At 41.9% G+C, this 72,089-nt stretch overlaps 3 protein-coding genes across 6 annotated transcripts in view; all 3 read left to right on the forward strand.

Moving 5' to 3' along the window:
- lingo4b (leucine rich repeat and Ig domain containing 4b) overlaps nt 1-4,894 on the forward strand; it is a 15,421-nt gene extending 10,527 nt beyond the window's left edge. For all 4 annotated transcript variants that reach the window (XM_020093268.2, XM_069537684.1, XM_020093267.2 and 1 more), the window contains 2 exons: nt 1,365-1,480; nt 1,575-4,894. In XM_020093268.2, the coding sequence (XP_019948827.2) occupies nt 1,587-3,398 (1,812 nt within the window). In that variant the 5' untranslated portion in view covers nt 1,365-1,480; nt 1,575-1,586 and the 3' untranslated portion in view covers nt 3,399-4,894. The remainder of the gene's footprint in view (nt 1-1,364; nt 1,481-1,574) is intronic.
- A 3,630-nt stretch (nt 4,895-8,524) lies between these two features.
- Nucleotides 8,525-36,530, forward strand: LOC109633419 (semaphorin-7A). Its single transcript, XM_020093266.2, has 14 exons — nt 8,525-8,853; nt 14,760-14,899; nt 17,642-17,704; nt 21,786-21,881; nt 22,192-22,297; nt 24,098-24,205; nt 24,568-24,707; nt 25,454-25,632; nt 25,895-26,003; nt 26,185-26,389; nt 31,646-31,761; nt 32,699-32,871; nt 33,366-33,421; nt 35,111-36,530. The coding sequence occupies exons 1-14, from the start codon at nt 8,775-8,777 to the stop codon at nt 35,455-35,457; spliced, it is 1,917 nt and encodes a 638-aa protein (XP_019948825.1). The 5' UTR covers nt 8,525-8,774; the 3' UTR covers nt 35,458-36,530.
- Nucleotides 36,531-43,233: 6,703 nt separating this feature from the next.
- tlr18 (toll-like receptor 18) lies at nt 43,234-60,468 on the forward strand. Its single transcript, XM_020093265.2, is given in 8 exon segments — nt 43,234-43,382; nt 51,253-52,242; nt 52,750-52,859; nt 52,862-53,931; nt 54,125-54,565; nt 58,447-58,538; nt 59,470-59,620; nt 60,124-60,468. Coding segments are annotated over 7 exon segments (3,033 nt in total). The 5' UTR covers nt 43,234-43,382; nt 51,253-51,262; the 3' UTR covers nt 60,313-60,468.
- The last annotated feature ends 11,621 nt before the right edge of the window (nt 60,469-72,089 follow it).

Raw genomic sequence — 72,089 nt, forward strand, 5'->3', positions numbered from 1 at the left:
GCTACTGCAGATGAATTTCAGCCAGTCTTTTAAAAGCTGGCCAGTCCTCGCCTCAGATGAGTCAGTGTCTTACAATAATTCAGAATATGCTCTCTGTTCATGCCAGTAATCAGAGGTGAGTAATCGTAACATTGGACACGAGTTTCTCACCTTGGAACAAAGATCCGAAGTTAAAATATTAAAACATCTCATTAATTCAAATATATGGATTCTTTCTGGAAACAGAATCGTGCATAAATTTAAGTGAACTTTAGAACTAAAAAGAGTTTTTTCTGTAGAAATATTCAAATTGAATAAAAATGTAAATGATAATAAATAACTGTGACTTCACACATTTGTCTTTTAGGGGTTCACTACCTGCAGCATGCGGTAGATTTCAAGTGTTTTTGCTTTATAAACTTTAAACAAACTCATGTTATTCAGAGAATCTGTACGACTCTGACTGCAGCTGCTCAGCCTAAATCCAGATGCTCGGCCCAGAGAGCAAAGCTTTCCTCTCCCCGAGGCCTCATCTGTGCTCTCAGAGGCTCGACACATGGGCCTGGACGCACTAATACTTATTTTTCTCATTTTTGGGGGGGGGGGGGGGGGGGGGGGGGTAGAAAAGACCATATGTGGACACTTCAAAGAGCATTAAGTTCTATTAATGGTTCTTTTCCAGTCTTTGGGGGATAAAATGTCCCGAGTAAAAAGTGAGATGTGTTCTTTGATAATCAGTTAAGTAGGGATTTGGTCGTCTGCGCACAGAGATGTCACTCGGTCTTATCAGCCGCGACATCTGCTTCACACTGGACTCGCTCTGATTTAAAGCATGTGCACTTTCTGTTGGGTTATCCCTCACATTCAGGAACAAAGACACACGTCAAGGAAAACCAAATGAATTTGAGACATAGAGAAAAAAATATCAAACAGAAAAGGCTCAAGAGTCTCGTTGCTCCTCTGCATGGTCACTGTTCTCTATGAGACCAGCTGCTGTAAAATTAATTATTTACACACAGGACGGGACCGTCTGTAAAAATGTATTTGTGTTGTTTTTTAATTCGCCTACTTGGCCTCCTGGTTCTGAGCTGGAACAAGTGAAAGCTGGAGCAACAATCTGAGGGATGATGGATCATATTAGCTGATATTTTATCTTAAAACTCTTTAATTTAGAACCAGAATGTCACTCGGTCATTTTCAAACAGCCCCCTCAGTTTCAAGCTGCTGTGGAAATATTGAAAACAACCTAATTCACATTGTAAAACACAGACTCACACCACACCCTCTTTTTTCGAGGCTGACTTGTTTTTCACCCTTTGTCACCGGATCCATTGTTTAAGCCAAATGTTATTAACTTGTAATTTTGTCTCTGTGTCTCTGTTCAGGAAATTCTAAAGGGCATGTTACTGACGGAACTTCCTCCAAACACAGGACTTAACTCGAGTCTGATTCCAACTTGACTGCCACTGGTTATGAAAATCTGCACACCGAGACTGAAACGGTACGTCCAGGCACAAGTTTTAAGTAAACTAAGACAAAAAATGCTTCTCAGTCAAGCTCATAACTCATCAGAACTTGTCTTTCTGTCTTTTCAGGCAGGGGGTAAGATGTTTGTGGAGTCAGTCGTCCGGTGGGGGGCGTGGAGCGTCCTGCTCCAGTTTGGACTGGGTGTAGCTGCAGGAGGTTGTCCGTCACGCTGTGTGTGTCGACCCGAGGTCAAAGAAGTGATCTGCTCTGGAAAACATTTGAATTCTGTGCCAGAGGGCTTTTCCAGCGATGCCAGGCGTTTGGATTTCTCTCACAATAAGATTAAGACAGTGGGCCGCCGCCAGTTCTCTGGCCTCCTGCAACTTCAAGAGTTGGACCTCAGCGATAACATAATCTCCATGATTGAGGTAGAGGCTTTCCAAGGCCTGCAGAATCTCAGGACGCTTCGGATTAAGAATAACCGACTCAAGATCATCCCAGTCGGGGTGTTCTCTGGCCTGTCCGGCCTGCGCCTTCTAGATTTAAGCCAGAATGAGATTCTGGTCTTCCTGGACTACACCTTCAAAGAAATGGTGAGCCTGCAAACGCTGGAGGCTGGAGAGAATGATTTAGTGTTCATCTCGCAGCGGGCGTTCGTTGGTCTACAGAATCTGCAGGAGCTCAATTTAGATCGCAGCAACCTGACGTCTATTCCCACTGAGGCATTGTCGCAGCTCCAGAGCCTGACGCGTCTTCGAATGCTGCGCCTGACCATCACGACACTTCCTAACAACGCTTTCCGACGACTCCACCGTCTGCGCAGCCTCCTGATAGCAAACTGGCCAGCCCTGGACTCTATAGCTAGCAACAGCCTGATTGGTCTCAATTTGACCTCGCTTGTCATCAGCAGCTGCAACCTCAGTGCTGTTCCTTATTCAGCGCTGCGTCACCTGGTGTACCTGCGCTTCCTGGACCTATCCTACAACCCCATCACTGTTATCCAAGGTAATCTGCTCAGTGACCTCCTGCGACTCCAGGAGTTACACCTAGCAGGGGGGAGCCTGCTACGAATAGAGCCAGGGGCCTTCAGGGGACTGGCCTACTTTCGTATGCTCAATGTGACATTCAATCAGCTTGCTACTTTAGAGGAGAGTGTCTTCCACTCTGTGGGGAACCTTCAGGTGCTGCGGTTGGATGGGAATCCCCTGTCATGTGACTGCCGCCTTCTGTGGGTAGTCCGTCGCAGATTACGCTTGAACTTTGACGGACATCAGCCAACTTGTTCCTCCCCGGATGCAGTGAGACAGCGTGAATTCAGAGACTTCTCAGAGAAGGAACTCCCGAGGCTGTTTACCTGCCGCCCTGCTCGAATCATGGACCGCAGGCCGCAGGAGGCCAGAGTGGAGGAGGGTACGACAGTTCTCTTCTCCTGCAAAGCTGACGGGGATCCGTTCCCATCCATCACCTGGATCTCCTCCCACAAGAATTTGGTTTCTGCAACAGGAAGGATCAGAGTTTTGCCCAACGGCACTCTAGAAGTGCGTTTTGCCCAAGTACAGGACAGTGGTACCTATCAGTGCCTGGCGAGCAACGCGGCCGGCAATGACAGCCTGACTGTCGGCCTCTATGTGAAGGGCCTCCCCCGTAACCGAACCATCCCTTTCTTCTCAGAGGAGGGTTGGGCGGAGCCTTCGAATCCCCAAGCTGCCAACTCCTCGGCTCAAATGGCCAAGCCGTACCCGTTCGACGCAAAGACGCTGATCATCGCCACTACCATGGGCTTCCTGTCGTTTCTCAGCTCGGTGGCCATCTGCTTCGTCTTCATGTTCTTCTGGAGCCAGAGCAAAGGACAGATCAAGCACACAGCAACTATTGACTTTGTTCCTCGATCGTCCATGGGCGGAGGAGGAGAGGGAGGTGATGGTGGCAGGTTCACCATGAAGCTTATTTAAAGCAGAGCTGAAAGGGGTCTTCACGGTGTCTGTCGGTTCTTTGCAATATGGACCCTCCCCTCCGTTGGGACCCTCAGAGACAGAGACATCTATTCGAAGGCATCAGTGCCAGTCTGTTGAGCTTCTAATTTAAGAGCTGAAAGTCTCGGTGCCCACTCGGCCGTGTTATCTAACTAATGAATATCTCATGGTCCTGGGACAGAGTGATGTCGACAGACTGTTGGCAGAGATGTGTCATGGTGGCTGAACAACCTCTGCTTTGACAGGTGGAATTTTTTATGTAGCATGTAATTATGTTTAAATTTGAACAGATTTGGGGAAATACACACAGAGTCTTTGAATTAGACACATTAAACAAATGTCTCTGCGCTGTTTAAACACATCAGGTCCACATCGTACAAGTCAAGTGAATATTGACCCTTTTGACCCCTGGGTTGCTTTTTTCACTCACCAACAGAGAATCATGTCGGAGACTGTTAATTCAGCATTGGTTGTAAGACTTTAACTTTAATATGAATATGTGACGTTAAAGCTTTTGATACTTGCAATAAATATATATGGAATAGTGTCGCCAAGTAATTTCTGATCTCAAGTTTGTGGTTACATTTTTGAAATGTGTCGAGCTTTGCATTATGTTTGATTTCCAGCTTGATTTAAATGATAATGTGAGAGGACGGATTACATATTACATACTGTACCATGATATACATAGGAATGTTCCCATTTCATGCTTAAAACTAGAATGTCACTAAGTCGACTGCATGTACTGCCACCAAGACCCAACACCCCCCCCCCCCCCCCCCCCTTATGAAACCACATTTAAGTTCATTTGATCTGGATTTTCAAATAAGTAAATATCAGTCCCCAGAACATGTCTGGTAAAGTTTATTAAGATCCATAAATTAATGCAACAGGTCCATTAAGTTTCTGTCCAGTACTTTTTGTGTGATCTTAAAAAAACAAACACTGATGAAAACACAACCTTCTTGCTGGAGAGGTGACGAGTTCATGAGGTCCAAACTGGATCACTGTCTTTGTTTTGTACTTTATCATGTGATGACGTTAGATGCTTTCTTTGTTTCAGCAGACGATGATACCATCGCTTTGTTTTTATATGAAAGAATTCACTTTTTTATTTCCTACCCACACAAATGACTGAAAAACATGTGCCTCAGTAACATTCTCACCACGGACAGAGAGAATGCTCACGGTTATCTTGTAAATATTTAGGTCAAGGGCGTTTGTGCGCGCCGGGTTTATTCTATCATTTGATCTAGTTGTGGGGATTAGTGTCACTCTGATGCACCACTCTTGTTGTGTATAAACTTCATTGTGTCAGATGTACTATGCACAAAGCGACGCTTTATCGAGCCAGGATGAGAGGATGTCAATGATGCACACACAAGCTCTGACAAGTTTGTTTGGCGCTCGCTGTCTTGTTCATAAATGACTGCTTTTTTCACTTGATGTTATTAAATGCATATATTTAAACCAGCCTGCATGTTGTGTTTGCAATGCCTTCTGTAAAATGTTTTAGGATCTCATCAGACGGGTTCAAAAGCCAAATCCAATCATTTTAGAAACAATCTCTCGGTGGATCTTCATCTGAAACGACGCTATTGTCGGGGAATTGGCAGGAGAGGGATACATTTTCTTGCATAACCACTTAATCTCCGTGTCGTGGGCCCATTGTGAGGACTTTGTCTTTCAATTTGAAACAGAAAGTGGCTTCGTTGCAAGACAACAAAGCTGCAGCTGGCAGTTTTCTGCGAGGAGAAGGATTATGTGAGCGGAGGAACGCCATCGTGGCTGTTGTCTCTCAGAACCACCTGTGTCCCTGCTGTAAAACAAACACATCTCTCATCTCCTGTTTCCCCTTCGCTGCTGATTCTCCGTTAAAAACAAATTACGACATTTGAGAGCGATAAACCAAATGTTAACCAATAAATTACCCTCACTTCACTTTAGTGCCGTTCAGAGACCGGCAGCGATCGGAGTGGATTCACCGGACGGCAAATCAGTTGCCCAGAATAACCCAGAAAGAAGAGTGGAGAAAAACTGATAATCACGTGTGAGCAGAGATTTGAACCCTGTTGGATTACCTCTGCATGTCTCAATCTGTTATATAGGTCTGTCTGGTGCTATCCTCTGTTCGCAACTCTTCACTCCCATTGGACAGAAAGCCAGGGGGGCAGATTAAAGTGGTATTTAAAAGCCACTCCCCCTCCAGTGACTGCCACCAACACAACACCGAGATGTTATCTGTTGTCAGGTTAGTTTCATGCTCCCCCGCTGGTGACGGTGACGACTACAGAGATTTATTTGACACTATTATCCACAGTGACATTCTTGAATGAGTAGATCCTCTAAATTAAAAATAAATCCTCTATATTTGAACCCATTCATACACTGCATCTATCCATTTATCTTTATCTATCACACCACACAGCCTTCAGGGGCAACTCAGGGTTCAGACAAGAAAGAAACTTGGGGAATCACCAAAGATAATAGTTGTAATAGTTTTGTTCTGATAGTTTTGTCCAAATTTCAATCCACGTCCATATCTTCAAGATAAATCATTCTGAAAGTGTCGGACCGACTGATGCTTCATGGGGCCACACACCTACTGTGTCTGTTTTTCTCTGAGCTACGATTCTCTGCGATCTCTGTGTCCTTCTCTAAATAAATGAATCACTGCCTTATCTCCGTACGACATTGAGACAACTAAACAAAAAACACGTTTGCAAAATGCAACATTCCTCATCTTGTATCTGTGTTAACCATAAAATCATGGTTATCTTGCTTTCCACTTGTTTTCATTTGATTTGTGAGCGCTGCTAAAACCACAGTTTAAAGGGATTCATTATATTAAAAAAGCATTTATCAATTTGTATAAATTATCCTTTAGTGGTTTGTGGAAAAAGAAGAAATCCACCTCACTTTGCATGATTTTTGGGTTCTGGAAATTATAAAAAGGTGAGTGTGAGGCCACATCCACACATTTAGGTTTTAAAAGGCTTCAGTGCTGCAGTGCCGTCCACACGATCCCAGAGTTTTTCAAATGCATAAAACAAAGAAAAACACCCAAGTTTGCAAAGTTAAAACTATTCAACACATTTCAAAGAATATTGGGAGAAGTATATGGAGACATGGGTCAAAACAAGAAACCATCAAATAAACTTTTTGTTTGGATCCTGACAGTATTGGATTTAATTTTATATAATTTTGTGTGTTTTTTGACATTTCCCCAGGGAATCATTCATGAGTCCAGATGTTCAAACATCAGATCTAGAGGACTGATGTCAATCAGCTTGATTGAACTTGAGGGGACTTTAATTTCAGGGCCTAGAGATGAGCTCTACTGACATTCAAGTTTTAAATTTAGATGATGATCTTTTTATTTTGCCTTCCATCTGTTTTGTTCTGTGTTTATTTATTTCTTTAATTATGGGATTCTGACATTTTACGGTCAGAAATTATTAATGAATGCATCCTGTTTCCTGATAACGCTGTTTTGAATATTCATGAATCCTCCTGGATAACTGCTTCCCAGACTTATTTTCATGTCAGCTCCTGCTTTAAAAAAAAAAAAAACTAAAGGAAGATGATTTATTCTGCTCTGGATACAAATTAAAGTTAATTCATTCACATTTCTCCTTAATCTGTGGCTTTAAAGGGCAGGAGCACGCCAGAGGCCGCTAATCAGTGCACGGAGCTGCTGAAGGTGATGGAGGAACCCTGCTGTCACCATCAGGGAGGAGAAATCATGGAGGAGCCACACTCTGAAAACTGATGCTGCTGCTGCCATCCAGTGGTGGAGATGCTCCACCCAAGTGCTGCACTTCCCAGAGAAACGTGAAAAACATGACATCACAGTGGAATGACCTCATGTTGCACGTGAAACACTTGAATCACAAAGACGCTTCATCACCATGAACACTGATGTTAAGAAAACAGAGAGTCAGGTTAACTGGTTGACCCTCTGCGTTCAAACTAACCACATACAATTTATGTAACATTGATGATAAGCGCCTGCGTCAAACTGAACCAGGTAACACGAAATCTATAGATACTGATTAAAATAGAATCTTGAAACCTGCTATACAGATATTAATAAAACATGTATATAGCACATTTAAATGAAAAATGAAAAAAGGGCAAAACATAGGAAACAAGTAATTTATGGATGACAAAGCAATAAAGCACCAATTCAGAAATAAGAGTGTTGCTGATAAGAAAAGATGAAAACCAAGATAAAACATTGTAAAATTATTAGAATAGTTGTTAAAACCGGAGTTAGGAAGAAGCACGTGAGTTTTTAAGAGAGATTTAAAAGAGGAGACGTTGATCAGACAGATCTCCTTGTTGTTCCGGGGAGCCCTGACAGAGGAGGCCCCGTCACCCCTGGTCCGCAGACTGGGGATGAATTTCTAACAAGCTGGAGGAGATGGATGAGGAGGAGTTTTTTTAAAAAAGGGGGGGATTTACCCCCCAAGTGGATGTGTTTCATGATGCTTGGAATGGACACACACACACACACACACACAAAGATGCAGTAACCATTGAGAGTGGCTCAATTTTTCAAATTTGAGTCATTTAACTTGAGACAAATGCAAACGCAGCAGAGGAGAAGTGCTGATTCATTTGTGTTCAGGCACTCAGGCCTTATTGACACATATTGATCAGAACGTAGACATGACTGCAGAGACAGCTGCTGGAGACATGTCATCGTTAGCTGCTGATGTGAGGGTTTGTGTGCGTAAACATGACATGAGATGTTCCTTCAGGCTCCGGCACCATCTCACAATTTGATGGAACATGAGTAAATGTTATGCAGCTGATGTGGTTGTTGTATAGAACTGATTAAGCCCATTTCCAAACAGGGGAGGATGCACCAGATTAAATGTGTGATGCACCAGATTAAATGTGTGATGCTCAGAATGAAAACAAGATGAGGATCGGATGAGTATCATGGTTTCAAAGGTGCAGATGCAGAAATGTGTGAAAACCAAAACGTCTCTATTAGCAACAGGTCCAGATGTGATGGTGCAATCCCACTCCTCATATGTGCGCCCCTGCTGAAGACTTCACTCTCCCCCCCCCTCCCCTTTGCCATTTGTTTCCGAGGTGGAGCCTGACACCCCCGACTCCTCCAGACTCAGCAGCCGGCGGAGCACACGGACAAGACAGGACCGGGACGCAGCATTCGGTTTGTCGGTCGGTCGGTCGGTGGCACAGATCTGGGACGCAGCGGATCGGAAGGGAGCGCACAGGCGGCTGCACGGGAAGAGAAGGGAGGATATTTTTTGGGGACGGGTTGTGAGCTGCTTCCTTCGGTTGATATAATTTCTACAACGCGACAGAGCCTGGAGGAAGATGAAGTCTCTCGTCCTGCTGTCTCTCTTCGCCGCGGTTATCGCCGGAAAGTCCCCTCGGCTGAAATTTACTGTGCACGGTAGGAAGCTGCTGTTTCCCCCCCACTGATATCATGTCATGATTCCCACACGGGTCAGTCAGCCAGATGTTTGTTCTCAAGCATGTTTGATTCCTCTGTGTGTGTTGGAGGATGGATGGATGAACGGATGGATGGATGAGCAGAGTGACAGTTTAGTCATGAGGTGATGCAGCCATTTCTTTTTTTTTTTTGATTCTTCTGATTATGAACCGATGCTGGTTTTGGGTTTTTTCTTCCACTGCTCAAACACGCACAGATAAAAACCTCGGTGAAGGAACCACTTCTGGATTCATTTCTTAAAAAACACCGCCCACCCTCCCCCACTCACCGAGTAGTAAATTACGCGCACCGACCACTCAGGCCCCCACACATGTTCACAGCATCTAACAGGATGAGCATCTGGAGGAAAACTCCTCCTGCTGCATCATGTCTGAGCCAACATCAGGATATGACCTGAACACTCTTCATTCATTGGGGAACACTTGGGGTCAATGTGGATGTGATTTGTGCAACTCGTGGCTTTTCTGTGTTTTTCTGACAACTTGACTGAAGGCTCGTGCGCTGCAAGTCTTGATCAGGACACTCGGGCTCTAATTGGCGCACGTCCCTCCATATCCCTCAGCTCCATGCGCACCGAGCGCAGTAACAGCACAGACGCTCTTTTTTTGAAAAGCAGCTCGTCCTCTGGCTGCAAGAGGAACATGGCGTCACGTTCACCGCGAGCACAGAGCTAGGCGGTGGCCTACGATCAGCCACCGAGGAGCGTCATCACCCAGATATATGACTCTGTGGAGGCGGACACATCCACCGAGGCATCCGCGTCCTTTGCGGAGCTGCAATGCGGGACGCGGCAGCTGCTTTGCACTGCAGCAGACGAGTCCCTGCTCCGGGGGAAGAGAGGGGGTCGCTTCAGGGCAACAACCGTCATAAATACACAAATACACAAATACACGTATATACAAGGAGAGGGGAGAGGGTGAAGGGGGGGGGGGGGCATGAATGGAAAATTCCAAGGCTCCTAGTTATCTATTCCACTCACGCGTTTTTACACCTCACACAGTCCTCTAATGTATTCAGCAATCAATAGTGTGTGTGTGTGTGTGTGTGTGTGTGTGTCAACTCCGTTTCTGTATCCCTCCCCCTCCCCGCAGATGAACACAGTACGAACAAGATGACGGCAAGTACGTGCGTGTCATATCAATCTAAGAGGCTGATACACAATTCCACGGTTATGGCTGCACATGCCTGTTATAGGACACACACACACACACACACACACACACACACACTATCCCTTAACTTAACATATATACAATCTTAACCTAACCTTAAAACCTGCCCTCACCTTAGTGAGTACACACACACACACACACACACACACACACACCTTATAGGAGCTGAGGCGGTTTCAGAACCACAGACAGCTCCCCGCTCCTCACTTGGTTAAGTAAACAGCGTTGCAGCCAAATCCATTCCAACTGAAGTAAATGGTGACCAGTTTTACAAACACACAAAAAATCTACAGAAAAAACCCTTAAAATTCTCCTGTGGTTTGATCCAAGTGTCTGTAAACCCCAACATTCAAATTCCACTCGAAACGAGGTCACTTACACTGTTTTAAGGCTAAATGTCTTCTGTGAACCTCCTGCCTGGAGCCCGAACGCTGGGTGAGCGGTAGCATCGCTAGTTCCGGCAGCATCGCTAGTTCCGGTAGCATCGCTAGTTCCGGTAGCATCGCTGCAGTTACTGCTGAGTGTCGCTGATGTCATCTCGTGCCCCTTGGGCGAGTGCATAGAGGCGAGGGCTTGTGTGTTCGCGTGTGAACGAGGCTCCAGAACTCAAGATGCAGTTTGATTGACTTTAAGGAGAATGATGGCAGAGATACTATGAGGTCTGTTGAGTGACATTCGATGGTATTGAGTAAACATGAGTAAAGAAAAGGAAGTTGTGAGTTCTTTACTTTTCATTCCTTCAAGGGACTGCATTAAGATTAGGATTTGGTGATAGGAAATGAAAGACTGCCGTTGGTGTCCTTCACATTTGCAGTGACATCAAAAGGCAGAGAAAGGCAAAGTGAGACTATCAGAGAAAAACCATCAGAGACAGAAAGAGAGAAATATGAGAGACATGGAAACAACAACAACAAACGAGATAGTGAGAATGAAAGTCAAGGAAATAACAGTACACCTCCGGGCAAGTTGGAAATCTGCAGCTGCATCCAAAACATTAGAACATTTTCCTAAAGTGTCGTTTATGTTTCCTCTCTCTTACGCCTGCTGCTCACCGCAGGAAATTCAAATCTAGAACCGCAGACATGTCGACCAGTGTAACCAGTTTTTATTCTTTGCAATTTACAAAACCGCCTGTGATCGTACGAGACTAAACAAATGTTGAGGTGGACGTCAGCTGGTTGCACAAACAACAGGACTCACACTGTTGCCACAACTCCATCCAGTTGATGGGTTTCTGCTCACTTCCCTAGTCTCTGTTTCTTTCATAGAACACAAATCCTGATTTTGAATCGTGAATATCAAACATACTTTGTTTTCACTTCAGCCGGTGACATTAAGATTACGTCTGTGAACCCGTCACACTACTGGAACCTTTGGCCAGATAATCAATGGGCAACACTTCCGTGATCGTTGGGAACAATTGATCGGACTCCAAATCGACCCAGTTATCCTCTCGTGTGCAGCAGTCGTTGGTCTGAGGCCCGTACGCATCAATAAAAAAACTGTTACATGAGTCTGATAAAGTTTTTTTGTCATATCCACAGTGGAGAACCTCAGGGTCCCTCAAAAACAACAACTGTGAGTGATGAATGATTTCATGTAAATAAAACAGCAGCGGACACACGACTTGCTGCTGCCAAATAAAAGACAGTTTGTTTCCTGAAGCTGGTTCTTCACTGTCCAGAATCCTTTACTCACATACAAATGAAAACTGTTCCCACAAATAACATCGGTGCTGTACTTTTCGTTAATGAGCACATTTTCTGCAATTAGGACTTAGTTTTTTTCACAGTGAAAGTGTTTCAAGGATTCCACGCTCCTCTGGGGGTGAAGGACCTCTCCGACTCATGAGTTTAATGAAGTCTCGTTTTCTTCTTTTGTGAAAACAAGCTGAAAAACAAAGCTGTTTTGCTCTTGGTTGCTGAAAAGCTGACCTTTTGAAAATTCAAGGCTTTCACCCAGCAGCAATGATTAAATGTCTTATTGTAAAGGAAACACAGGCTCAGTCACAGGGAGAGTCAGTTCACCGGCAGTTCACCGGCACTGTTGGTGATTTTCATGGGAAGGATTTCAAGACGCAGCGAGGAGGTTGATTGACTCGAGATGATGTGGTTCTTTTGGCTTCATGAGGCCGTGACCTCCAGTCCAATCCTGAGTCTGAGTTTCTCTGCTGGAAAACAGACGATTGCTCATTCAGGGATGGAGTTTCTGCCCCAAGTAAAGAAGTTTCTCTGGGTCTTGTTCACAAGTGAAAGGAAGATGGAGCGTGAGATGTACCGGTGTGTTGAAGAAGAAGCTGAGCCGCAAAACTTTATCAAATTAATGGATTTCATCATCGCAGGACAGAGTGTGATGTGAAGGTGCTCAGGAACATACTGTATATTGGTTCCTGGTTGCGTTTACATCTGTATTTTATCAGTTTGTAATCCAATGAGCCAAAATGTATTTTAATGCGACATGTAGGTATTTGACTTGTCACATCAGTCAAGTTCTCCCAACTCGTGTGGATTTTACGCCACCGGTGCTGAAGAGGCAACGTTTTCTCTGCAGCTTTTGTTCCTGACTTTCTTTGAGCTCCGTGTTCGCGTGTCTACCAGAAGATGAACCTTTTCTCCGTCGCTGAATCAACAGAAGCTTTCTCAGGCTGTGAAGATCTGCCAAAGCAAATATTCATATCAATCTCTCAGTGGGCTCTGCAGCTGCAGATGATTCCTCTTTACATGGTCACGCAGCAAAGTGAAGATACTGTATATCAGGTTTTACCTCAGACATCAGCCTTTTGCTGCTTTTCCTTGTGCATCCCCTGATCCTTGTGAAGTATTAGTTTCATCAATTAGATTCAAGCCAATAACAGAGGCCCCTGTTTCCATAGAAACTTAGCTGGTTGGGTAGCAACCTGTATCAGTGATCATCACTTCATCCCGGCTCGCCGTCAGACTGGATGTCTTTTTTATATCAGGTATGAGGAGAAAATCATTACAAACGTAATCGTGACCATGTAATCACGTCTGGTCATTATTTGTTTATGAAACATCAAGTGAGAACAGCATCATTAGTTTTCAGAAAATGATTTTAAACATTATTATCATCTGTTGCCAGAAACACAAATAGGTTGGTTTGATTAAATCATTCATTTATTTATTTTTACTATTACATTTTTGTGTTTGTAATTTTTATGCATTTATCTCTTACGTGGCCTTTTGAATAAAAAGAAATCTGGCCTTTTCTATATCTCTGCATAATAATCTTGGTTTCTATATAAAAGTAAAAACTTTCTGCTTTTACAGTTTCTGCTGATCATTATTGAAAGCGTCAGTATTTAAGTTAGAAGGTCAGAGTAAATGAAAGATTTTATGTCAACATAAAAAACTACAAAATCCTTCAGTTGTAGCCTCAAATCTGTGACGCATTTTATTCTAGAAAAGAGAAGCAGAGCAAAGTTAGAGATACTTTAAAAAGTGCCAAATGAAGAAAGTTCATCATTATTGTTAGTACTATTTTATTTTACTATAAAAAATACTTTTCTGAAATGGCACTGGAGGAAATAGTGACCCAATGTAAGAAAAAGATAACAGCCCCATTAAAAAGCTTGAAACTTAGATGAATTTAGTTTTTGGAAGATTTTTTTTTCCAACTCTTGAAGTTCATGTTCTGACATTTGATTCTATTTTAAATACTGGCACAGTTGCAGTGTAGGTAAGTGTGACTCTGACTGGACGGCTGATTCAGAGATGCTCAAATGTACATGTGAGTCGTCTGGAGGCGTCCGCAGCGTCTGTGATGGGATTTGCACATCACATGATCTAAGTGACATTCAGTGATATTTATGTTCTCACCAGACGCCCTTTCTTTCGACCACTCAAGCCAGATCCTAAATGCAGGCGCAGTTGTTGTGTAGGTTTATTCTAAAACAACAAAGGTCAGTAGCGTCAGAGCAGGAGCTTTGGTGAATGGACTCCTCCAGCTTAAGCTCCTGTATCGACGGCAGAGTAAATGTAAAAGGAGACTCTGTCCCATCGGAGGCTTCGGGACTTTGAAGATGCGTCATCTTTTTCAAATGACTTTTACCTTCATGCATTGATCTTTGGTTGTTGTGTCTCCAACTTATGAATCTTTTTAGACTATTGAGTATTTATAAACTGCTTTTTGACTGTGATTTGAAAATTGCTGGATATATTCTTCTTACTTCTCCTTCTTAATTATTTACAGACACATGTCGGTTCAAACACTTCATCACCACAGGATATATTTTTCAGTGCACAAATACAAACATTACTGCTTGGAGGTGATGTTTTCACCTGCATTTGTTTGTCTGTTGTTTGGCACAGTTATGCAAAAACAACTGGACAGATTACCATGAAATCTGGTGGAAGGATGAGATGTGGGTCAAGGAAGATCCCATTCAATTTTAGTTGTTTCAACATTGCGAGATGGGACGTTTATCTACATTTGTAAAGATTTTCCATATAGTTATATGTAAATGTTGATGAAAAGAATTAAACATATTTAGGGGGAACCGATTTCCATAAAATTGGGGCATGACTGACGGAAGAACCCACTGTTTTTAACATGGCAAGATAGTCTGACCACCCTCCTTGTTCTAAAATTGATAAAGAGTGAACTCAAGCAAAGTTTTTTGATTATTCCTCTAATACATTTAATTCTAACCCACAGAGCCTTCCAGGTTCCACTTCAACAAACCTGAGAACTACATCAGCATGTACCATCCGGAGGGAAGTGACACGCTGTACGTGGGCGGCCAGGCGATGATCTACGTGCTGACGTTCAGTGACAGAGGGGTCCGCGACCTGCAGGTACGCTTTACTTTTAACAGGAGTGGATGACTTTCAGCTTCAGTGGGATGTTCCAAGGGACTGAATCCCTCAGCTGCAGACGCTCCTTTTTTAAAAATTGGAAACCGCTCTGCTGCTGTCAAGAGAAGCCACCAACCACAAACTAAACGCTGCCAAGTTTTCAAGTCGGCCCACTTCAAAAACCACTTCGGCAGCTAATCAATGTCTGGAAAGGCTGAAGAATTATGCTGCTTTGTAAAATAGGCAGCAGAGAGCAGAAGGTTGAAGAGACAAGTCTCTAACCAGAATTAAATGCACATCACAGGGTCACCAACTCTTCTGGTTTCACTTCTGTCAAACCTCCATGGGAAGTTTTTGATAGAGATCTCCCTCACTGTCCTGCAGCAGCTGTTGAGGTGGGTTAACACGCTCCTTTGCGTATACGCAATGTGATTCTTAGCAAAACCCTGGCAGCCAGGCGGAGTAACTCAAACTCCCTGTGTGGGTTTGCAGATCCTCGACCATTTATTCCAGGTTTATAATCATAATATTGGCAGAGAATATTTTCCCAAACAAATTCTTTAAAATACAGCTAAAGTGGGTGATGAGATTTGTTTATTTGTGGTTAGTATAAACCATCTTCCTCTGAGATCATGCATTTCTGCCAATATTACTCTTATTTCTTTCAAATGGTTTATATGCAACATGATTTACTTTGGGCGGCCCGCTCCTATTTGCCAGATCTGTGGAACAAGTAAGCCACAACAATTCCACATGTCAAATAAAGTGGCCTGACTTTCACTATTTACCACATTTTAATACTTTAGGGTCACATCCAGATTACACCTTGTCCAGAGCACTGCATGTTTGCCAAAAAATTTTGTTTTGGGTTATTTGGGCCACATTTGCTAAAGTGGGCAACTTCACATCCATTTTGTTCATGCAGCAGGAAGTGCTGCATCATTCCCTGAAGTGGCTCACACCTGGATGCTACAGTGAGGACATACAGAGAGAGTTTGGGGGTAGAAACGCTGCTTCTTCGCATTGAAAGAATCCAGTTGAGGTGGTTCAGGCATCTGATTTGATTCCTCTTACATCTGGAACACCCCAGCTCTAAATGTATCTCTGTATCCAATCAGGCGTAAGTGGGGGATGTCTAGACGCCACCACGACCCAACTTCAGATAGATGGAACAAAATGAATGGAAGGATGTTGTCCTTGTCTGATTATGAGAAAAATATAAATGGAAAACCTGTGCGGGTCCAAAATGAGATATGATTTGCCGTGTGCTCAAATCTTAGATAACTCACTCCATTAAAAAATAAACTAAAAAATGAAGCCTCTTTCTGCTGCTGGGTGGGATGACAACAAACATAGCCCCCCCACCCCCGTTGTGAGGGCGAAGCCGTGAATCAGAGGACGCGGTGAGATGATGACACGACCGCCCGGCTGCTGACCCTCGTTACAGCTGAGATCCAGTGAGGAGGCCGGGTCATGCATACATTAATGAAGCTGCAGCCTTTTCTCTCTGTGAGGAGGGAAAACATCATTCACTGAGCTAATGATGTCAACACAGGCTCAGGGTTACACAGCGTGTGGTCCACAGTGTCAGCACTGACTCACCGAACAACTTAAAGACACAGTGAACCTGCCGTCTCACTCAAATTACACCTGTATGGCTCATTATTTGAAAAGATTGCAGGTTTGGATTTCTCTTACGACAGGTGGGAAAATAGTGATGGGTGATGTGTTTGGCATCATTGAGACTATTTTAATGTTTAATGGTGTGTTTGGGATATCTTGTCAGGTTGGTATTTCAAGTGCAGGATTGTTTAAAGAAGAAAATCAACAATTTTCAACGCATCAGTGTCAACATCAGAGAAAGAGCTTCGTTTTTGACATTCAACAATTGTAGCTTAAGTTTTGTCGGGAGTGTCTCTCGTTGGAACGGGTCTATGTTGTCTCGCTAGGAGTGGCGACTGCAGCAGACATTAGTGTAAGCTTTTGTCCTGGTGTTGATATGAGCCTTGTTCAACATATAAATGTATTTTTTTAAATAAATGTGATATTTAAACCATCATTAATGTATTTCTTAAAAAAAAAAAATTTAGTTTACAGCTCAAAAAAACACATTTAAGTGTGCAGGTCTCTTTTAGCTGTTATGCAGCTGAGCCTCTGACCGAACAGTGTGGAGGATCTGAAAGCAGCGGAACATCGTTTATTAGAAGTGGCAGCATCCTACATCCATCTGTATCCTTTCAAACCTTGATCACAGTCAGAATATGATGGATGTATAAGATGATGTGATAACAGTGGATTTAGTCTTTCAATCACAAGGTGTACGTGTCAGTGCCAACTGAAGTGGAAAACTTCTGCCGTGAGGAAACACAAATGTTAGCGTTGCTTGTAAATTGTTATTCTGGTTGGTTAAACAGATGCTGGGCTGAATTTAATACTCACTGCTCAAGATGCTTAACTGAGCTTAGTTGAGAGTAGAGACATTTGTGATGAACTGACGTCCGTGGAAAAAAAACCACTGAACGATCAGAGCAGTTGGGAGCTTGACCCATATTTTACATGGACGTCCAGCAGTGTAACATACATACATAGAAATATTTAATGACAAACTGAGTGAATGCAGGAATCACAGAATGGTGTTGGCTGAGAGGACGGATGGTTTTCTGTGTTTCAGCAGGGTCACTGTTTTCATGCTGAACTGTGTGAGAGAGCTTGGCACGAACTAAACCGTTCTTCCTCCCACAGATCCCAGCGGCATCTGATCAGACTGCGATCGACACCTGCAAGGCAAAGGCTGCGCCACTCGAGGTAGAAGCATATCTTCACTGTCAGCACCTCCATCAGTGGTGCAAAGCATTAACCTCCTCCTCATCATCATCATCATCATCATCATCATCGTGTCCCACATTATCACCATCATCTGCAGTAAATTCAATGAAGCTGCACCAAATTCCACAGAATCATAGATGTCAGTCCTCTAAACATGTCTGATGTTCAGATACAGATGGTTCAATACCATCTTCCCGTCCTGATCCTGATTCCTGAACCTTCTCTGGACATTGAGATAGTGACTTATCTTAAGTTCCTGGATTGTTCACCTGAACAATGAACTGATCATTCACTTTATAAGAGGAGTTAGAGCTGACAGCATGTGCTGAGGAGACTGACGTGTTTTGGACTGCAGGGGGCGCTCCTGAAGATGGATTAGGAGGTTGAGCTCGGTTCTGGATTCTCCCATGACCCAGTGGAGGGACGGAGGAGAATGATGGTGAAGCTCTGATGGAGAGCCAGTCCCACACCTTGTTCTTTCTCTGTGTCCCATACCTCCACTAAATTTAGTGGAAATCTGTTCTGCAGTTTTTACGTAGTCCTGGTGACACAACCTCGTTGGCGGAGGTAACAAATAAAAACATACAAAATGCTAATGAATGCAGATGAGATAGAATTCCACAGGGGACAGCTTTATCTTGAAACAAACAAACCGTACATTATCCAGACGAGTGAGCTGTTGATAATTTCAATGAATAATTCCACGAGGTTCCTCAGAGAGGATTTAACAACTGAGTGTTTCAATTGTCAGAGGTTGATGAATAATCTTAACAAGAGCAGCTTAATACTAATTTAAACAAAATAAAGAAATTCAAATGAAAGAAAACGTTTGGGCCTTTGTAGGATAATCTGACGTCTTGGAATTTAAAGGCTTCACTTTAAATCCCCAAAACCATTATTATAATTTACACCGATGAATAATTTCCTCATCAACTTTGATGCAGTTGTGTAATGACAAGGAATTAACTGCATCACTCAGACTAATTTTACATTATACTCAGGGTCAAATTTTGCATTTGCTTGATAGCAAAAAAGAAGAAGGATAAATAACTTTCAATTTTCCACTTTACAACTTTAAATACAAGCTGACAGCCTGTTGATATGAGGATTAAGTAATATTTAAGTTTTTGGAATCCAAGTATATACATGAAAACAAAGAATTGTCTTCATGAAATCAGGTTTAGTTGTTTATAACAAAGTCAAGTCAGGGCTCTGAGCTAATTCATGCTAACTATGCTAAAAACTGATCGGAATGGTGCAACAACATTTTGGCTGACACAAGATATAAAAAAAGAAGTTGCTCTCTCGAACTCATCCTGGGTTTAGGTCTGCAGCTGCATGTGCCAGGGGGCGATGTGCCTCTATAGGGAAAGCAGGCAATTATCTGGGGCCCTGGAGCAAAGAATGGGCCCCTGAGATTCCACTGAATGATTCCATGAGTCAACAGCAACAACAATTCTGTGAGAACCCTCTTAAAATCTACATCATTTTGTTTCGAATCCACTCCAGGTACTTTTTTTCCAGGGGCCCCCAAAGTCATTTTAATGCTAGAAGACATTTTCCTCTTTGATTTGATGGAGTGGAATGATTTACATATCACAGAAGTTTCTGCATAGTGGGCGCTCTTCTTTGTTAAATATTGAGTCAACTGACTGATGATTTGAATCAGCGCTGGTGTTCCCTGCAGACATCAGTCATGCAGTAATTCACCAAGCAGTGAATATCAAGGTCCAAATGCAATTTCGGGACTGGAGTCTTCATTAGGGTGTAAAGTTTTAAGGGCCTATATTCTGAAGTGTTTTCAATGTCACTCTACGACTCGTTTTAATTCAGTAGATGCCTCGTTATTGCTTGATAGCCTGCTTCTGCATGACCCTCATCTTTTGAACAGTTGCAAGGATTCATTATTTCCTTGAATCTGAAATTTGCCTTCTATAGAACCGGCTTGTGTGTAAACTTCTTTTAAGAGAAGTGGGATATGACAGCTTTAAAAAGAAGAAGAGAAAAGACTGCTTATGTCAGTGAGAATCCCGTTATCTGATTTGGCCCACCACCTCAGTGTGGTCAACCATGTCTAAGCTGAAAGCCATCAGAGTTGTGTGCATGTGTGTTACTGTGGTTATGAAACAGTAAAGACGACAGTTTCTTCCCTGCACAAACGACGCTGAAGATTCCAGAGAGTCTGGCAGCAGCAGATGGTGCAAAATGAGAACGAAGCAGTAAATCTTCCCCAGTAAAGCAAATTCCACTTGGAAGGAGAATGAAGGACATGAGGCAGCGCCCTTCAGTGATAGACAGACAGATACACTCTGTGAGCTGGAGACAGGAGGTTAACAGTAGGAAGCAGAGACCACCTGATCCGACAGACTGACTGTATTTCCAACTATCCCCAAGGCCTCAGTGTTGGGTAACTGTCTGTTCACCTCAGCTCGAGCTGGTTCAGAGCAGGCAAAGCTTTGCACCAACTCGATTACACCAGCGGCAAATGCAAAAGATAAATCTTACTTTAAAACTACAATTCCTCATCCTAAATCACCATCATGGTTTTAGTTTGAGATCAGCGACGGAGAAATTTGACGAGACACTGATTTTACAAAGCAGTTACATTCCTACGGAGCAGGGCACCACACAGCCGATGTGAACAGTTACATAACGTCTCAGGAGATGTAAATATAAATATGTATATATATCACCTGAGGATTCTGCAAAGGAATGTGACCTCGATGCTAACACATTTAAAAACCTCGCTTTTGCTAACATGTGCTGTGCAGCTACGGTGGTCAGGGTGAGGTTTGGTGTTGGGTGATTAAAATGGTGAAAATAAATACAGAACTGCAAAGTGGAACAAAGTCCGGTGAAACTCAGATGTTCTACATGCCCATCCTCAGTGTTACCACTGGAAGAGGAAGTAGGAATTGGAAGGTGTACAGATGTGAGCGCTTCCCTTCCCTCAGAGCACTACACTGAGCAGGCGCACCATGGTAGGACACGTTGGTGCAAGAAGGATCCACCCATCGGATTATTCGACGCTTGGAAATGAAAGGACACATTTGAAGTTGCCTCTGAAATGGGACGGACTCATTCGACAAATGCAGCCTCTAAACGATGTAACCCCTAAATTGAGACACGGCTGTGGATGTAATTCTTATTGATTCTGGGTTGGTAATTTATTCAGCACTGTTCTTCAGAAGCCCCGAGAGCTTCTCGATAGAAAATGTTCGCCTAAAAACCCAACTTAACCCTAATTCTACTCATTAAGCTCTTCATGCAGCGTCGACAGGTTTTGCAAAGATGTCCAAACTAAAAGTTTTGCTCAAAACAACAAGTATACGAAGAAAGAACATGCAAACAGAATAAATAGGACTATCCTGCCCACCTTCCCTCCTACATATCCACCCACACACTTACACAAGCTCTGGTGCTGCTTTTTGGCTTTAGTGATGTATTCAGTTTTCGCTTCCATCAAGATTCATGATTTGATTGCTTTCTTTAAAGCACTTTGTAGGTTTGTGTTAAAGGTGCACTTTCAACATGAGCACTGCTCCTACCTGCACCCAGGATTTACCCTTAAGGTTGTACTTAGTATTCATTTTCATGCTCCACTCAGTAATGTCCGGGGGAAAGCAGTCTGGGCTCAATGAATAACGAATGTATATTAAGTATTACAGTGCTGAGCCTCGTCTGTGCTGTCTGCCAATACTTTTCACTGCATTTTCTCAAATCTCTCTCCTCTCTGAACAATCCTGCTTTTCACTCAGTGTTTTTTTGTGTGTGTTGTATCTCGTTTTGTTTCTTTATCCCTCTATTCCACCTTGGTTTTCTCAATCCCTGGGTCTTGGCTTTGTCTCGTCTCTCCCTTTGTGCAGTCTCGTCCTCTCTAATCGCTCCTCCACACACCCTCCATTTTTTCCCTCCTCTTTTGCCTCTCTGTCTCTCTGCATCTTTAATCCCTCTCCCAATCTGTGTGGAGTTTTCTGCAACCCACCCCTCCTGTTTCTCCTTCATTTTCTGCCTTTGTCCCTCTGGTTTTGTCTCACTCGTGTTCTCTTTTGTCTCGCAGCTGGAGTGTGATAATTTCATCACAGTCATTCAGAAAGTAAATGACACATTCATCGCATGTGGAACGAATGCCGGGAGCCCGAGGTGCTGGATGCTGGTAAGAGATTCTTAAGATCAGCTCCTTGAAACGCTGCCTCGTGTTGGACTGCAAACAATCCACTTTTCTCGTGTGCTGCTGTGGCTGCTTCACCTCAAGCCTGAACAATCTCAAGTTTAATTGCTCTTTGTGTTTATTTATTTATTTATTTGCTAACTTTCTTCTCACGGTTATTTGAAGTTATTGTTCACACAGTAATGAAGTCGTGCCCCTGGTGACGAGTCGAAATGAAAAAAAACACCTTGTAATATGTGTTATGCATAAAGACGCTTGTAATAAACCGGATTCTTAACGTCTCTCCCCTCTGCAGGTAAATGACTCTGTGCTGACTGATGTCCAGGGCAACGGGCAGATAGCGTCCGCCGCTGACATCTCACCGCCCTACCCGTCCCAGAGGTCCATCAGCCTGCCTGCAGGTGAATAATACGCCAGCAAAAGTGCATAGCTGTAATTTTCTGAGAGGAAATAGATGTACGATTAGAATCACCACATTCTTCATGATTTAATGTCAGTGAAGGAAAAGAACTTTGATATCATCGAGGCCGTCTGTGTTGAAAAGCTTTTAACCTTGTTAACATCAACGTTCTGCAAAACAACATGGTGCAGCCCAGACAGGATTTCATGTCGGAACAAACCCACCTTCAACTCAGAATATTACCTTTGCTCATTTGTGTCAGGAGCAGCCGAGCGACACTCGTGAGCCTCGAGTTCCCAGGAGCCATCTGTTCTGATCACTCTCTATTCATAACTTGCAAATGAGTCAGTGGTGTTATCTAAAGTACTTCACAACACTAAAGAGCCAGTCCTCCACGTGATAGATGTTTCAGCAGATTTTAATTAATCATGTACAGTATGTGCTCTACCTTCAACAAGACCTCAAACCTCGTCTCTTATGTCTCTTTTTGTATTTGAGTGATTGTAGAAAAACTTAACACAGAGCCTCTTTAATGTAAGTCACCACCAACGTCATCTCCGACCCCCCCCACCAGAAACAGAGGAACCATCAGAAACAGATCCAACAGACAAGTTAATGACTTTATCCTCCAGCTTTTGCTGATCATACATGTGCACCAGAGATTCACACCAACCCCGCTGCCAAATGCACAAAAGTCAGCCATCTGTCTTTCACGTGAAAAAAAGCAGGGAAACGTTGCTAAAATACCCATGATGCAACTGTTGGCACAAACAAAAATAATTCAGGGAGAAGGTTACAGAGTTTTGAATCCAAAAGGGAAAAGCGAGGGTGGAAGGTCTGTGAAATGTTTTTTTTTTTTTTTTTTTACGAGGCCACAGAAAAACAAAGTCCTATAAAGCAACGTTATGTAACTTTACTATATGTCTCAGACAAGTCAATATCTGGCCACATTTCAACATCCACATATCACTGAGATGCCATAAGAGTCCGGTTGTTTCCTGCTCTTTTAAGATTTCTATAGGTTTTCTCTCAGTAGAATATCTTTTACAATTTCAAGCAAACTTGATGTGTATGTTTTGCCACATCAACACGAGCTCCATATGTTTGGGTTTTGATGTGAGACCTCTCCTAATTGTGTGATTATGGAGCAGGTTCAGGGTCTCATCAACCAAACAAACATGTTTCAAATTAAACTAACCTTTCAGTCGTCACGGTGCACGATGAGGGACGGACGGTGTTTGTTGAAGCACCTAATGCAGGTGGATTGTTAGTAGAGACGCTCGGAAATAGAAAGGCGAGAGGTTAGCTTGAGCTGCAGGATGCTTTTGCAAGACGGGGATAGATTCCCAAGGCAAGGAGCCGCCCGCTCAGTCGAATAGAGGAGTATTCTAATAACAATCAGCGCTAATTAAGATTGTAATGCCACGAATTCAAACGGTTCCTCTCTGCATCGCTGCGGAGAAAGAGCTCTAATAGTGTTGTAAGATTGTGGTGATTGGTGGCTACTCATTGATGCAGTCAGCTATTCAGCCTTGATGTCTTCTTTGCTCTTGCCCTCCTTTTCCTCGGCTTCTTTTTTATTCCTTCTGCTCCCTCCTGGGCCAAAGGCAGAATCACTCTCCCTCTTTCTGTTTAATGTTCTCTCTGTGTCCTCCTCTCCTCCATCTTCAGTCAGCCCTGCTCTGTGTCACCCCAATCTCTATGCCTCTCCCTCTGAACCTTGTTCCCATCCATCACGCTCACTGTTTGCCTTTCTCTTTTCCTGCCCACTGTTCACCCTCCTCTTCTATTCTCCTCTCAGATGGGAGTCTGTATTCCGCGATGTCGTCGGTGGGAGGTCACGCCGGCTCAATCCGGCGAACGTTTGGCTCCCAGAAGCTCCTGAAGACGGAGAACATTTGGCTGCTGAGTGAGTAGGAGGACGGGAGTCATGCAGAGAGCAGGTTTAGACTAATGAATATGGAGATGGTGGGTGATACTCGATTTACACTTAGAGTAAATCACCATCATAGGGAGCGGTGCATTCACCGTCATGGTTTTTACCGTCATATTATTTACAGCTTGTAAAATGTAAATCAGAAATTTGATCAGCCATTTTCTTTTTTTATTGATGTGATCTCACAATATCCTATTTATATTCAGTTTAATATTCACAGTACTTATGATGAATGATACGTACATGGACTGCGATCATTGAATGAGATTATAGTAGAAGATAAAATGAAAACACGGACAGTATCTCACTGGATCTGTTTGTATCTCATCGTACAGATCCTCAGTTTGCTGGTGCCGCCATCATTCCGTCTGTGCTGAAGGACAAGGAGGAGATCTACTTCTTCTTCAGTGAGCTCAACAAGACAGCCAGAGTGGACGAGGAACCGTACCGAGCTCGCATCGGTCGAATCTGCACGGTAGAAATCCCACTTTAATCCGATTGTCGAAATGTGGTTGAATCCAAGTCTTGAATTAAAGTTGGTAGTTTAAATGTTGCTTCTACTCCTGCAAACTCTCCTGACTCCTCTTGAGCTGTGCATCAAAGGCAACTTGCTGAGACAGTTTCATCGGAGTCATTTTCAGAGGCCTGGAGGTTTTGTTCGAGCGCGATGCCTCAAAAGATAAATCAGCTGCTCTTTAGTGAATTGCTAATGAGAAGAACCAAAAGATCGGATGCTTCAAAGTTTGAACAAATCCCCAATATTCTGCCAGAGGATGAAACATATACAACAACTGCCGCCCATGTCGGCTGCAATTCAAACCAAGTTTGATGAAAACCCGTCGGTGCATTTTCAAGTTTTTAAGCACATCTCTCTGCTTTGATGCGTCACATTTTAGAAGCTTTAGAAGTTGTTGTAATCAGACTCAAGTCACTGCCGTTGGGCGGAGCCAGTAGTTTTTATGTCTAGTTCATGCTTTATGCTAAGCTAAGATGACCAGTTCAGGTTTTTGTGGTGTGTGTGGTTCAGAATTGCTGGAGTTAATGTACTCGACAGAGGTACTTTTTTAAATAATAATAGTTTTATTAATAAGTACTGCTCTAAGGAATGGAGGGGGAGTCCTGGTATCCAGTGTTGTTTCATTTCTGTGGCCACAAACTAAAGCTCAAAATGAGCGACCTGGCTACACTGCACGTTGTGAAGTTGTTGTGTGTTTTCTCCAGGTGGACGAAGGAGGCATTAAAGCTCTGCTGGCTGACTCGTGGACCACCTTCATGAAGGCTCGGATGATGTGCGGCGCAGGCAACACTCAGCAGCAGTACAACAACTTGAAGCAGGCTGTGGTGCTGACGGCCCAGGACAAGAGGGCCGGGGTCTTGTACGGCCTGTTCTCCAATGCATGGTGAGCTGGAGCCTCTGTCAGGTTTAATCAGATTCAAACTCAAGAATAAAACATGCAGCCAAAACGTTCAGTGGGAGACTAAACTGAGTTGTTCTGTTTGAACACATAACAAAAAAGCAGGGAAACTAGAATGAGGGGATTGTAAATCTGTCTGTTTTTAGGGCCCAGAGTCGACCTGTAATTTGTAACCGTTACCCTCGTGTCCCTCTCATTCACTTCCCCTGCTTTCATTGTGGATTTAATCACTGTTGTCATTGTTCAGGGGCAGAAAAGTGATCTGTGCCTACTCCATTGAAGATATTGACCAGGCCTTCTACACAAGCAAACTGAAGGGCTACAGCAGTTCATTCATTGGCAGTCGCCCTGGAATGGTGAGAAAAATCCTGAAAGACTTTCAGTTTTTATTTATCACAGCAAAAACCAACATGACATTGCATGACTCAGCGTTTGTTTCAGAAGCGAGTGCTATTTTTAAAGAAGTTTGAAAAAATAAGCAATTTTGAGCTTTGTCCGAGGGCGTTGTTTTTATTTAAGTCTCACTTCTCTTCTCAGTGTGTCCGCAAAAACGCGACAGCAGGTCACAATGACATCAAGAACCTGGGGATCATCAGATATCACCCAGAAATCGAGGACGTCATCCGGCCCGTCGGCGTGGCTCCACTGGACCTGCCCACCGATGACCAGATCACATACACTGTGGCGGACATCGTCCTGGCGGTCAACGACGAGCACTACAGCGTCCTGTACCTGGGAACAGGTGAGTGCCTGTACATGTTTGTGTTCACCCAACAGCTGTTGGGATGTCAACCTGTTTCCTGTGCTCAACACGAGACTTTGCAAGAACATGGACAGAACCATAGCAGCCGTCACTCTAACCTTCCAACTCCCCTGCAGCAAAGTTGTTCCGAGGTCCAAGCAATTAAATTTTAATCACCAAAATATATTGTGGCCATAATTGCAACAAGACTTCACTAAATAATTTAAATTAGCAAAACTAATAAAATTCAGAACAAGTCAAACGGCTGGAACAAACAATAAATTCTTAATTTAAGCACTGAAAAGCAGAAAATGAGGAAAGACGGACACACGGTCAAAATGAGTTTTGCTCAAAACCCATTTAAATGATGCCTGACTTTCACAGAACTGTTTGGATTTGATCAAAGCAGCAATACTGAGGAGCTGCTGGTGCACACAGCAGTTACTCCAAAAATTGCCTTGTGCCTCAGGGAGATTACTATGGCAACCATCGCAAGTCATAGGGTGGAGAGACACTCATACGAGCATGAGGTCCACCGACAGACGAGCGGGGGTCATCTCTCCGAGCACAACTCTTCACCAGGGCTGTGGATATGTGCCTGTCACTCATCAGGCCTTTTCTGGGTTGTGTCTGTTTTTAGCGCAGGAGAAAAAACAATGTGGTGTTGAAAGCGATGGCCTCTCGCTGTGGGCTTTGCTAACTGTGTCATTAATAGAGGGAGAGGATGAAGAGTGGTGAACGGCCACAGGTCTCTAGTGGTCTAAAAAGAAACTGGAGCAGTTTGAGTTGAAGTTGTCTTCAGGCCGGAGGAACAGGTTGCACTGGAGATGTGGCTGTTCCCCCGTTTTATTTTATTTAAACATGGTGCAGCATTAAAAAAAAAAAACATGTGTCGGCCATTAGTCCTCAATATTTCGGCTCCTGATTTATGAAGAGAAACATACTGAGCAACTCACGTCTCTTTTCCAGCCTCATCACCTTCACTCGAGGACACCGACTATAAATATTCACGAGCTTTTAACAACTCAAGCTCATCAATCTGTGTAATTAATTTCAAAGATGCTCACGTATCTCTGCAAATGATGGAGAGACGCCGCCTTCTCAAAATAATCCAATCTTCAGTGAGTGAAGCTCACAGATAAGACAGCTCATCTGGATGGATAGTTGCATTAGAACAGTTTAAACCAATCAGAGGAGCAGGAGCAGATCCAGCTCCTGACCAGAGATGGTGGCTGAGTCCAAAATCACCCACTCACTCACTCTAACGTGACCACTGCTCAGAAAACTATACAGTGAGCTCATCGGGAAATTAAGAATAGGCTTTCCGACGTTACTCGTGCATTTCCTCTGCACCGGGAATGATGTCGTTGTCTCAAGATAATGACGAACAACAACAAAAATCCCCCCTGTTAATTTTTATGTTTATTTTACACTTAATTATACTTTAAAGTAAGTATACCGAATGATCTTTAAATGTAGAAATACACTTCTCAGGTTTGTGTTGTGACGCTCTGCCCTCGCTCCTCTCGACAGAGCCGGTGAAATCGAAGCAGATGCATTTTGGGTAGTCCTGGGACATTAGTCTCTCCCGAGCGATGGGTATGCCAATAAATATCTTTCAGCTCAGAGACCACACTGTAAATCTTTGCGCAGAAAACAGCAATGGCTAATATTTTTTCGGTTGCCCTGGAGGGTCAGTATCATTCTGAGCGCTCGAATAATAAATAAATATATGAAGAGGATGAGCTCCCTCTGTTGAGGATTAGTAACAGCTTGCATTCATGCCTAATCTATTAAGTGCACTTTAAATTAACGCCGGTGTCTTTGTCCTGTTGGTTTTCTATATTTGAGACACAACATTGTGCAACGTCACACAAACTACTTCACGCTCGTCAGCAACAATCGGCAGAAAAATCTGTTAAAGCTAAATATCTGCTTCCCCCATCAGATCTCCTTTTGTGTTGGTAGGAAATGTTTGTTGTTTTTCCAATTACAAATTACACTTTGTCTGCTAAACACTTATCTCGAGCAGAGTGACGAGACTATTGGGTGATACGCACCTCGATGGCGGCTGTGGTGAAGGTAGAGAACATTACTCATCATTTCAACTCATCTAATTCTCCTGGCTCACAGACACAGATCTTGTTTATTTCAGTCACAGTCGTCTGACAGAATGATGAACTGTATTTGGAGGCTGGATGAACTCAACTTCACGGTGTTGACCTAGAACAAACTGACAGGGTGAAGTCCTAATTAGCTTAATAGCTTTGCCATGTACCAGGGGGGGATAAAGTGGGATTTAGCAGGTGGGGAACCCTGAGACCCAGCAGCTCAGAATGCTCCTTTAAGCTGTGTAAACAGAACAGTTTCTAACCTGTCAAACTAGTTTTGGTTGAACTTCCACTGTGAGACAGAACGCTGCAGGACTTGACAAAATTAATTTCTCTGTCTCTTGATCACCAGCCAGACAATAACACTGCAGAATACATGCATATAATATCCATCCTCTTCAATATGTGTCATGTTGAAAACAAGGCAGACAACGGTATTCACTGTGAGCCGTGAGAAAACTGCTCTATAACTCATAACACACATAGTTGTGCAGAGATTTTACATCGGATTCTCACACAGAGACCATGTTTCCCCTCGTAATACATATTGAAATGTTTATATATTGTTAGAATTTAAATATTAGCTTAGTCACACAAGGTTAAAGTCATATCTTCAGATAATGGGGATCATGTTAGTTTGCAGTTGCAGGATTAGATATCAAAGTATTGGACAAACTGTAGTTTTGAGCTGATGTCGTCAAAAAACTTTGCTGACTCTATTTTAAAGTCAAGCTACGGTGATCATGAATATATGTGAAGCAAACGTTGTGCCAAACCATCCTGTACATTTTGAGATATTTCACTTGATTAATACAAATTTTGATCTGCTGGTTGCACAAGATGAAAAGTTATAGATCACAATAATTATTTGGCTTCATTTTTTGAGAACCATGAATGTGTGAGCAAAGCTTCATAAAGTAATATAAGATAACGTCAAGAAAACACAAATAAATCCTTTCCTCAATCAAACATTTGTGTTGTGTTCGTAATACAATGAAAGAATATGATGTTTGATGACTCAGTCTGTAGTATTTGGTTTTTGGAAGAAGAAATGAAAAGCTTTGGCCAAACTGCTCCTCAGTCCTCCGGTGCTTTTTTTTACTTAGTTGGCCAAGAAGTGTCAAGTTGAACAGACAGTGCCGGGCACATTTTAAAATATATTGGATTCAGAAGCGCCAAGACGTCTGAGTGTGATCATGTTGAGTCAGGGCCCTAAAGATTTACTCAAAAAGCAGCAAGGAGGTATGAAGGGCTGTGAACCTTCGGAGTGTTGTAAATGGAACAAAAGATGGAGCAGCAGTGAAAAATGCGTTTATTCACTGACACATTGACCATCGGACGGCGTGGAGCTGCTCGGACCTTTTCAGTCATGAAGGCAAAGCAGCAGAAAGCCCCCCTCAGGGACGGAAGAAATGTCAGAGCGCTCGTTCAAAGCCGACTTTATGTTAAAGATCAGAAGTTATATCCTTTTTCAGACACTGAGACATTCGAGGTGACAGAAGCTTAAAGGTTAGAGAGGCAGAGCGAGATGGTGCCCAGCTGAGAAAAAAGACCCAGGAACGTGAAATGCTTTCGCTCTTCGTTAATGTTGACGTTGCCCCGTGGAGAAAAATGAAAAACAAGATTTGGGAATTTAAATCTTTTGCACAAGGTTAAAGGTTGTTGACCTTCTGTGCAAAAAGCTTTTAGCCAATGTGCATAAGAAGGTAAAAAGCAAACGTGTTTATTTTGAAAGATTATGAACACGGAGGATAAATAAACTATTAACAGATTTACTCAGGAGACGCTACGTGAGTTCTGCGTCGTCACCTCTCTCTATCTTTGTGCTGATGAACTCGTGATTTAAGAGCTGAAAATAGCTGTAGACAGGATCAAACAATCACATGAGAATAAACTGGATAAATGGGGAACGTTATCTTTGACTGCAGAGAGAAAAACATTTGAAGTTTATGGGGAAAAAAAGAGACGAGGCTTTTTCAGGACAATAGAAGTCTACTTGACAGCAAGAGCCTTCCAACCTAATTACAAATGAGAAAGATCCTCGTGGAGGGAGCAGGAAGTGAAGGTGCCAGATTAAAAGATATCACTGTCATCACATTCTCACAGCGAGGGGAAGTTAAACCGTCTTGGATGTGACAAGAAAACCAAACAAGTTAGAACGTCTTTCTTCGGGGAGCCATTCAATCTCTCAGGTCATTGTTTGGAGAGAGAGTACTCAGGAGTCAGATCACTGGATGGAGAGCGACAAGCGAAGGTAGAAAAACGTTTCACCTACTTAAAAACAAAAGAGGAATTCAGGCGAGAGCAAGTGAAAACATGGAGACAGCCATCAAGTTGATTATTGCACAAAACCAAAAGGTGGACGACATGGCAGCTCTGCCGGTTGGTAAATCTATTAAACACAAATAAAGCATTGGTGCATATTCCCCAGATACTTTTAGTGCAAACCAGCTGACGAGCATTAGACCAGGAACCTCTGAGGCCCCGGATGTTTTCCGGCCCCAGAGCAGTTGTCTTCTTCGCTTAGTTAGTAAGATTTAATACTGCACTTAAAATATTTGACCTAGTTTATTGAAAATCGCTTTTTCCGTTATGTCAAACAGCACTCATCTGCTGTTGCTATGGAAATGATCTCAGCTGGAGGACAAAGTAAAAGTTCCAAGACGCTGAATTCTTCATTAGTTCAGAGCAAAGATTCAGCTCTGAAGTTCTGAAATTGAACCAGGATTGACCCAGAATCCCTGAAGGTTGTTGATTTCCACAGCTGAACATGAAGTCCTGCAGGTCTCACCATCCTCACCCCCCCCCCCACCCCCAGCTCCCTGTGTTGGATTCATCAGTTCTGTGGTTTTGGCTCCTTCCACTGAGGTTAAACAAAGGCCACTTGTAGTATTTTGTCTTTGCAGAGCAGCTCTACCTTCACAGATGCATGTTCAAAAAAAATCTCCACAGCTCCAGTTTTCTGTTCTTCCTCCGGGCCTCGAGAGTGGAAACTGTCCAAGTCAGAAATTATGAATTCATGAAAACACTAGAACGTACAAATGTTGACCTTTATGACTCAGAGGAAGTGGTTTTATGAGTGTGTGCACTTCCAGTTTAGACCTGGGATTCATCCCTTACAGCGTCTCCTCCTTTGTTTCCACAGAACAAGGCAAAGTTCTGAAAGTTCTCCACTCCAGCGAGGGGGTCTTCATCATATCTCAGTACTCCCTGTTCCACAACGAGGGCCCTGTTTTAAACATGGCCATCGACGCCCAGAAGGTAAGAGGAATAATGTGGTGGAGGGGGATTTCAGTTACATCCTGGCTTTCATGCTAAATATTAGATTAGGGTTTAAACAAGGCTGAGAAAGGCTGCGGGTGTGTACAGAAGATTCATCTGACTGTAGTTTGCTGTAGAGGCCAGACTGCATCACAGTCAGGGAGGAAGTGAGGGTTCGTTTAGCACAGTCAGTTTTATTCTTAAAACAAATTTCATCCTTGGTTTGATGTGAAGCTGTGGTTTAATTTCATTAAACACCGCAATGCAAGATTAAGTGTAAGAAATGAATAATTGTCCGATTCAATAAAAAGACTGCGGCAAAGAGGAATGTCCTTCACACAGGTTTAAAAGAGGCAGAGCTGCAGTTCTCCTGAACGCTGCTTCTCCAGGTGTCAGTCCGACTGTGGGGACGGAGATCAGACTCGTCCCAGAGGACCTGAGGAGTCTGGATGGTTCAACGTAGCAGCAGATCATAAAATATATTTTGACCCCAATTCAGTGCTTTGAAAATCAAATGCAGCACTTAATGTCATTTGACAGACTTATACGTTGAGTTGTAAAGATCTGAAAACTAGAGAAAGATATTGAATTCCACTTTCTCCTTAATATATATATATATATATATATATATCCCAAAAATTGCCAAGTTTTCATTTTCAAAGATAAATGGCTCAGGTTTTCTCGACCTGGTGCTCATGAATGAACAAGGTTATTGAAAACCTCAGTTTCCATTACTGACACTCTTCTTTATAAGATACTAAATTCCTTTCCGTCATAGCTCTAACTAAGGGTTTTTAAAAACTGCTGCTGAACGGTCCACAGCTCTGTGAGGAAACCTTCATTAAAGTGATCAATAATAACACAGCACAGGTTGATTTATTCCAGTAATACTGAGCCCAAGCCGCACATCCTATATGTTGCATCTCTTCCTCCTCAGGGACATCTGTATGTCGGTACAGCGATGGAGGTCCAGCGACTGCCGCTGGCTGACTGCCGTCGCTATGGCGACACATGCAGGGAGTGCATCCTTTCTCGGGATCCGTATTGCGGCTGGGACAAGGCCAGGAGGAAGTGCATCGCCATCCCGCCTGGATACAACGTCACGACTGGGTATGATTAGATATGATGTCACCACTGCAGAGCTATTGGCTGTTTCTTTTTTCTCCCTCTCCGTGGGCTGACGAGAGAGTAGAGGGCATAGTAATTTCTAAAAGTCAGTATCAGTAGCATCAGTTCTGCAATTACAGAAACAAAGCTTTATGCCCTGAGTGAAAATCACCGGCCCTGAGGTGATGAAACTTGCTTTAACGCCAAAGGAACTGCTGTTGCAAGAAAAGCGTCGCGATCAACACAATCACCAAAGATGAATGTGTGATTGTATATTTCTCAGTTAGTTCATTTGCTCTGACATCAACAACTTTGCATTTCCAATTTAAAGAAAGAAAATGAAAATGTGCAGCAATAAGCCTCTGATTCTCTGCGTAATGATTCGTGTCTGCATGTTTTCATTTGCGAGTAACAGCAGGTGGACTCGGAGGCTCATAAGTCGTTTAGTGAAAACTATTCACTGCTGCTAATTGATCCGCTCTATTCTTTTCCAACAGGGCACTCATTCAGAATCTGGACGATTCCAACTCGTCGGTTTGCGGGGAAGCTGCTGGTGAGGCCTTATCTGCTCTCTCCCACTCTCTGTATCTTAATTAAAACCAAAATAGGAACCTTTCTGAGGAGCCACAGTAAAAAAGATGATTATCATATAATTGAGCAGGGTTCAACAAGCCGCAGGGAGAGAATTCTTTCGTAATGTCACGGCTCGCCCTGTTTCAAAGCTCAAAACCCAGTTACAACCTCAGCTAATCATGACAACTACTCCCCTCTGAAGAGACGCCTTTATCTGCTTCAGTGAACAACGCATTTGTGTTGGTGGTGACACAACAACTTTCAGTCTTTTTCCCCAGAAGGTAGCATTAAATTGATTTATTGGTCTTATTGAGACGTTTTCAGACTTGAAATCTGGAAAATTGGAAATTTTCTGGAGTTCGTCTTTCACGTGTGAAGAAAACGCAGCAGGAGATCGAGAGAGTCATTCACAACAGGATAATCTCCGGGACATTCAGGCGGGGGTTAGAGCTGCAGGAGGGAGGAACGTGACGTGTAAATTCTGCTCTCAAAATCTCAATGTTGTTTACAGCATATCCACACCGGCGTTGGGCCTCAGCACCAAAAGCTCTTGGATCTAATTACCTCTTCTGCACCAGAATCAGTGTGTAGGCAGGTTATTGAAACACAGATAAAGGCAGTTAATCATTTCCCACTGACAGTGAAGCCCCCTCTGTGCATCATATTCTCCCTGTAAACTAAGGAGCTCTTACATTGCTGTGTGTTAGCACGATCATATATTTGTTTCTTTATCACATGACAGGAAGTGATAGTTTTTGTAGGTGTTTACCTGCGAGCAAACAAAGCCGGCTCAAACGTGATTGGTCAACCTAGAAACTGAATCATGTTTTAAAAGTCAAAGCTCCACCTGCCTGCCATGGTTAGTCGAGCGTGGTAAAATGATAAAACAGGCCACAGGGGATTTATTTTTATTTTTCTGTGTCATCATTTTGGGGAAGTCGGGAACAAGAGGAGGCTTGTTCGCTGTGTTTTGTTTTCAGGTTCGCAGTTGACAGACCAATTATTTTCTTCTCAGTTTGTTACGTCAACACGAGTAAACAATTATTTGTCATAACAAGATGGCAAAAAGAATGGCTGTTTACTTGTGACTGAAGTTTTTAAATCACAAGGAGACAATGTGTGATGTCAAGGCTGCAAAGAAATATTCTTGTGATGAGTATGAAAGAGATTGTTAAAGTTAATTAAACTGCGTCGACATCTTTTCATTCCAGTTTTTTTCCCCCTCATCATTGGAGGTGGTAATATGCTTCAACGCTGAATAATCACTAATTTTCAGTTGATGAAAGAACCATAAACCCATTAAACATAATGAATACTTGGGGGTCAGTGATCCAAAGTCCCTGAGGTAGTTAGCTGCTTTTTAATCCAGCCCTGGAAAAGATCTAAAAAAACTGTTGTTCTGAAATACAATTAAATAAAATCACGTTTGGGTTATTAGAGGGTCCACAGAGACATAAGCATTTAATGTATACAATGCTACAAATTAATAGTGCAAAGCAGTAACTTGGTCATCACCACCAATTGACTCTGTTGTTGCTGCATAGAAATGCAACAGGGTCCGCTCAGCATCATCTGGAACCTGACTCCAATCCAACCAGACCTCTTTACAGTGTTGTGAAACTGGTTTTCCTCTTCCTGGACAATAAACTAACAAACTCGTCTCTTGCAGCTCTGAAGCAGCGTCGGACTTCACCCAGAGAAGTGGTGGTCCAGTCCAACACTTCTGTCTTTCTCCCCTGCCCTGTGCGCTCCTTCCACGCCACCTACCGCTGGGAGAAGGACAACTGCATTAAGAACTACCCCTGCCTCTTCTCCGGGGACTTCTGCGTCCTGGGGCCCACCTTCAGCACGCCCCTCAAGGAGGGTGTCTTTCGATGCATGGCCACAGAGGACGGATTCAAGGTGGAGGTGATCTCCGTCAAGCTGGTGAACGACGGCAGGCTCCTGGCCGCCTCCCTGGCCTCCACCTTGGGGCCGTCACTCCTGCTGGCCATGGCCGCCCTGTGGCTCCATTAACTGCAGCTAATGCTAATGCTAACTACTCATCCTTACTGGCTCCCAATGACAGGAAAGACAGGGAGCCACTGTTAGGAGGTTAGGTTCGCAGAGCATTGAACTACATGATTGGGTTGTCCGTGCCAATTTCAATTTTTAGAACGAGTCCAGCAAAATGCGAGTTCTGGATTCAGTGATGTATTTTTAGCATAAAGCAGCAGTTATTCAATCTGGAGTGAGTAGGAGTTACTGTCCACGAACTTGATTCAATCATAATTAGGTGCTTTGCAAACCTTTCCTCTCTGACTCAAAAACAAACATATCCTATGAGTTGGGCAAAAAAGAAAAACAAACCAATACCAGGCCAATTGTTTTTATCATTTCTCTACTTATTTTGAAATTGACTTGATTGTGCTTATTTGTGAATATGTAAACCTTTAATACCACTCTCTTACATCCCATCATTCATCTTGTTAAACTTAATAGCTAATTAGTACTTAGTAAAATGTCTGGTATTGAGATTTAAAAAGCCTTAACACTTCTGGGACATAAACTCCTAAGCACAATTTTGCAGTCGAGGCAGAATACTGCAGACTCGGATGCACTTGGCGCTATAATTAGTGCAGCTGAGTCCGACAACATCACTGGGAGGAAGTGTCAGCTTTTTGACAGGAAGTAGGCGGATGGGCAAGAGCTCATTCTCGAACATCACTGTGTCTCAGCAACTCCTCCTCAGGCGAGGCAGTTTCTTGCATATTTTTTATCAGATGGTATCAGACGTCGTTGTTGCGCCTTGTTCACAGCTTTGTCCATTTTTCTTTTTATACGCTATCGTGTCGCCTCCTCCCCAGATCAGAGCAGAACTGACGCTCTTACACCAGATGTGAACAAAGCATCACCCTCATATTCTTTGGGAATAAACTTATTGTCTTCAAGTGAGAAGCAGAACGCCCTCTGAATCAATTTTTAAAAACATGAAACCATTAAACAATCAAATTCATGTCTGTCAACCCACATGAAAAGTTTAATTATTTTCTGTTTGGTGATTCATCGTTGAGTCAAAAGTCAAACAGCAAAAAAAAAAAAAAAAAGAAGAAAGATCAGGTTTTGTGAAACAATCTGCTGCAAACGACATCCAATTCCTGTAAACCTGACTGTGCATGAAGATGTGAACAAGGTGCCGCGCTAAAGCCAACTCACATTATCATACACGTTGCATTTCATAGATTACTGAGAGAAAAAAAAAAGGCTTGTGATTAGATCTGTGAAGTATGTTCTGTATTTTATTGCTCTGCAGATGCTGATTTTCTACCATTGCTGCCTATGTACGTGACAATTTGTGTTGATGGTTTGGGTTTTTATGCCATAGTTAGAATGTGATATGTAACCATTGACTGCTTCGCCTCTTTCCCCAGGGACATCAGTGGATGAGAAAACTGTTATTTTTTCATTCTTGAATCTCGATGCTGTAAAAATACTTCGCTGATGTGCAGCAGCAACCACAACCAGCGGCGTGAACACTCGGCTTTAGGCTCAAACGTCAAACATCAAAACACATCTGCAACTTCTTCTAACCCCCGCGTCTGAGCACGCTGAGCATTTTACAGATAAATTCAAGCTGAATGTAAACAGAAAGGAGTCCTGAATGTAGCTGCACTTCAATTCAGCGGTGAAATGACAAAACCTACAGCGAACCCTCTGCATACTGATCAGCTGAGTGGAGGAGGAGGCCTGAGCGCTGATGAATTATGCAGCGGATTAGCATGTTCCTCCAGAGCTTTGAGAATTACCAGTCTGTAATGTTACATAAACCTGGACGTGCTGAGCCTTCCACAGTGGCAGAAATGTCATTAATAGCTAATTAGTGGCTCCTCATGCGCCGTATTAAAGAATTTATTTTACATGGTCAGGGGTGAGAGCGGCGAGCGTGTTCTCAGCTGTGAAAATCTCCAGCCAGTGTCGCACTGCTCGCTAGGCTCAGTTGCGTGTTGCTGCTCGGGGACCTGCTCGCTTTCTGCACCGATGTGGGCTTAGGACCGTGCCAAAACAAAAGCTATGTCGCGCCACTTAACGTTTATTTACAAAGATCCTTCATTAGCTCCCCTGCACAATATTTTGTGCCACCTCAACCCTCGGCCACCCCCCCACAAACAAAAGCTCACAAACACAAACCGACTGCAGGTCCAACATGCATATTAATCTTCTTTGTGTCTCTGTGTCGCCGCCAGGGTGGTAAATTAACACCAGCCTCCTGCCAGGTGCTGGTAAACCTTCAGCACAGGCTCCGTTGTGCCAGAGACCTTTGACAGGAAACTAACTCAACAGACACAGATTTGCTGCCAGACATTTTCCTCTATAACCTCCTTTATACTGAAACTGCTGCGTATGTGTTGTCATTTAACTCCGAAAGCTGTGATCAGAGGAAGAGAAGCCTTTTACTTCCCTATTAGGTCAAATAACATGGCGTCACAATCTTCTTGTTTTGTTTTTATACACACACAGTCACACATATGCAAAAGTCAAAGTTTGTATCTCTGTTTGTGTATGTGTGAGCGTGCTGTAAAAAAGCAAGAGTCTGAAGAAGAATTAAAAACCTCTCATAGCAGTGGATGGTCGGTGGATAACCTAAATGTGACTTTGAGATTGTCGACCATCGACCACGTCTAATTTGCTGCGTTATTTTCACTGTGAACGTCATCTGTCTCCATCCGCAACAGAAGTAGTTTTAGTTCCCTGAACAAAATTGTGTTGTTTAAGAATTAGGACTTGTACCATTTAGTGTAATTGTGGTGGAGGAAATACTCCAATACTGAACTAATTCTACAATCAAATCCTGAGTTCAAATCTTAAGTCAATCACAGAAACATAAATCAGAATATACTATGTTGATTAAAGTAAATTATGAGTTTTTGTTTTCTTGCCGTTATAGTGGCAGTGAATGAAGGGGAGACAGGACACTGGGTCAAAGAGCCGGGGCCGTCCAAGCACCATAACCATTCAGGTTTCCCAACTATGAAAAAAATGTATAATTTCGATATTTCAGCTTTTAAAAAGAATAATGTCCATCAAGAACCATAAACCTATCTATCCATGTAAGCTTGCATGCAATTGTACGTTTTTATCTTTTGTAATGTTCCTCTGCTCACGTGGAGCTCTGGTCCCCAGGCAGGAGGAATTAGCCTCTATCCCCGTCCTCAGCTCAACAGGGCTTCGCTTTAACAGCCCCAGTTTTACAGCGAATGCGTGGGATTAAGATATTCAGCATTTACCAACACTTGAAAACCACATCTCCACTGTGTTGCAGTCCTCGCTTTGATGTGGATATCCACACAGCTGCTTTATCCAGATCCAGTTATCGCTAGCTCACATCCGACATCGTCAGCCACTCCGATAACGGCTTATCTCCTTCAAAGCGAGCTCTTTATTTTCCTTCAGGAAACCATCTGTGCTAAATGACGAAGTGGAGCGGGTCGCTGTTTTGTTTGCTCTGGGGTTTTTGAGTGTCAAGTACTGTACATGATGTGTGCCCTCAACTCTGTGTCTTGATATATCTGATTTTAAAAAGTAACATGCCAAACTATTATTATGATCATCATCAAAGGAAAAAAAGAGAGATTTATATTGGTGCCATTGCCAGTCTTATGCCATCTCATTACATGTATTTTTAAATAACAAATATCTATAGTGCAATAGATATTCATGTAACAAATCCATATTGACATGTGTTTCCCTTAAAACATGTGCGGTGAAAATTAATAAAATATAACTATAAAGGAAGAACGTCTCGTCTTTATTTGAAAACAATGAAATTGAAATCCCTTAATGTTCATATTTCTATAGATAGATAGATACTACAACACTTTCATGTATTTGAAATGGTTATTGGTTATTTTAAGTACTCCATTAAATAGACCTTTTTGTTACAAATGACATCTGGTAATGTTTTGTAAACTTTAAGGGTTTTTAAATAAAAAAAAATACCTTTAAAAATCAATTAATATGAATAACAATCCTTAATTTGACCCATTTTCATATTTTATGTTAAATATTGACTTTATATATTATCAATTGCACCTGAAACCAACAAAAATGGTGATTCTCATAGATGCACAGTATGAACGTCTGTGAATGGGTGATTGTCATGAGTGTCATCAAGACGATAAGATCTATATAAACAATGACACTTCTTAAATAATTTGAAATGTTGAAAAATGGTTGGCGTCCCTCGTAAATTAAGGAATTGTTTTTAAAGATAATCAAGAATTTTCGAACACTGGACAAAATAATAATTATCGTAAATGGCCACAATCTCAGAATTTCATTTCGTTAAAACCCAGTGACCGCAACAGAAAAGGGAAGATGCCACACGTGAGTCAAAGAAAAAGTTTTATTTCAGCAGAAAATTGCCATTTAATTAAACTGTGGGTGTGGAGGCCAAAAAAGAGAAGACAATGGAGAAGATCTGAACTGTGACTCCCCGAGTGGAAAAAGCCAAACCCCCAAATCAACTCAATAATCCTGTTCAATAAAATCCACTGACATGAGCCATAAATCAAGTGGCTGCTTTTTATTGCTTAACTCAGCCTGAACGTCAGTTTGAATTTTAAGGTCGCTTCAATCATTGTGAGTCTCGAGCCAGAGTTCCACCACTGAGCACGTCTGTGACACCGGTGTCCGAACTGTCTGCTCCAGTAATCAGAGAAGATGTAACACAAGCCTGCAGCCAAAAGAACAGGGAAACCAGCAGCCTCCGATTAATGAAAGTTTTATGAGTGTTTGGACCAACCCGTCTAAACCGGAGGCAAAACACCACATCACAGCAAAAGTTTGATCTTTTGTTTTATAATGTATATGCTAATTTGAACAAGGAAACATTTCAGCTCTTGGCTATAGTTCCTCAACTTTAAGAAAGGAGGGGGAGAAAGTACAAACACGAACAGGAGCTGCATCACAGAGCGTTAGAGGGTGTGAGGTGTTACTGTGGAGGCAGCACCAAACACTGAGACACAGAAGCCAGCGGTGTTTCCTGTGTGTGGCTTAAATAGGTGACACACTCAGACACAGCTGCCGTCAATCAGCATCTGAATCACAGCTCCCCTTACCACCCACACACACACACACACACACACACACACACACACACACAATCCCAATCAGTGTCAAATAGGGTGAAGGTGCATCAGTGTGAGGAGTGTGATACAGATTTACACCATCATCAGGTCAATTTGTTTTCATCCATTAGTTTGGTTTGTAGCTAAAAGTCTGAAGAAATGTGCATTCCCATCAGCCCCAGCTCTACTTTGTGTTTCGAGCTTATTAGTAAATGAAGTCATGTTAATGGAACATGCAGAGATTACACCTGATCAATATCAGGATAATATTAACATTGTCATAGTGATTCCATGGAAGGAACATTTTAAGAAGTTATTTTATTGCCAAGCAGAAAAAAACTACATTTTACTGATCATGTTATTAAAGCAGAAAAACATTAAATTGAATTTCTTTTCTAAGCGTCCATTTGAGACAAAATATTTCAGATCTTCATAATATTGCACAGGCGGAAGAAGACTTTGCTTTATCAGTCGTCCTGGTCCAAAATAAAATCAATCCAAAGTGAGGAAAGCTAGATATTGTTTCTCTGGAGTGTGAAGGGATAAGTCCAATGTCTTCTCTGAATTAAAAGGTAAAAAGCTTTGGGGCATCCAGTCATATATGTTTTTCAGACATAACTTCAGTTCAATTAGTTTCATCTGGCTTCATAGATCCATATCTGGGTGTCATCTGCGTCACAATGGGAATTAATGTGGTGCTTTCTGATAATGTTTCCCAGAGGAAGTGTATATTATGTGAAAGGTATCGGACCCAGTGCAGAACCTTGTGGAACTCCACGGCTAACATTTGTGGGAAAGGACAAATGACTGTCAACTTAAACAACATGTCCATGATAAGGTCATTTGTTGGATTCACAATTTATTTTCATAGTTTTAAGAGATGTGTTTTCAATCGTTTTATAAATACATTTCCTTTATCAAAACTCCCAACTTGTCATTGAATAATCAGAATCGTTCACCCCTGAGGATCAACCTTTCCTCCAGCACCGGGACAAACCTTACAAACCATCAGAACCCTTTTTTTTTTTTTGTCACTAGATTTACCTTGTTCACCTGTAAAGAAAAACATTTCCTCCCTCTGAAAAAAACCTGATCTGTTGCTCAAACAACACCACACCTTCACTTCCTGAACCCAAGAACAAAGAAGTTCTTTCATCACAGCAAATGTTTTAATTTAAGCTGCAGCCTCATTGTTTCCAAATGGTTCCATTCAAACCGACTAGTGTTTTATGGCTGAAATGAGGAACACATTAGCACAGGCAGCTGTCAAATTAAAATAATACTTCATCAACAACACACACACAAAAACACACACACACACACACACACACACACACACAAACACACACACACAAACACAAGCAGTTCAAGTGTCAATCATCTCTGTTGGAAGGAACAAGTCACAGAAATAGCTTCTAATCAGCACCCAGAAAATCAATTCAACTTTCCATTGCATTTCTTTCCAGATATCACATTTATCAACAGTTAAAAGAAAAGGTAGTTAAACAGTAATTACAGAACTAAAAATTAAACCATTTTTATTGCATTAAAATGTAAATTATTACCCACGGACACAGTTTAGCATTTACATTCCCAGGTTTTCAGATATCCATCTCCTGGGCAGCTGGAGGCTTCAGAACTATTTCCTACCAAAGCTCACAGATGCATGGAGGCACAGGTGAAGCTTGTAGATAGACAGTAAGGTTAGGCCATAATTTCTCATATCTCTTAATGCACACATGACACTCAGGTCTCCGATGCCGTGATTGGTCCACATGGGTTTATTTATGATTTATTCCCAAATCAATGATAGCAAATCTAAAGGCTGAAAAAACAGTTGTTGCGGTTTTGGTTGATTTAAAACGTTAAAATACAAACAAAAATATTGTTCCTGAAAAAGTTTACTGTAAACAAGTTTTGTAAAAGCTCCTGAGATGTATCAGAGTCTAGCTTTGTGTGCGTTCATGTCGGAATAAACGGAAACATCTGTTTCCTGACATGGAAAATCTGAGCAAAATTGGCACAAAGAACTGCTGGTCACAATTTTATATACTTTATATATGCAGACATTTTGAGCAAGTTATAAACTATTTATCTGCCTGTCACACCTGATGATTTTACTTTGTGCTCTTATTGTTATGCAAATCTTCTAAAGTGGTTACAGGGATGTTATTTAAAATCATAAATACAACACATTTTGTTTACAGCGTCCATGTTTTTCCCACATTCACACTTTAAAGCACATTACTTTGAGATGCTTCCTTGGCTTTTGCTTCTCATTCATTCTACTCAGTAATATATTTTATTTTAGTTTATAGTTTTTATTTTAGGTGTGTATTTTATTTAAATACTTTAGTTTATCTTATTTTATATGTTTTATATAATATTTTTTGCTGTTGTTGTTTTCAAATATTTTTGAGCATGGCTAGAAGGGAGCTAATAGAAGGGAGATAATTTAAATTTGCCCGTCTGTGTTGGTGGCAGAAAAACATATCTCAAAATCCTGGACAAATAAAACCAATAAAAGGTATACGGCACGAAAAAATACAATAAAAAATACAACATCATCAGATTAACAGGAAACGTGGAGTTTGAGAGGACAATAGAAAATCAAATCCTCCTGACTCAACATTCCTGAGTGAGAGAGTGAGAGGGTGAGAGAGGGAGATGGGGGAGGGAGGAAGAGACAGTGTTGCCACAGGCAAAATCATGCAGGGTTGCGTCACTTACATTGACTGGATATAAAGACAGAGCGTCTCTAATGCAGCACAAGGTAAAAATGTGTAGTGAAGTCAAACTGAGGAAGAGGAGCAGAGTCTGACCTGCGGTGCAACGGTGAGTTCATCTCTCTGTTTCACACTGTTTCTTAATGGACACATTCAAAAATACAGTGGACGAGAAAAAGCAGAAGTGAGGGGAAAAGACTCACAATGTCCTGAACTAACAAAAACTACTGAGTGTGGAGTCTGATTAGTTAAATGGAAACAGCCTGTGGGTCTGAAAGTCTGATAGTTTCCTCTCTGATTGGTTGCTTTCAAGGAGGTGCAGCCCATATATATGTGTTTGAATGTGGTTTGTCTCAGTGGCTGCCTGGTGAAGGTCCAGGACAGAAACATTGAGCACTAAATGAATTTATGTTTGTTATTCCTCTTCTCTCACCTGCACGTTTCTTTGAGACAACAAGTGATGTGACACTTTTCACTGTGTAATCTCATGAATCGGGTGTAAATAATGATTGGGACTTATTATCAGGAGCATCAGGGTTTCATACTGTGACAAGTCAAATTGTTTGCTGAGCTCTGACAGGTCCCAGATAAGAAACAGTGTCAGGGACAGATTTTAAAAGATTGATTCTGTATATCTCAGCTCGTCAGGCGGTGAGATGATGATGATGATGGGATGAAGATAAAGGACAGAAAATAAAACATATTTCTGAAGCATGCAACAAAAGAACTATACACCAACAGTGATATGTACATGAACTACATTTATTGTATGTCCTTGGGGGTGAGGGGATCGTTATCTCAGTTTCTAACTTGAAGTATTTTATCCAGTTGTCAATCAACAGAGCCTCAGGTTCCAGAGTTGTAGCTTCTTGTTCCCACATGTCACCAGCAGATCCACCTTCAGGGTTTCACTCTCACAGTTAAACACATGTTCACTAAAGTCTGAAGAGTCAGAGGCAGGACCTGGATTTATGACTTGTTTTGTTTGTGCTGCCTCCAATAATCTGAGTGACTTTATTAAAACCTGTTCGAGAGGGAAACAAAGATGAAACTGCAGCAGCACTTTGTCTCTGTCTCATTGCCTTGCTGTGTTCTTTTGGTTTGACCTAAAGACAACAGGGCGTCGCTGTGCTCCTCTGATTGTCCCTGCGTCCGAGTTGTTAAAGTCGTTGTTCTGACTTTAGTACTGGTGTGTGCATGTGCTTTGAAGTCAGAATGTCAAAAACCATGAATGCAGTAAATAAAATGTGTTGTGTTAATGTCTTAAGAGCATTTAAACAAAACCTCAGCCCACGGTTTGCACAGTAAAAAAAAGAGCAGGTGTGACAGATATAAAACTATAATTTAGAACATGTATGTCATAAAAACATCATGTGGTGTTGGTGCATGTTAAAGATGGATGTGCAATTTGCAAGTGACAAAGGTTCACATTAAAAGTTGCTATTTGGAGCTGATTGTTAAATTATGGTAATTGTTTTTTTAAGTGAGGATATTGGCAACTCATGCACCAAAACTTGAATCCTTATTAGTTATTATTCTGACTTGAGGTGGCCGTCATGTGAGTTTTCCCAGTCGTGAACTAATTTCTGATAATTCAAACAACACTAACACTTTGAGGTTTTTCTTCCCAGGCAGAGTTTGTTAGAAGGATCGATTCAGTGTTTGATGATGATGATGATGATAGTAATAATAAAAAGAAGAAACTAACAAGGCTTATCCTCTAAGATATTATCTCCTGAGGTGAGGAGCCGGTGTAATTGTTGGACACCTGTGAAGCTCAATGTTCGCTGAGCTGATGTGATGCAGCTGTTAGTGTCTCTGCTGCCTGATTGATATGTGGATGATTCACAGGCCTAAAAACAAACCAGCTTCATCGAGAGCCAACAGTTTTGTTTGGAGACTGAATCTCTGTTGCTGTTTCGCTCTCAAATGTTTTAAACAGTTTGATTCTCATTCTTTACTGGCTCCTGATAATGTTGTGATTTAAGTTGAGAAAGAAAACTCTGCTTTTCAACCTTCCCTTGAAGCGAGTGACTGACAGTGAGGCCAAACCAAAACAACTAATTACTTATTCTACTTGAAACTGATTTGTGTCTTTTGTCCTTGCAGTGTCATTCGCTCAGGTGGTGGTTGTTCACAACTTAAAGCCTGTTGCTCAATTGTGTTTTTTACAACATAAACTGATCTGGCTGCAATTCCAATGCAGTTCTCACTGAGCCTTCATAGACTGTGACTGCTTAAATGAAAACCAAGTGGCTTTAAGTCCAGCAAGTCTCCTGGGAATTTGAGAAATGCTTGTGAAATATTATCTGATGTGATTTTTTTGTGTTTACGGACGCGACAGTCAGAGCAACCTTTAAACTATAGTTACATTTTCAACCCGTTATCACAGCAGCTTGTGACAAGTTAGAAAGTATTGATTGGTGTTCTTTCACATTAACTACTTGTTTTTTTGTGACAGTAAATTTTTAACTTCTGACTGTTACAATAATGCAGTTTTTATCGATTAAATCAAAGTTAATGAAAGTTAGTGGTTAATCTGGTTTAATAAATAACTTTTTGACTTTCAGACGTGTTTATTCAGATTTGACCGAAAGCACAAAGCGACTGGCTGCACACTCCACTCTCTGGTGTCACAGGTGATTCATACATCTGATATCCAGCCCGAACACCTCGATGTGACTCCACCGCTGTTTTAAAAAAACAACACTTCATTCAGGGAATGTTTCCAGTTGAAAGTCATGAGGAAACTTCTGTGAACATGTCTGGACTCATCTCATTATTGTGATTCTGCTCACTCACATTAAAAACGCTCTTGAGCTCGGTTCATCTGACATTTATATAGAAGAAATTTCTTTCTGGACAAAGCAAGTCGTCCACCTTCATGTATTCACATAGTATTCACACGTAGTTGTCCCTCCCCTTGGCTATGACAATAAGAACATACCAGAAGCACCACACCTCAGTCCTCAGGCTACTGATAATAATTGTTTTGTGTTGGATGAAAGAAAACAATCATCACATCAGAAACAACTCTGATGCCATCTACGTCATGTACTCCCGTCATAAATACTAACACCAGCACAGGACACGTATGTCGTAATCCAGCCGCTTGCATGGTCGACCTTTTCAGCTGTGAGTCACAGAAAAACAACTTGGCCGCACTTCTCCAGGTGTAACTCATTCATGGATTATTCATTAATTGGCTTTGACACTTAGCACAGATCAGGACAGTGTGCTGAGCATTGTTCGCTTCCTAAGGTCTCGTCTGCACCAAAACTCAGGCCAGACCAGTATGTGGCAATAAAGTCTGTCAATGTTCCAACAAATACCAGTGAAGAATGTTATTCAAGGTAAACGCCCGTGAGTTCTGGTAATGTGCTTCAGTCATGCTAAATGTAGCTGCTCATTGTAATTGGAGGTAGCAGTGAAGAACAAATGTAGAGGAACAGGTATTATTGTTGTTGGTTCATTACACAATAGTGTTACAGTGGACATGTGTGAAAGAAATTGTGGTTTTGTCGTTTTACATTGTTTTTGAAAATTGACACTTTGGCATTTGTTAAAATTTCCATTTTAGTGACTTTAAAAGCAGTTTACGTGTGGATGAGATGAAAAACTGCATTAGTGTCGACCACAATGGTAAATATTTGCATTTTTAGGTTTTAGCAATGACTCAGCACCTCAACCATTTTCCCCTCAAACCTTATTTGAGTTATTCCATGATAACCCATTTATCCTCTTATTTTATATCCTGAAACTGCTTTGAAGTAAATTTGTGTGTCCCTCTAAAATAAACCTCATGGGATATTTTGACTTCTCCGTTGCTGCTGGAAAAGCAGAGGTGGAACTAATAACGTTACACGACGGCTCTGAGCCAGCATGTGCAATACAAGAGCCCTGAGACTGAAACACCTAAACAGGATTTAAGGTGGTGATGTCATTAGTTCCACTTGTTTCATGTGTCTAATGTCTGTAATGAAGAAAATCATCAATTCCTGAAGCCATAATAAATCATGACGAATCCCCCTGGGCTATGAAACCTTCAGAAGTCACACACGACGGATAACAACAAGTGATCATTCATTTTATGACACTTCATGTTATGACAAATCAGAATGACGATAAAAATCGTTGATAATGTTTGAGAGGAGGCTAATTTTTAATCTTGGTTACCAGGTGGACGCAGACACATAAAATACTTTTACAGCTCCCTCATAAAATTGCAATTTTCTGTTTTGACTGGTCCATCTCATCTCTGCTCTTTACTTTAAAGCACAATTTATATTTTACACTGATGAACGTGTTATCAAATATAAGCATTAATCATGAGTTAAACACGTCTGCTGCCACATTCATCTGTTTGCCTCCAACCATTGACTGCTGCGTAAATATCAGACACAGTTATTGAGCTCTCAGTTTTCTGGATGACGCCATTCCTGACATATTAGAGAGATATCAGAGTTTAATCAATGACAGAGCCGGTTGTTTCCGTGACGTCCTGGTTTGCTGATTGACTTCAGCATCTCACTGTGAAGCCAAGATTACAACATGCAGAGTTGTGTCGAGTTGCTGGAGAGCAAACAGTAGCAGCGAGACGCAGCCTCTCTTAGAGGCTGAAGTTACGGATGGATCATCCAGACATGTGAATATTTAAGTTTAGGTCAGTGTCCGTCGTAAACCTGTTTTTTATGTTATCTTGTCCTGTGTTGATACTTCAGAATTATTCCTTCTACAATAAACTGTCACTGTAATTGTTTGTGTGCAGAGTGAAGTTAAACAACTTTTTGTTCATCCTACCTGGTTTATCTGCACTGACGAATTTATAGTCAAAACTAAATTTGCTTTATTACTGTTCACATGTGTATATATATAAATTATATATCTGTGTGAATGATTTACTGAACTGCTGTTATTTATTTATGAATAACATGTCCACTATTTCAGAGTCTGTTTCAAAACAAAAGCACCATAATTCCACCTTGTAGAGCATTATAGCAAAACAAATGTTGTGCTATTGACTTGTTGAGAAAAGCGAAAATGACTCTGCAACTCCCATAAATGTCTGTCAGTCTGAATATTGTGAAATAACAACAATCAGATTATCAAAATAATCTGCGGGGGCAGATATTACTTGCAGGGAAGTCATTATCCACAAACCGCCAGTTTTCATCCACTTATGTTATTTGTCTGAGGAGGATGTGGAAGAACACTAAATGGATGTGTTCGATTTCACATCATTACTGAGAAATGAGTTTGGCTTGTCAGGCAAGGTTTGACACTTCCTGTCAAATATGGCTAAACTCGATTCTTCTAACATCTCCCTGACTGAGCTACTTTATATTTGCTCCATGTCCAAATATCAAACACTCCGGGAACTTTCTTTCCAGTGATGTTAATTGAGAGAACAATGAACAATCTTTGGTTCTTGAACATCACAGCTTCTTATAGTTGAGGTTTGTGTGTCACTAGTGATTTGTATTAGCTGCTGCCACTGAAACATGGTAGGAGAGTTTATCTCTCAGGTGCAGAAACAGTGAATATTGTTCTTTTACGTGTGCTGTCGGGATTTCCCGCTTGTCTTTCCAGTTTCCTACAAGAACCTGGCAGTGAGCCAACCGGAACGTCATTGAACGCCATGGACCGGGAAGTAGGCCATGTGTGTTTTATGTGTAGGTTGTTTAGATTGTACGACCTGTTAAACCCGTTTACCTGAGTGTGTGTTGACACTAAGCAACACAGCATGTCTGAAGCCAAACTAATGAACCCAAAAATGCAATAGGGAGAAGCTGACAGCATATTTGTGCACATTCCTTCCACCTATAAGGCTGCACACAACCAACCTGTGTAAACACTGTTTGACCATGAAAGTCTTTCCTGACACAGATACTCTGAAGGATAATGTCAAACCAGCTGGATGGATGTGGTGAGTCAGGAACACCGTTTGCCTTGACACAAATTTTCTGTTTAGCTCAGAGCACAGATCAAATATAAAGATGAACGACGCCTTTCAACTCCCTCCCACTATCCAGCGCTGAAATATCCACGATACGAACGTTGCCATCTTGTACAATTAGAGCCTGAGGAGATATCACTTTCTGCATCCCAGAAGAGAAATTACAGTGTTCCCGAGGCAACTAAAAACACACAACTCTCAAACCATGCATATGATCAACAAAACACAACCTGGGGGAGGTACCAAGTCAAGTTTGTGTGCAGACTTAAACAGTTCCTGCCAAATAAATAAATAGAATAAATCAAAATTTGTACCAGATCCTTTTCATACACTGTCAGGTGAATAAAATAAAGCACCGCTCATTAAGCCCTTAAAATTATGATGTGCAAATGTAAAGGTGGTGCAATCATAGCACTGAGCGTGTGTGTGTGTGTGTACCTGCCTTTTAATGCAGAACAAATCTTTGGTTTAAAACGTTCACTTAATATAAGGATGGACAATACCTCTCCACATCCTGCCATCTTGCATACGTTGTGTCATTTACAACCAGTCTGCACAGTGTTGATCAAGGTTCTATAAGCAAGTAAATAAACAAGTATCCTCAACTGATGTCATTAGATTTGGTTTATTGGAGCCACAGTCTGACCTGCAGGGAACCTACAAGTAAACTTGAAACTAAATTTGCACTTATTTTATGTGCATAAGACAATTGACTGACATTTTAGAAAAGTCTGAGTCAGTTCCCAAACCTTGTTATTGTCAAGTTCTAACAAAACTTTTTGCAACAGCGTCTTTTTACCGCAGGAGTTTAACTGAGTCAATATTATCGATGTCCATCTAATCTCTAGTGTCAATGAGCAGCTGCTCACTGTTGACCAGCCGAGATAGACCGGGAGTGTTTATGGTTTCTCCGTCACGTTATGTCGCGAGGAAGGAAGACTGAGGCGACGCAGTCAACACAGGATGACAATAATTCACCTAAACAATATTTGATTTACTGTCTTATCTAGAGAGCCAATGAACTGACTCACTTGATTTTATCATTCATACTCTAATTTTGTAACAGTTCCAGGAGGAGGACACCTTCAACAACACATCTCACACCTCCTGACTGGAAGAACAGTCACCATCTTCTAAAGTTAGATGAACATGAACATCCTTTAATTTCAAGTAAATTAGGAACTGTGGATTTGTATCACCCATGTCAGCACAGACGTAAATGTTTATTCAAATCACGTCTTGTCTGGACGAGATAAGACGAACACTGTTTGTTGAGTGGTTGTAAAGTTTGACGGCTCCTCACGTGAATGTGGAGCCTTGGGCCATTTAAATAAAGGAGAGGAGAGGGATTTGAAAGAGTCAGAGTTTACAGTGTAGCAGGAAACTGGGTGAGTGCAGTCTCGTGAGTGTTTTCGTATCATGGGGGACCAATGAATTCTGTTTTATATGGATCTGATATGTTTTCCTCAGCAGATTAGCTAAGGGTCACATAATGTGTGTGTGTGGCCTGATTATTTTATTGGTATTTAATATTTAATTTTGTGTCTTCAACAGTCCACATCTGAAAAGTCACAATTGTAATGTAATTGTTTCAAGTGTTTGGCTGTGTTGCAGAATTTTTTGCTAATGTACTGGGTGGGTCACAGACAGATTATACTTAATGTATACTTATATTTAAATGTGTAATAGCTGCAATAATAACAACAAACATGTATGAAAATGTGGAATAGAAAAAGGAAAAGACAGGAAAGAAGATGAGAGCAGGACAGAATCAAGGGAAGACAAAACCAAAAACAGCTCCTGTTGTATTTGTGCTTCATTATAATTCAAATGAAAATGATGGTGCATCACTGTTGAGATTCATGTAATACACTGCTGCATTAGGAAATAGGATACAGTACTTTTAAAGAGTACCAAATTGTACTTTTACTCATGTTTTGAAATCTTCCTCCACCACGTTATAAATGCTGTTTACTAAATAAGATGCTCAAACCTGATTTATCCTGTGCTTGTTTGATTACAGGTCTGTCACAATGATGTGGAGGTTAATACATTTCAGCGTTCTCCTCATCGGAGCCCTCGCGTCCCCAACTCCGTCTTCACCCCCGACCACTGAGGACGGACCCTGTCGCATCTACAACTCCGGCCGCTCTGCAGACTGTGTGGGGAGGCAGCTCGCCACTGTGCCCTGGGGACAGTTTCCCTCCACACTTGAAGACGTTGATCTCTCCTACAATAAACTTCAAGCTGTCCTTGCTGACGACTTCCTCCGGCTCCCTCTGCTGCGCATCCTTCAGCTGCAGTTCAATAACATTTCACACATTGACATTGATGCCTTTAAAAACAACCCACTGCTGGAGAGTCTTAACATCTTCAATAACTCGCTGGAGGAAATCCCTGCCAGCGCTCTGACACCCCTCTCCAACCTGAATCAGCTGTACATGTCCAATAATCTGTATAAACATGCCACTCTGGCTGAGAGCTTCTCCAAATTTGTCAAACTCCAGGTTCTGTCGATGGGGGGCCCCCTGGTGATGGGTCTGAAGAAAGCAGATTTTTTGCCACTGAAGAACATCAGTTTACAAGGTTTTGCAATCAAATGTTCCTCCAACCTCAGCTACTATGAGCCTGGGAGTCTAGAAGTCATTCAGACGAGGCAGATGGGTTTCGATATGGCCATAGATCAGCAGCCGAACGCTCTCGTTCACATGTTGCGTGACATAGCCAACAAGACATTCAGCGTCATCCAGTTCCGCAATCTCTTCGAGTTCATGTACTACATGGAGGAGGAGGACATCTTCAAGGGTTTAAAAGACATTACAGCATATCAGCTAATCTTCCACAGGGGTAAATTCAACGAGCACCTCCTGAGGATGGCTTTAATAAACTTACAAGTCACCCCGATCAAACGATTGACGCTTCAGTACATCGATTTCGCCCGTTCACCCACATTCATTGACACAGGAGCAAGTTCTTCGATCACAAACCTGGTGCTAGATGAATTGGATCTTTGGTGAGTCTTTTCCCATCGTTTTAAGTCAACTTTGTCACTTCTGCGTGATCAGGGGATGAAACCACAATATCGAGGTCCTGCCTATGTTCTTGACCACATCTCACCCCGTATCATTGAGAAACGAATTAAAACCAAACTTCAACATACATCATTGTGATTAGAACGATTTAGAAATTACATGTACTAAGCCTCTATTTTGATCCATGTCCCATCCACTAACCTGGAGGAGGCAGGTTTTATGACTTATGCTGCAGCCATTCTCCAAGAATTCACAATCATAAGCAGAGTGTCTTGACATTGAACAAGAACCTTTTTTTTTCAGCGGGTACTCCACTGATTGGGGTCGGGTTAATTGGTTAGTTTGAGCATCTAAATTAACCAGAGGAGTAAATTTCAGTGCATCCCTCCAGATATAAATTGGGATTACCTGTCCCTGTGACCCTTGGTTATGGAGAATGAGTATTTGAATTTTAATTTGCAGACATTCTAACAATCTGTTTCTTGTAGGTATATCAGCAATCCCGATGTGCTGCGATTTGACTGGCGCTTTACCTGGTTCAACAAGATTAAGAAACTATCTATTCAGTATGTGAACTTCAACTTTGTGCCCTGCGACGCCTTGTGGAGATGGAAGGTGTGGAGTTACTGGACATCTCCAATAATCGACTGCAGAGTGATTACATCTTCAACCAGCGCTGTGACAACAGGGGGAACATGCCAAATCTTCACACCTTCAATTTGAGCACCAACGAACTGACGAGCTTAAGCAAACTGTCAGCACTAACAAGGGACTTCCAGCGGCTGCAGGTGTTGGACGTGAGCAACAACAAACTAGGATCTGTTGAACCCAGTCGTAACTGCGTTTGGCAGCGAAATATCACTCGATTCATCGCTCACCACAACAAGTTCGTCGTTGAGGCCCTCGAATGTCTGCCCACCTCAGTGTACTACTTGGACCTGTGCCACTGCGACCTGGACCAGTTGGACATGATGTTCTTTGATAGAGCAACCAACCTGAAAGAGCTCCTGCTGAGTGGGAACAAAATCAAGTTCATCCCATCTACATGGAGAAGTCCGCAACTGCAGTTCCTAGCATTGGACGGGAATTCGTTTGGCCTCATCAGTAAGGCATCTTTCCAGGGCATGCCTCAGCTGTCTAGCTTGAGGGCAGGAAATAATCCTTACCACTGCACCTGTGAGCTTCATGCTTTCATCCAGGATACAATATCACGAGGAAAGGTCAACCTCACTGACTGGCCTTGGAACTACAGGTGCTACCACCCGGAGGCCTTCCTCAACACAGTCGTGTCCAAATACTTACCAAGTCAAGTGGCCTGTGACATCAGACTCGTCATCATCATCTGTGTGGCGACCACTGCAGCGGTGATCTTGCTGTTGATTCTGATGTGCTATATTTTCGATCTTCCCTGGTACACAAAAGCCACGTATCAGATCATCCGAGCCAAATACAGAGCTCACAAGGAAAAGGCAGCAGGGAAAATGGGCACTTTTACGTATCATGCCTTCATTTCCTACAGTCACTCTGATGCAGACTGGGTGAGGGACCAGCTGTTGCCCTGTTTGGAAAACAATAGAAACCCCTATCGTCTGTGCATTCATGAGAGGGACTTCATGCCGGGAAGGTGGATCATCGATAACATCATTGAGAACATTGAAAACAGTCGAAAGGTACAAATGTGTGGTTTTTTAATTGTCTTGCGCACAACACTCTCTTGTATACAGAGAACTGCACAACCATATTTTTGGCAAATGAATTCAAAATAAAGTTTGAAGGAAAGCAAACATTAACTGGTTTACACAGAAAGATGTTTCTCAATCCATGCTTTAATTTCTTTTCCTTTTCTCCTCTTTCCATCCTCAGTCAATATTCGTCCTCTCCCGGCACTTTGTAAACAGTGACTGGTGCAACTACGAGCTGTACTTTGCCCAGCAGAGGGCCATGGGAAAGACCTTCAGTGATGTCATCCTCGTGGTTAAGGAACCCATTGATCCCAGCTCCTTGCCCAGCAAGTACTGCAGGCTGAAGAAGATGCTGAGCACCAAGACGTACCTGGAGTGGCCCCAGCAGGTCAACCAGCAGCCGTTTTTCTGGGAGCAGCTGAGGAGCGTTCTGGGAAAGCCATCAATAACCGGAGAGGGGCGACAAAGCATCAAAAGCAGAACTTCAACTGTTTCTGTGATTGGGTGCCCTCAAGAGGACGGTGGGGCAGTGGTAGTGAAATGTAATCAAGAAGAAATCAACATCATGGAAAAAAATAATAACAATCTGGCAAATCAGAAACAAATACCGGTAGTGGCATTTTGACGAAATGGTTAAAAACTTCTTGGGTATTGTGTCTGTAAAGGTCTAAACTCGAGTTACCTTTAACAGCGAGGTGGGAGCAAAACCCAAGGTCTCATTAAAGATGACGAAGAATAATCTGTCATGTTACCCGTCCAGTGCTGAGCGGATGCCCTGTGAGCATCCGATGCCGGGCGCACCGTTGACAGGCGCTGAAAGGCCACAAACTCGACGGCTCGGGTGAAATTGCCCATGTCGCACTCTGGATAACAAGCAAGGTGCCAGAACGATGTGGTGACAGGTGTGTGAAGGCGATGGTCCTCTCTTGCATTCCTGGCTCTCAGAGGGACGAGATCATAATTTGTTCCAACTCTGAGGTAATGCAGGCCATGTACTAGAAATATTCTGTCTGGATACAGTGTGTTCTGGGGAGACTGGACCAATAATTAACGTATCTGGGAACATAACAGTCAGAATCACTATTTCATCAGATTATTGGATCCAGCAGCTTCTTCTGAGTTCAAAGTGGAGAGAACTTTGGAACTTGTAATTCTCCAGGACTCATTTGCATCATCTCTTTGACTATGTGCTAATTAAGTCATAATCTTGAAGTAGCTCTCCTCTGTCGGCCTTTGAGTGTTTGAGTGGCGGCTCCTGCATTCATCGAGTACGTGCATTTCTGCATTAACTTGATCTGATTGTGCCTTTTGTCCTTGTCCTGTTCAGTCCCAGCTTCAATAGGCAGAGTGGAGATCATACCACTGCCAGGGCCCCATATTTAAATTCACTCAATTTCACACACTCATAGATATCACACTCGCTAAACCTGTCAGATTGTTTTTACACCTATGATCCATTTCATAGAACAGATCTATCTTACAATAAATGACAAGGATTTAAAAAAAAAAAAAAAAAACCTGGATCTGCCCCGTTATCCAGATCAGCTCCATAATTGTGATTCTCTTGATTCAGGTCCCGACCAGCACAACAAATTCACAACAATATCAGATAAGAGCTGTGCAGTTAACATTTAAAACATTAACGATGATGAGGAGCTAAAGCTGGACTCTCGAGCACCAATGAGTGAACAAGCAACTTTTAAAAAGAGCAGAAATACTTTAATTATCTCAAACTTACTAAATAACACCAGACTGTCTTGAATCTCTAAATTCAATGGCTCATGTTTTCCCTGTAACACAAGACAACCAGCAGGTTGTGAAGAAAGAAGCTGTGAGATTCTAAAATAAGAAATCATGAAGAGACTGTTTGCCAGATGACAATAATACAAGTCTGTGGCCATTTTACAGGATTTAAGGAAACACAGTTTACTTTTATAAATAATTTCAGTTTATGATTGAAATGTTCTGTGATGATATATTGTAAAATCTAAAAAATGTTTTACAGAGGCTTTGAACTTGGGCCTTCATGATTATTTTTCAAACAGTTATTTTCTAAATGACTTCTTCCTTTCAGTATCAGTGAATTGTTTTTTCTGTGTGTGGCACATTTGTGTGGTTATTTGCAGAATTTACAAGCGACCTGTAGATGACACCCTTGAACTTCTGAAGTTGTCGTCACCAGTTTACTAAGGGAAAGAGAGATGTTACAAATAAGCTTAAATTATTACAACACCAGAAAAATAGAGAGTCCCAGATGTTTTTCTGCAGCACAAGGCAAAAGGCAGCAGACGTAAAATACACTATTTTGAGTATTTTGCATAAAATTATTCATTCATTTGTCAAATGTTGCTGTTTTTGATGCAGATTTTTATATTTCCAGAATTTCTTCATTCATAAAATGCTCGTAAAATGCTGGACATTCATAATTCGATGCAATATTGATGTATTTCTGTGTAACTTAATAAAAAATATATTCCTGCCTTTTAAAGTGCGTTTGACTCCCATCCCTCAGCAGCTCTCTGCAGGGATCAGAGACCGTCGTCATGGTTTCCCTCTAAAAAGAGATGAGGCGCTCTCATGCACATGTCACAATTTGTCAAGTCAAAGAAAATATTTTGTCAAAGAAAATATTTTGTCTTCAAACAGGAATTCATGAAACCAAGAAAAGAAAATCTGTCTCTGATGTGAGGACGTGTCAGGCTGCCATTAATAATAAATTCCAAAGTTGAATTCAGGAACATTTACTCAATCACGAAACGTGGGAAATTAATTCACCATGTGCTTGAGATGTAGGTTTAATCTGATGCGGACCAGTTTACAGACTTCAGATCAGTTTTAACATGGTTTGATAGCAAATTCATTTAGTTTTACAGTCGTTCAGAATCATGCATCAATAAAACCTTCATATTCTTCACATGGGGACACTGATGCAAATGAATCCTGATCATTTGCATCAGTGAACATTACATTTGACTGGCGTGCACCTGATTTGCATTCGTCATTGCATCATTCAGGCATAATCGTTGCAAATGACGCTGCAGTAAATAAACCCACTGATGAGCACCAGTGAGTCTTAGAGGCAGCTCAGAGGTCAGAGCTGTACGATAAGAAAAAAAGATCTTTGTATGACTCTGCAGGCAAACGTCACTCAAGTGTATGAGTGTGTACATGAAGCAGGGTTCAGAGCTCAGAATCTGTTTTTGGGTTTAAACCTGTCGAGTTCTTCACCTGCAGTTGATTTTGACCTAAAATGACCAAATCACAAACGTGGCTTGTTGCTGTGATCGTTTCAGCCGTAATATGTCAAACAAAAGCAAAGAAAATCTTGACAGCTTCCATTTCAGCTCTGAAGGTTATAGATTGTCCTCACAAAATAAAGTCGCCTGTGACAAATATTATCGCGTACTCAGCTTGACAGCTTGTTTAACCTTTAACCTCAATGACAAAGCAACTTCAGCACATGGTCCATTTAACAGCTGTTTCATTTAAAGCACACGTCACTGAACTTGAAGGAAGCACAGACATGTTGTGCTTTTAAGGAGCTTGAGAAAAAATGTCCGTTCAAACAACTACACTTCCATGACAGCTGGGAAACTGCAGAGGAAAATCATGTAATACAACCAACAGCCCCAGAACAGAGACTACATGGACCTTTAAAGAGAGAGGTTGTCTTTATTAATTATTGATGTTGAAAAAAAATAAGCGTATTCAAATTCTGCTCTTGTATATTGATTGAAAAAATGTATGATAATAAAAACTTTATTTGAATAGCACCTTCACAAAGTTTTTCACAAAGAAGACGAATACAAACTAGAATATAAAACATCAAAGCAAACAAGCAAATTAACAAATGGTTTAAATTAAAGATGAAAGAAACAAATAGTTGCTGAAATTTCTAAGAGATTAAAAATAGACGGTGAAGATTGAGGTCTGATTTCCTCAGCTTAACTATTCCTAATGGGCCCTGACAGCACATGTCCTGTAATAATAACAAAAATAAACTTCTATCACACAATTCATGAATAAAATGTAACACACATTGCTGCACTTTTATTAAAAAAATAAAGATAAAATGAAACAGAAGAAAACACTGATTAGATGTAAAAACAAAAAAAAAACATTTATTTTTAAACACATTTGGTATATTTTGTATTTACGAAACCGTCGGTTTGGATTTAAATTCAACTTAAAGTTGATGTTTCACCGCTTCAGTTTGAAAGAGTCGTTTTCCAACCCATACATTTATGAGGTGATAAAATATTTGTATAAAATAATTTGAGTGACTCCTCAGTTTCTGCAGGGCTCAGATAAACATGTCACAGTTAAACGGTCATTATCTGTTTCATTGTGTTTCCTGCTTTGACAGAGTAAACGTTCCCTGTTCTTGCCTTACATGGCCGCTCAGGCGGACCTGCAGCAGCACTCTCCAGAGGGGGGCGTCACTCTGACTGATCTGCACACAGGTGAGAGGAGCGCATATAAGTGATGAGATGTGAGCTGGAGCCACTTCCACCTGCAGCCGTCAGCGTCACTGTCCAGGTGAGTTCCTGCTGTTTGTCTTCGTCTGCTGCTTCCACAGTGAGAATAACAACAGAGTGTGTGTTTTATTTTATCATTTCCACTTTGAGTGGCGTCTGCAGTCTGTCGCTCGTCTCTGCTGCAGTTAATTAAAACCAGATTTGCATTTGACATTCAAAGGGCCTTTAATTAGCTCCCAGAAATAAATTATTAGCAGCAATCACGGAGACTAATTAAGGTAATGTGGCTCGGCATCATTCAGCGGTGATGCACAGGCTCATTACCAGACTGCAGCAGTTCTCTGCATCACTGTATGAAATATGAACTTCTCAAGGGGCATCACTTAATGTAACATAATGCAGGACATAATCTGAATCCACTCCATGTGCACGCTGCCCCGCAGGAGGTCGGTGCCTTTGTCCTCCACCGGTTCATGGAGGCCGCAGCAGCAGCAGCAGCTTCTCAGGTGTCTGATGGTGTAAGGTTAAGATATTCAGACAGTTTTAACTCCTCCACCTGAGTTCAGCACAGACGTGAGCAGGTTTCAGTAAAGCTAAACAACGACGCTCTGAGGATGTGGTTACATTTGGTTAATTTATGAAAAGAAAGGGGCAGAAATGTTCCTTTGCTTTCCAGCTTTTTCCTACATTCTCATGAGACTTTTTTTAAGCTCAGTTATTTATAGTGTTGCTGCTGCTTCACATCAGTCGGCTGATTGACGACTGATCTCCAACATGACGAAACAGAATATGAAATCTGAGAAGAACGTGCTCATGTATTCACCACTTATTTAAAGCACAGTTTCTAACTGCACATCACAAGTGCAAATGAGACATTTTTACCTGTTGGTGTCTTTTATTTTTCTTATTTTGTAACTTTTTTTACTTGAAACTTTTGATTAAAGAGTTTGTTGGTTCATTGACTGTGAACATGGAGAACGTTTCCTCTTTCACCTTCTCTGTATGAAAACTCTTGACTTGAGTCTTGATTTGTCTCATCCCACTGCAGGACTGAAAAAATGAGTCACAACCTGCAAGAAGCGATGACCTGCCTCATCGGAGTGTTCCACTCGTACTCCGGACGAGAAGGCGACAAGTACAAGCTGAATAACAAAGAACTGAAGACCCTGTTCCAGGATCAACTCTCAGAATTACTGGCTGTGAGTATCTTTCCTACATGTAATCGGATGTTTGGAACTTCAGAGTACTTGCAGTGTTACCTAAGAATGCTGCTATTGACTCAGGAAATAACTTATTCATCTCTTTATTAAGCTCACAACATTTCTTTTGTTAGGATGGTGAACATTTTTTGTGAATGTTAAGGTTCTGCAAACGTTAACGTTTGTGGTAAAAGCAGCTCCTCTGAAATCTGAAGCTCCGGCCAGTGTTTGCCTCAAATTTGCATGATGCACGCCTAAAGCAGCTTCTCCTAACTAAGCCAGGAAAAGTGAGAGTGGAGACAGAAATGTCCTACATGCACTGGAAGCGGTAAACTAATCACATCAGAGCAGAGTGGCCTTAAAGAGACGGAAGCTAAAACCAAATGTTTGAGACAGAGGCTGAAAAGAGGACCTACCTTTTTATATTTTCAAGGCTTAGACCATGCAGGGAAATCACCACTAGGATTTGATCTTATGAAACAAATTGCTCTTTGTGTTTACAGGACAGCAAGGACCCCATGGTGGTGGACAAGATTATGAAGGAACTGGATGCTAACCAGGACGGTGAAGTGGACTTCCAGGAGTTTGTGGTTCTGGTCGCTGCTCTGACCGTCGCCTGCAACGACTTCTTTGTCGACTACCAGAGGAGCGGCAACAGAGGGAAGCAGCAGTCCTGCCCCAAGAGAAACTGATTTCATTTCAAATAAAATCAATAAACTTGTCTTCACACAGTTCAAAAGCTATAACAATGTTTTCACAGAACCTTGTTAAAGATTCATCACTGTTAATTGACATTTTTCATTTTCCCTTAAAACATATTCTGACATAATAAAGGATTTCATCCTGTCGTCACATCGTCTGTTATTTTCAGAAACAAGGTTAATATTTTCAAACATTTTGGAGACACTTCCTCCTTCTCCCACTCCTCCACCTCCTCCAATCATGGAGGAGCAGACCAAAAATGAATGTGAATCATATTGACTGTAATGAATCTTAGTGAAACACACAGCTCAGGTCCAGACTCTGTTTAAATGCCTTGTAGTGCAAAGTTACAGGATGTTTCTGGCAACCATGACTAGAGGCTGGATTTTCTAAATCAAAGCCATTAGATTGTTACGCCATGTTCCCAGGGATCCCACACAGAGGACGGTTATCTTTAAAATAACAACTCTCACAACTGTACTCGTCTCTTCAGCGGTTGATCCCTCTCCATGTTGGATGAACGCAGGTGATCCAGTGGATGCAGCCCAGAAGATAAACCAAGGTTTACGTGTATTTTTCCAGTAGCTCCACATGAAGCCGTCTTGCTTCATGGCTGTAGCGTTTGTATCAGGGATACTTTGGCTTAATTTCTAACTGTGGGAGGACGTGAATAATAAATGTCGTCCATGTTTATTTACAGTCTAAAGGCGATTTGGGCCCCAACACATTATTATCATGACTAAGTCGTCCTTCTTCTTCTTCAGTGATGTAGCAGCAGCTCGTCCGACAGACGCTCTGGTGTCAGGACTCTGCCGCTGTGAAGACGGACTGTAACATGCAAAACAGTGATAAGCTTCATTGGTACAAGATGGAGAGATGAGTCCACACAGAGCCAAGGGTCATGACGACCAAGCAGCAGCTTTATAACCACACATCAATAGCGCCATCAAGTGTCTGCAGGTGGCACATGCAGGCAGAAGACGTCATACTCACAGTAATGGTGTTGATATTTTCATGCGTGGGGATTCAACAGTTTTGACTTCAAAACTTTTCCAAAAAATCCTGTTTGATTGATTTATGAGCCAGTTTGTTGCAGGTTTCAGTAAAAACATTACTAAGCTGGATATGTGACAATGACATCATGTAAATTATAGATAATTAAAGATTAAACAAATGTTTAGATTTACGGGGGGGAATAAAGGAGAATAATAACCTGTACTATAAAAGAGTAGATACACGTCAGATGATTCATTTAAAGCCTTTGAATGTTGTTAAAAACATTTATTATGTTTCATCAGGAGGAATAACTCAAAAACCATCGACTCCTCTGTGAGCAACTGACCGAGAATCTGAAAACGAAACAATGTCGATAAAGTGAGAAGGTTAAAAATGATCTGAAATTGCTTCCTGCTTGAAAATACCACAATGTCCAACATGTAAAGAAATCACACTGAAGTGAAAGACTCTAAAGAAACTCAAGAGAAAAAACTGGACAATGACTCAAAGCAGAGCTCAAAATCCACCATGAACAACTTTAGTCACCTGAACATCACTGAAAACATATTTTTTAACGTGTTCATGGGTCAGGACGTCTATATCAAGTATTTGCCCATTAATATTAGGTCAGATTCAAAGTCAACTAAATTAAAATGAAAGGTACATTCATATTTGAATGGACAGTTGCTGTGTGAGTTGTATTTATTCTTTTTCACGCCTAAAAACTACTTATTATGGTCAAAACATTTGTGATCGACTAAAAGGCTTTAATTGGGACCTGCAGTGCACCAAGTGACCAACAGGTGGAGGCACAGACTTCATAGACACGCCACTTCCTGTGAGCTGTACTGTTTCAGGTGAGTGTGGCTCATAGAATAAAATTTATTTTTTTGTTTTTACTCTGATGGACTCATGTCATGTTGATGAAGTTGATAAACATACTGATGATTTTAACAACTTTAATTTTAAATGTTTCTATTGTTACAATTTTATTTTATAAGTCAAACTGACTGGGACATTTGGTATTTGTGTTTACAAAGTAACAAATGAAGTCATTTATATAGCACATTAAAAACAACAGGAGCTTTGCAAACATGGCAAAGGGAAAACAACTAAAGAATAAAGAAAAAACAAGAGAAAATACAATAAAAGACAAACAAGAGAAAAGAACAGAATTTAAGAAGAAGCCGGAAGACAAGAGAAAGCATAAAAAGAGAAAATAAAAGTGGACCTAAATTAGAACCTTGAGGGACACCGCAACTGATTGGAGCAGATGATGAAGAGCAGTTGATTGAGGTGAAGAGAATCTGTCGAGCAAAACTCAAATGACACAAAGATGGGGTTTTCAGTATGAACCTTTAACAGAGCTCACTCTCTGCTGCGCTCTTAACTAATCCTTTTAACATTTTTTGGATTTAAGTTGTGAAAATGATTGTATTTCTGTGTTTTTCGATAAATCTATATCTATTCCATAAATCTACTGAAAGTGTTGTCAGGCGTCTCACCCCCTCCTCCCCCTGTTTGTTTCACGTGTCATTAAAATCAGACATGGCTGGTATCATGCACAGTCCCAGTAAAACGTTATGGGGCCACATGTAACGGTCTGTTTACGACTGAGGTGGACAGCAAATGTTCTGTATGGATCTGATTAACAGTGAGAGTCACAGAGAAATTCAATATCCTGACCTCATGTTTGCAGAGGTTGGAAAGTGTTTACGCACACATGCATGATTATGAGCCTGTGGTCTCCGACATCGCAGTGCAATAAAGTCATATATGTGTGAAACCAACCACGAGGCTCAGACCAGGGTTGTAAACATTAACTATATAAACAACCAATTCTGTTCATTCTGGTGCAGGTGATGCTCTTTGTGCAAAGAGTCGAAATGTGTCTGGAAAACGTGACGACCAAAGTAAAGAAACAACAGATATTGAATAAAAGTCTCTGTTACGGTCACAGGAAAACTCACCTCATCGTGATGTTCGAACGTTGTTAACTCAAACTAAATAGACTGTAATAATGTCGAGTGTCCATTTACAAACACCTTCTTTTCCACATGTTTGTTTACATGAAGCTCATGTAGGAGGTCAGAGTGAGCGTTTGCATGGTTACTGATCCAGTTAGACATTAACAGACGGGTCGGGTCATCTTGTATTACCATCCTCCTTTTATTTGAAATGAAGTAAAACCTTAATCTGTGGTTTTAATGACTCTGTTTCTTTTCATTTCCCTCTTGTCGTCCCACTGGAGCTGATCACTGTTCTAATACCAGCACAGCGCTGGGCTGCAGGTCGTTATTTTTCTCATCGGGTTTAAAACTTTCACTTGATCCAGAACAAACCCACTGAATGAAAAAATACAAGAACATGAACAGAACAAAACCAGAAATTCATAATTCAATAATCGTAATATTTATACAGCAGCGACATCAGATCTTTGGATTTGTTGGAGTTATTTGCTTGAACCTTCTCACACAGAAAATGGCTCCTGTGGATCATGTGTTCTCATCAACCTGAAGCGACGGTAGAAACTGCGGCGCCTCAGCTCTGCTCCTTGTTATCAGACGATACTTAAAGTTTACTGCCCGGGCTGAAAGAGAGTTATCAGTGCATCCTCGCTGTTTGCATAGTTTCTCCTGTGAAAGATGGACCTGGACAAGCAGCGATAGGACCAGGGTCAATGTTTACCTCTCACCTTTCTTATCGAGCTGGGAGTTTGCCCTCCGCCAAGACAGAGAGCCCCTCGCCTCTCCCCTCAGTGTTTCCTCTCGTCCCTTAACGGCGGCTCCAGCGGTTGTGCAACAGGCCGGTTACGAAACCAACCAAGTGAGAGCCAAGACCATGAAACCACAACACGAAGGGCGACGCTACGTTTGACGCCACACCAGGTGGAGGGCAGCGCCTGTGGAAGAATGTGCATTATGAACTTGAAAGATTGAGTATTATGTTGTCCACCATTAACCTTTCACACTGAGGTAAACCCTAATCCTTAATGTAATGAGTATTGACTAATTGTTTCTTATCTTCCTCTGAGTTCAACCTCCGTCCTATTCCACCTTCTTTTTCCTTTCACAGCACGTTGAGTTGTTCAAACCTTGAAATCCACAATGTTACAGATTACGTGTTATAGTATTTCTCCATGGTATCAGCATGGTTAACAGCAGATGATGGGAATATAACAGTCCACACATTGTTGCGTAATGCGTGGCCTCAAAAACCAACAGGATATGAATAAAGTCTAGATGGTTTCTTGTCATGCATGATTCCTGAGTAGTAAGAAATTTACACAGAATACTTGGTTTCTTTTCCGAGTTAGGAAACTGTTTCCCGACACATTTCCGAGGGGACACAGCTTCAGACAACCTGTCATCGCCATGACCCCGGCCTGATACCACCCGACAGGTCAGAGGTCATGATCAGCCACCCAGCGACCTCAGAGCCGTCTGTCCTTCATCACGAATGTGTGAAGAGGAGTTGGTGGTCTGCTGTTTGCCCTGGCTCCTCAGATAGCGTCTTTAAGCGATTGTTTTGGTTTAAGAACTCCATGTTTCTTTCAGTCTCAGCAAACAGCTGTTTTTAGTGAGAAAGCTTTGATGGGACGTGAGTAGAGCATTTAGCGGCCATTTATTTTTACCTTCTGTGTATTGTGTACGTTGAGGAAAAGATAAAGGAGATGTTGAGAATAATGTTGAGACTGTGTTCTTTACTGAGTGAGATTCTACTCTCATGCTGTTGTGGTCAGTTTCTGAGTCCTGGACAAATTGGCTTCTTTACTTTGTTGGATAAAACAACACAGGATGAGAGAAGAAGGTTTCCATCAGGAAACAGAGAAAACATTTACAGTTTATTAAATGTGTCCATTTCCATTTTTAAAATGCTGAAGATTCCTCATCCTGTGGCGTAACACTCCAGTTCTTCGGTGACTCTGCTCCATCACGTTCTTACGAAACACAGCAACATGTTTCTTTACGTCAGAGGCGTATGACTCTGTGTGCATGTATGTATATGTGTATGCGTGTCCTGAGCAGCAGTCAGGACAAAGGCATGTCGTCCCACAGCAGACAGAGAGTCTGCAGGCGGAGCGAAACACACGATAAATTATGTCGACTAATAGCTCATCAAACTGTCACACTGAGGGCAGGCGATGCAGAAACCCAGAGAGAAACTGATACAGAACCCAGACGCTTGTGCACAGAATCATTTTAGTTTAAATGGATGCAGCTTCATACTCTTAAATGCTTCAACTCCCAGTTTGAACCCGAGCACAAATGATGACTCAACTGTAAGAAAACAGAAATGTGTTGACGAGAGTGTGTGTTTGTTCAGTGACCAGTAACGACTTCACATTTTCAAACATGGCTGAAAGCTTTTTATCCGAAAGAGAAAAGAATCTGTCTTCCTTCTGTAAATGAACAAATGTTTTACCTTGTGTAAAATATTCTCTGAGAACAAACAGTGAACTTGTTAGCAGCAGCTCCACCCTGTTAGTTCACACGTTTCACTGCCGGCCAGAGCTGCTGCTGCTGCTGCTGCTGCTGCACGTCCGTCCATCATCTGTGAGGTCAGAGCGACTCCAGCCTCAAAACTATAACCTTCTCTCCACAGCCCAGGTTTTTATTTATTACCTCATGTTTGTTCGTCCGTCTGCAGGATCATTTAAAAACTCCTGAACAGATTTCTGTGATCAGACATGTAGCAGCCAGATGTTCATGGGATCTGGTGAATATTAACAGTGGAGGTATGCGCTCTCCGATCACCCTCCTAGTTTATTCATTTATTTATTTTGAATACGTCGTCTTTCACAAACAGCTGATCGATGCACAATCATTCATTTTGAGGCAGGAGAGCTGAAAAGCTGGAGTCAGATTTTCTGTCATCGCTGTGACCGGTGAGTGCAACTCTCTTTCAGGGCAAAACGAGGACACTAATGCCCCTGGGGGTTGGGGGTTGTGTGAGGGTGTGTGGCAGCGATAGTTTTGGAGGTGGTGGTGGTGGGGGGGTGCATAAAGACTGATGGTAGCTGTCAAACCTCTCAGGCCCTCTCAACCCCTGGCAGAGTCCTGAGTGGGTTAGAACCCCCCACACACACTGTGTATATATGTGTGTATTATCAGCAATGGAGGGGCATCCTAATGAATGACCTTTGACCCCCAGAAAGGGGATCTGGGCAGAGGAAGTTGAGAGGAGAGGTGAAGAGGGGAGATGGAGGGTAAGGGGACGCCTGGCGCCACATTACGCCTCCTGTCAGTCAAACACACACCCACAGCTGCCCCGCCCATGAGTGAAACATCGGATCGTCCACTGAAAGTGAGTGCGACGGTTCAACCAGTGGTGAATTTCAGGGTATACACAGGTACACGGTTTATACTCACTTATTTTTCAATCAGCATATATATATATATATATATATATATAACCTCATGCCGCTGCCTCAGTGCAGTTAGCAGCTCAGGTATTTAGTTCAGTACTTGTGTGCGTCCCCAACGTCCCACAGCGATGCTGCCAATAAAAGTAATAGTAGAAGGTTGTCAGTTATGATAATAACATGCAGAGTTATTTTATTTGTAATGCAAACTGCCCGGTGACAAATAATGTAGGTAGCACACCAAATGACAGTTAGACCAAAGACCGTGCTGTCCCACAGACTGTTTCCCAGATGATTTCTTAACCGAAGCTGAGAGGAAAAATACTGCACCTCCTTCTGCTCGCCAACATGCTGACAACTCATGAGTTCATTGTGTGATTAAAGCAGAAATGGAAAGAGAAGCTAAGTGCTGCAGAGAAAAGTGCTGTCACTGAATGAGTGTTTTGTTCCTGACGTGATTTAATTATTCGATCAGCTTTTGTGACAAAGGATTTCTGCTCAGCTGCAAAACTGCAAAACACTTTTTGTAAAGACACTAATGATGTATTCTCTCAAACATTCTACGCTAGAACCTGAACCATCACATTTATATGTCTGAACATAAGTCAAACCTAATTCTATCCAAGTCGTAGACAAATCTCTGAAGGTGTGTCCAAAAGGGAGGACTGGTCAAAATGTCCTCACAAAGAATAACCACACAAACACAAACACACACCAAGGTGCTGGCCTGGTGCCCAGGTTATCTGTGATTGGCCGATGCCTTGGTTTAGCCCCACCCCCCAGGTCTGACCCCTGGGTCCGGCTTCAGCAGGGTCAAGGCTGGGTCGCTGCAGAAACCTAATGACTTCCTCCTAATAAAGACGTGATGTATGAGCGCTGCGATCAGCCCCTGAGATGACCAGCAGGTAACCCCGACACCAGGGGGCTGAGAGGGAGGGAGGGAGGGAGAGAGAGAGAGAGAGAGAGAGGGAGAAAACCATTTTATTCTCACAAAGCACTCAACTCAAATATATCAGTTAAATAAATTAAATAAAAGGCTCAGTTTAATTCACAACGGCAGGAAAATGTTTTACGCTCGTTTTTTTATTTACAGCACATCCGAAGCGTTCGAATCTCAATGTCTCTCAAAGTCTACTACGTGTATGTCTCCTCTTTTCTATACTTTTTTTTTTTTTTTTTTTTTCTAGAAACATGATCAACACACCCGCTCTCTGCATGGCTGCGACTTTTCTGGACATTTTCCTGCTGCTCACTCAGACATTTTACTTGGTGGCTGCAGGAAAAGTTACAGAAAATGTCCAGAGTTAAGTGCAGGTCTGAAATCAGCTGAACTGTGAAAGATGGAGACAGTGGCAGCAGTAAAGAGTCTCTTAGGTCTCTTGAAAGTGACTGGAAGTGAAAACCAGAACCTGCAGCTGCTGCACTCGACTGGCTGTGAAAACCGTGCACTGATTGAAACTTTGGGCGAGAAACAGAAAACGTCAGGTTTAACTTCAGGTTTAACTTCAGGTTTCGGACCCTGCAGGTTTACACACTTTGTAAAGGCTGAAAACTGCAACTAATGACACTCGCACACCAGGATTAGCAGGTTCAGATAAACAGCCTGTTTGCTTTGAGTCATATCACAAAAGCAAAGTGACACCAGACAGTGAACACAACAGGCTGAATGGGTTATAACATGAAAAGTTTAGATGCGCCTGCAGCAGCAATTAGTGGCGACCAGGGTTCATTTAACACAGGCAGCCTTTTTTCTATTGTGACATAACAAATTAGACGTGGTGGAGACAGGAAGGAACAAGTGAAGAAGAGAGAGGGAGAGAGGAAGAAAAGAAAATTGTGAATTATTAGGTGTAAAGGAATTCACTAAGACAGAATCTTCAGGCTGCTCCCTCTGATTTCTACCGTTGGTTCAGTGGGGGACATGAGTGTGTGTGTGTGTGGGGGGGGGGGGGGGGGGGGGGGGGTCACTTGATGCTTGGAAAATCTGATTCATTCAGATTGAGTTGAGCTGTAGTGTAGTTACAGTGGACTGGTTTTACTGGAAGGATTACACAGCGTCATTAAACCAGAAATCACAAACACACACCACATGAGGCCGTAAACAGAGATGATCTGACCTCAGTTCACTTCATTAGAATGACAGAGATGCACTGTGAGGATCATCGCTGCAGATTTAGACTCAGAGAAAGATCTGCAACTCTGAAAACTGCATTTGGAGTAAAGGTGCAAACCTTTGACCTTTTCACAGAAAAAGAACCAATCAGCAAACGGTCGTGAGCACAAAGGGACGTGGCCTTGGTTTAAACATCATGTGCAATTCAATCTAAGTGAGTTACACTTACAAAGTCCAATCTGAAAGCGATCAGCCAACACGTCTCCTCAGCTTAATGAGCAATATTCAAAATAAGGTTTTCATCCAACAAGACCAATAAACTGAGGAAGCGTGAGAGGGATTTTAAAGAAGGATGAGACTGTTTTCATTGTTTCTACATTAGCTATGGATCATTTGAACTGAGACAATGTTCATGATGTTATTTACAACGGGGATTTTCTCAGCTGAGACCAGATCCAAGCGTCTGCAGCGGAAGAAAAGGTCCGAACACTCAACTTTAAATGGAAAGAGCTCACAGCAGAGTAGTCTCAACATGGACACTAGGTGGAGACACAATGTTAAAAACACTATCACTCTCTCTCTCACACTCACACACACACATACACACACACACACACGCGTGCTCACACAGAAACAACATGTGTCTGAGTTGTTTTTAGCTCAAGTCATTTTCTTCCTTCTTTCTCAAATTCTATGTTATTGTTTGAACAAACAGCACAAGCTCCTCAACAGCATCTTAAAACAGATTCACAACAGACACACATCTTTAATAATGTTGTATTTGTGTCCTCTCACAGTTTTCTTCACCTCAGTTTATTAGTTATTCATTGTTTTATTCTGCTGCCTCTAGTTTTATCTCAAGTCATCCTGGGTTTCATTTTTTATTTTCTATTAAATGTCGTCAATGTTCATTATTTGTCTTCAGGTACAAATTCATTGTTGCAAAGCACTTTGAGCTGCATTACTGTACGGACGTTGCTGCAACAGCTACAACAGCTTTGGCCAGAATTTGTTAAATGTTAACACAACTGCCAACATTGTGTTTTATAAGGAAAAATTAATTATAGTTACAAGAGAGTTTATTTTGAGAAACACAAGAAAGTGTGTTGAAATGAATTGCCCGAAAATATGAGAGAAATGATGTTATGAAATGTTGTAAACTGTAAATAGGTTGTAAATAAACTTGAAATAAATTCTAAATAAAGTGTAAATCTATGAGCAAACTGTAAATAAACAATGCAATGTCCTGAGTTATCATAAAGTCGCTGCAGGATTATTTTTCGATTTTCATTTTCTATTGTCTATTTATGTTTGAATTGACTCATGAGACTTTGCACTAAAAGTGACATGTCGAAGAAGGACAAAAAAGAGAAAAGGATGAAGGAAAGGTGACAAGGAAGAAGAGGGATAGATGAGAGACAGAGGAGAAAAAGAAATAAAAACCAAGCAGAGTGAGGAGGAGGAGGAGGAGGAGAAGAGGGGTGCAGAGTAAAAGAGACAGAGAGAGGGAGGGAGGAAGAGAGTGAGACAACATTAAACACAGAGTAAAAAGAGATGGAGAGGGGGTGAGTGAAAGAGGGACGGAGAGAGAAACGGCAGTAGAGATGGAGAAGAAAGAGAGAGTAAGGAAGGAAGAGGGAGATGTGGGAGAAGGAGAAAGAGAACAGGGAGCGAGAGGGAAGAAATGAGAGGGAGAAAGAGAGCATCTGTTTCCTGTCTGGAGTCCAGCTGGAGGAGGAACAAACGACAAAAGAAGAAGAAGAGGAGGAGGAAGAGGAGGAAGTACCGGCTGCCCTGAGAACCACAATCACACACACACACACACAGGAGGAAGTAGGATTTGGTTTTTCCCTAAGGAAGTCTACGTGTGTGTTTTTTAGCAGGTGTGTGAGCTAACAGTTGAACTCACTTGGATAATGGTTTTCAGTTTTTCCACACGTTAACTCAACATGACAGAGTTAGTGTGACTCTTCCATGAATCCAGCCAATGTGAGTCAAACTGCATCTTTGCATGTTTATATTTATCTAACAAGTCACACAGCCTCTGAAATCCCCTTCTGTCTGCAGACAGTCACAACGCAGGCCTTTAAACACCTTTCAGCTGCCGAGGGATTTTTATGTGTCTTTTGAAATCTTTAATTTCGACACAGATTACTTTTTAAACGTGATGAGGATTTTATGATCTGTACGCAAACACAGCTGTGACCCACGGGCCCAGAAAACCAGTTACTGCTTCACCTGCTGCTCACTTGATTTAAAATCGGTAACACAAATATATTAAATAGGAAACAGATGAACTGCACATTAGATGTTCAGTCTGCAAACGTAGACCGAATAAAAGCGAGTGGAGATTTACCCTTCGTGTGTGTGTGTGTGTGTGTGTGTGTGTCTGTGTGTGTCTGTGTGTGTGTCTGTGTGTGTGTGTGATGTGGAGCGGTAGGATTTCCTGATTTGTTTGTTCCTCTAACACACTTTTCTTCCTGGACCAGGCTCAAATTAGACTTCCTGTGCAAAGCTATTCAGAGCGCACACACACACACGCCGACCTACACACGTCCAGTCATAGGCCTGTGCTAATGACGTCATGCAAACTTTAAATGCATTTTGAACATGGTTGTGTACGTTTATCTGTTTGATCAAACAAATGAAGATTCAATACACACAATGAGAAAAATCACAGCACAACACATGACAAGAAAAGAAACACATACCCCCCCCCAGTAAAAACTGGTGCTATGAGAAGAGGCAGTCAGGTACTTAAAAATACACTAAAATACTAAATGCTATAAAATTCAGAGGTAGTTATTTGTTTGTGTTGTGCTGATGCAGGATTGAGGAGTGACATGATGGTTCTGAAGTGCTGACAAACAACCATAATAACTAAAAGTGCAGTAAATCACATACTACACAAAGTGTTAAGGTCACATTGTGGACGGGAGGTGAATTTTATCTGCAGGTTAAACTGCCGCCATCATTTGGAACAACTGGTGTGTGTAAATGTGTGTCTGTGTGGACATCCAGTTGTTTGTGTGTGTGGGGGGGGGGCAGCATTAATAGAATGGCAGCAGGTGCCTCGTACCACCACACACACACACACACACACACACTCAGTTTTTCTCACAGCCTTGACAATCACACAGAAGAGTCCTTCTCATTGTCCGTGTGTGTTTCCTGTTTACCTCCATTGACAGTAACTCCCCTTCCTCAGTAGTATCCCATGGTCACTCTCTCCTCCGTTAGCATCACACAGACGGACATCACGCTGCACGCCCACCTACACCTCCGACCCTGCA

Source organism: Paralichthys olivaceus, chromosome 13, assembly GCF_024713975.1.
Source record: "Paralichthys olivaceus isolate ysfri-2021 chromosome 13, ASM2471397v2, whole genome shotgun sequence".
NCBI lineage: Eukaryota > Metazoa > Chordata > Actinopteri > Pleuronectiformes > Paralichthyidae > Paralichthys > Paralichthys olivaceus.

Coding starts and splice junctions, on each gene's coding strand:
- LOC109633419 (XM_020093266.2), top strand. CDS start 8,775: ATGAAGTCTCTCGTCCTGCTGTCTCTCTTCGCCGCGGTTATCGCCGGA. Junction 14,900..17,641: donor GAGGGGTCCGCGACCTGCAG/GTACGCTTTACT, acceptor TTCCTCCCACAG/ATCCCAGCGGCATCTGATCA. Junction 24,708..25,453: donor GCATCGGTCGAATCTGCACG/GTAGAAATCCCA, acceptor TGTTTTCTCCAG/GTGGACGAAGGAGGCATTAA.